Source organism: Meles meles, chromosome 16 (assembly GCF_922984935.1).
Source record: "Meles meles chromosome 16, mMelMel3.1 paternal haplotype, whole genome shotgun sequence".
Taxonomy (NCBI): domain Eukaryota; kingdom Metazoa; phylum Chordata; class Mammalia; order Carnivora; family Mustelidae; genus Meles; species Meles meles.
In genome coordinates, this window is record NC_060081.1 from 28446776 (window position 1) to 28518471 (window position 71696).

The 71696-nt window shown below is 53.3% G+C and overlaps 1 protein-coding gene and 1 pseudogene across 1 annotated transcript; both read right to left on the minus strand.

The window, feature by feature from the left end:
• Nucleotides 1-3427: 3427 nt before the first annotated feature.
• Nucleotides 3428-5610, minus strand: LOC123927147 (annotated as a pseudogene).
• Nucleotides 5611-41620: 36010 nt separating this feature from the next.
• Nucleotides 41621-44879, minus strand: LOC123927139 (caprin-1-like). The gene has a single exon (XM_045981659.1). It carries the CDS (start codon nucleotides 44877-44879, stop codon nucleotides 42750-42752), a length of 2130 nt encoding a protein of 709 aa, XP_045837615.1. The 3' UTR covers nucleotides 41621-42749.
• Between the last annotated feature and the right edge of the window lie 26817 nt (nucleotides 44880-71696).

Below are 71696 nucleotides of genomic sequence, written 5' to 3' on the forward strand. Positions count from 1 at the left end.
GATGGGGAAACTGAGGTTCAGAAAAGTTAAGTAATTTGCTCAAATTGACATACACAGTTTCTAAGGGGATGGAACCAAGATTTAAATCCACGTATGTCTGGCTCCACAAACCACAATCCTAACTCCTTAAATTATGCTGTTTTGCTACATAGGAAACATTCACTGATGGCAGATACTATCATTAGCTTTGTATGAGTCTATCCTTTGAATTTTGAATGTTCTCTCTCGTCTATCAGTTTCTACAGGGTTTTTTAGTTTGATAAGGCTATGGGCACATGACTTTCCTTAACTCTTCCTCCAAACCCCCTCAGGCTGCTATTATTGTTACTCCCATTTTCCAAATGGAGTAGTTGGGTGGGCCTCAGAGACTGTGTGCCGAGGGCTTGAAGTCAGCGCGATTGGACCATTTATTTAAAGTGGAGCTGGCACTAGGACTTGAATGCTGGTCTCCTAGCTCCAAAACCCAGCCTTCCTTTAGCATGGTTCCTCTCCCGGTGCCCATCCTTTTCTGAATCTGAGATCTTCATCAACAGAGCGCACGTGAGGTCTTCCGCACTCCGTCTTTGGGGCTTTTGCCTAAAGCGCTTGTTTATCGGGGCGCAGACTTAGGTTCGTTGTTTACACGTGCGCCCAGCACGGGGCCTCGTACACAACTGAGGTCAAATGAAAAGGAATGAAAGCTACCGAGGTTAGTGGTCCGTCTTGACTACCGCACACTGCCTACCGAGCAGAGATTCCGCATACAGTAGGCGCTCAGCATGGTGAGATTTCAGTTCCCCCACTTCTCTGGGAACGTTAAGGCTGGCGAGGGAAGGAGGAGGCATGCAACTCCTCACCTGAGGGCTCAGCAGGGTCCTCAGATGCTTCAACTGCCTGAAGAACACCTGTCTCTCTGATGCCACCAGTCAGCGACAACTCCCGTCGTTACCTGGACAACCCGCCACGCAGCCGCAGAGACTGCCGCTGACGCAGATGCTAAGAGAGCCGAACACTCTACACCAGGTCCCCACCTAGCTTCGCCTTGAAGCAAACAGAAGGTGCGCAGGCGCAGTGAGGTCTAGGGCGGGACCCCGAGAGGACTGGAGTCCTCTCTTCAACCAATCCTGTCCTTGCTTGCAAACTCAAGATCAAGCCACGCCCACAAGCCCTCCACACACTCCAGGTCCTACCTAGGTAATGGCGGTCTTTCTCACACCGTGATTGTGAGTAAAGTGTGGCCGAATACTTCTTTTAATCCTTACAACCCTGGAGGAAGGCAGGGCGGTTGCTTTCACACGTTTTGCAGCGGGCCGGTTTTAACCGAAATAGGCTATATGATTTGCACGGGGTATCACAAGGCTAATCATGATAGCTAACTGAATACTCAGTATGCCTCTGCCAGGTACTGGGCAAAAGGTTGTAGATGCATTATCTCATTTAATCTCAAAGACACCTTTTGAAGGGGATGGCATTATTAGTTCCATTTCACATCCCAGGAGACTCAGGATTAGAGGGGTCACTTAACAAACTAACAGTAAATGATGCAACTGGGATTCAACCCAGAGCTGATGCATTTAAACAGCCTTTATATTCTGAACTTCTAGCTCCCTATATCAATGCCATGCTTCTATACCCGGTGCCACCTCCATCCCAAGAGATGAGGTGTCCAGAGTCCAGAGATGTGAGTGTTTCCGTGCCAGTGGCCAGTGAGAGGTACTACTTCAGAACTGGGTAGCAGTGGATCAAAGACTGCTGCCCAGATCTGGATGCTTTTGTGGTTCAAGGCAGAGGGCAAATGAGAACTTGGTTTATCTGATAGGATGAAGTTAAGTCTTGTGATACCTGGGGTTGGAGCTAGGTTAAGTAGAAAGGATAATGACTTCTTGATCTATTTGGATTGTGGTCCCTTTCAGAATTACTGGCCTAAATTCTTGTAACATGCCAGAGAGACTGAGATGCAGAAAGGAGAGTTCATACACCTCCTCTGGAAAGATCCGAAGTTGAGAAGACCTCTGATTCTCCAGAGAGTATAGCATATGATGTCCAGATTCTGGGTTCTGCAGCCTTTCCCCCATAGTGCTTGCAAACATCAACAGGTATTTCTCTCATTGGCACCATTCCCCACCCTTGGAATTTAGGAAAGAGTAGAGGAAAGCCTCTACTTTCACAGGAAGGAAGTAGCCCCAGAGCCCAAAGTATAAGTCTTTTGACAGGGGAGTTCCAACCCCTCAGTTTTATTTCCATAATCCTCCTCTGGATATAGTGGCAGAGAGTGAATATAAACTCACTTACACTTTACAGTTATTATTGACTTTGACCGAATCAGCAGAGACAGAGGCAGACAGAAACAAAAGGAAGAGTGAGGGCGGGGAAGACTCTAAGTACAGGAGGCACAGGGTAGGAGCACGTGGACTGAAGGACCATTAGTGGAGCTGCTCTTTGATTTGTCCCAAACACCACTCAGTCCTTTTCTGGAAATTAACTGAGGTTGATGGAGGAGTCAGAGGAATAAATGGTGAAAAGCTTGGGTGTCAATGTGGGCAGTGAACGTAAAAAGGTTACCGGCCCCTCTCGTGTGGTATAACCTTCGTTTCCATGGATGCAGGAGAATTTATATCCCCCCCCCCTTCTTTTCCTTCTCCGCCCTTCTCACTGAACAAAACAAAAGGAACTAGGGCTCTAGTTTTCTACACCCATTTCTGTCCTCTCCCCACCCATTCCAGGTTATAGAATCAAAACAAATGCCTTAAAACAATGAGAGTGTTCCTGTGGAGTTGATGGTGGTGTGAGAGGCCCTTGTGGTCAGGGGAGAGACAGTGGGGAAGTGTCTTCAGCATACTATACAGTATCCCACGCAGTCATCTCCAGTTTGTCCAAGAACGTTTATTGGAAAAATGTCCAAGGGGTGAGGTCACCAGCAGCAGCTGGGGGAGGGGGGCTACCAGGTGAGAGGGGGAGCACCTGAGGCTCCGTGGAAGACATAGGAGTAGTGCAGTGCAGCATCTGCCCCAGACCCAGACAATTCCTTTGAGTTGCTGGGGGAGGTGGAGAACCCCAAGAAACACCCCTCTCTGAGACCCAGAGGCAAGATGTGGGGGCAGCTGGGGATGCCGAGAGACCTGATGCAGGTGCGATGGGGGCCCCATCTGGGACTTAGTGGGATACAGTTGAACAGGTGTCTCTCCCCTTGACCTGGGGGATGGAAGGACATATCCCATCTGATAGCCATTCCCCAGGTCCAGGGGCACAGCCCCTAAGAGACCTACCTTCTGGCCCTGCTCACAGTGGAAAGAGGATGGGTACCAGGCCTGAGATTGTGGGAGTGTCATTACCCTCTAAGAGATTATGGGATCCTTCAGTCTTGGGCAGATCACCAACTGAGGCTCTCCCTGACCCTATCCCCATCCCCAGGTTGTTAGTGCATCTGTTTTCGAGTACGGTTTCTTCACTCATACATCAATGGTCTTGATGGATGGTGACTTTTTCTGTTTTGAAAAAAAATGGCTTGAGTCTCATGTCAGGAAGGTAAGAGCCTCCTTCATCCCAAATATCCATTTCCTTTCTCTTCCTGCCCCTCTTTGGCCTTCTCCCTTTCCCTGACTGCTTCTAGAAGCGAAATCACCCTTCCCTCCCTCACTGGCCCCACATCATATCACCTGTCTCGTCCCCACTGGCCTTCCCTGAGGACTCTGTTCTGGCCCCTTCCCATTCTCCTTGGGGTTGTTGTTGGAGTCGTTGTCCTTGATGATATCATACTGACAGCAGAAGAGCCCAATTACAGCTGAGACACAACAATACAATCTGCACCTTGATCTTGACCTCCCCACTCACAGCCTTGAAGGGCAGTGAGATACCCACACGGTTTCTAGAAAATCTGAGAAGAAAACCCTTGAATTTCGGGTGCTCATATGCGAGCACCACCCTCTTAGCCTTCCTCTCCTCAAACTTCTGCTCGCCCTCAACTAAGCATCTCTCCTGCATTTCCCTCCCTGCCTTTTCCCCTGACAGCCTTCACCACCTCCCACCCTCACTGAGCCCCCACTCCCCCAATCCTTGGTGCCCCGTGCAGCTGCTCACTCACTGGCCCACATGAGCAACACCACCACAATAACCACTTCCCCTGTCTGCAGTGGTCGCTGTCCATCCAGACCCTCCACTGTGATGTCACCTGAGAAGAAAGAGATAGACTCCAGGTTATGGGGAGCGGCCACAGAGCTCTTCTATGCAGACCCGTAAGGATGGAGAGTCTGGGGGCAGGGTTGCCCCTGCGAGCCCCTCTCTAGGAAGGTGGGACAGGTAGTTAGAGACCAAAAAAGCAGGACCGTTGCGGGCAAGTATTCACACAGACTGCGGCAGCTAGGAACAGACGGTGGGGAAAAGGAAGCTTAAAAGCCCTTCTCCCAAACAATTCATTATCAGCCTGTTTATACCCAGTCCCCTGCCAACCTTATTCCTTCGTTTCTTGGCAGTATGATGAATTAAGTCATCCTTTTATTCATCTAAGCTAGACTGGCTTGTTTGGGGGGAAGTAAACAAGAGGCTAAAGGGCAGGTAAAAAGCCAGAGAATCCAAAGCTTTTGGGAGTGGAGGATAGCTGAGCCTCTCACCTGGGCTTGAGCTGTTGGAGGGTAGCCGGTCAGAACCCTTGAGAGTTCAGAAGTGCACCCGAGGCCTTGGGGGGCTCTCTCCCCAAAGGCCGATGCTCCGAACCTGCATCGCGTAGTCGCTGTCTTCAGCCAGTCCCCAGAGGGCACAGGCCCACGTGGTGGTGTTCACCTCCCGGATCACACGCTGCCCAGGGCCAGTCTGTCGCTGCGGGGAGATGATGGGACAGGAGGGCGGTCTCACACCAGTCCCAGGACTCAAACATCCAAGCACTCCACGGAGTAGGATGACAAGGGCAGCTTGAGCCAGGGGACACCAGCTCCCAGATTCCCCCACCACGGGGAGGGGAGCTTTGGTCCCCACTGGGGGTAACGGAAGGAAGGCTCAGAGTTCCAAGGACACAGGCTGAGGGAGCAGAAGGGTGATTCGTACTTGCTGGGAAATGGAGTAGCCAATGACAATGTTGCCTTCTGGGATGTCCCAGGACACAGTGGCCGAGCTGGCTCTGAGGTGAGTGACTGTCACATTCACAGGAGAAGGAGGCCCGTCTGTTGGGTGCCAGAGTGAATAGGTTAACAGGTCCCATGTACGGACTAGCTCTGCTTGATCCCACTACCCCTTTACTCACCTGCTTGCACAAAGCCCAGGTCCCAACTGACCAGCAGGAGGACCTAAGGGCTTAAATATGGGGAGAGGGGCATCAGCGAAGCCATGGAACCCATTGAGTCTGCTGGGAGGCACTGGGGCATCCACTTGACATCCAGGTGGGGCTCCTGAAGGTGGCCGGAGTTGTTGGGGGCGGGTTCCAGGACTGCTCAGAACGCATGGGTGGCAGCAGCTCTCCCGGGCTCCCCACCACCCACAGCAGCCCCGGATCCCCCTACCCCCGGTCTCCCTACTCCTTCCCCGCCCCAGCGTCACCCAGGGTCCGCAGTGCTATGTTCTGCCCTGCCCACACCGACGTCCGCGAGTCCTCGCGGTAGGTCAGGCCTCGGCAGGCTGCTCAGTGCCCAGAGGGCGGCCCATCACCCGGCTCCTTGGCGCTGCCCCTACCCCATCCTGGCGCGGGCCCCGTGCAGCAGGCAGCGCATGACAGAGCTGCGGGCAGAGGGCAGGCGGAGGCCGAGTGGGAGTGGGCCGCGGGGCTGCGGGGTGGGGGGGCCCAGAGCTAGGAGGGGCCGTGTAGTCTGTCCCTGAGTGTGGGGCGGTGCAGGCGCTGCCTGGCTGCTGGCAAGAGTCCTGGTACAGAGGCAGTGCGGCTGTCCCCCGGGCCCTGCAGTGGGATGTGACTGTCCAGGCTAGCTAGCCTCCGCCTTCTGCAGAGCTGGCCCGGCTCAGTCCACCGCAGCCCGACCTGGACGTGCTGGCCAGCCCTGCCCCGCCAGGGTTCTCGCTGCACTCATCCCCCTCCTGCCCCGTCCCTATTCTCCCGGGGCTCCTCCAAGGACCCCTCTTACCTCTGATCCCGGCTCCTTCCGAGGAGCCTGCTGCGTGCATAGGGAGAGGAGCAGGTGCAAGGGTCTAGGGCACCTGGGAGGGCCCCTCCCTCCCGGGGTGGAATTAGCCAAGTTGGAAGGAGGAATCCCACTTCCCCTGCGGGAGGGGACAGAGTGGCCAGATAATTGTTCTAAAAATCTCCTACTTGTAGACTGTGTCAGCTTTTAAATCTCTTCCCCATTCATAATGTGATACTGATTCTCTTCACTCTCATTCATTCTTTCATTTATTAAACAAATAATTTATTGAGTGTCACCTAGGTGTCTGGGCATGGGAAGAGCTGGAGTACAGCGGTTAAGACAGCAGGCTGGGTTTATAGCGGTGGGAGTCTAAAGAGTAGCAACCTATGTTTTTAGCTCTTCTTCCTGCCTGGCGTGGAGAAATTGGTCGTCTAAGTGTCAGGTTTCCCAAAATCCGAGCGTCCAGAACCTCATAGGGCTGTTGGCAGGATCCAGTGAGAGAATGTTGGGGAATGTCGTTATAAATCTTCTGACACTGTGTGAGTGAGGGATTGTCATGAGTTTGCACCAGTCTGTTAGTTACTTCATTCTTTTAGCAAACATAAATCCTTAAACTATTTTGTGAGATCTGGAGTAACAACCTGGGTGTGAGTCCCCTCTTGTCAACTGTGTGATCTTCAGCAATGACCTAACTTCTCTGAGCCTCTGCTTTACCATCTGCAAAATGAGAGTGTCAGTATGGTCTCCTTAGTGTGAATGTACCCAGTGAGATACCGTATGTGAAAAGTGCATTGTGCAGTGTAAATAAATGTTGGCTAATGTTGTATTTAGGGCAGATACTTTGGTTTCTAATTCTCATTGCAGCATTTCTATTTCTGTGGCACTTTTTTTCCTGTAATATTCAGTTCAGCATGTGTCCCTCTGGGGCTCCAAAGCTTCTGTTACCTTCCTTCTGAGTTGAAAGAGTGAAATGGAGCAAGAGGCGCAGGGAGGACTCTGTGTTCTGGACTTGTGATCAAGCCATGGCTCAGGTCCTCTGACCTCTGCTGTCCCTGAGGACCCTGATCTCTGGCCTCCTGTTGCATCCTGGACCCAGAGCACTCTGCTCAGGGATTCTCATTGTCCTGGGACTGTGTATTATTCTGCACTTCTGAGCTCCAGGCCCTCCAGAGAAGAGGTCATTGTGTCCAAAGGTTAAGAGCAATGAACCTCAGGTTTCCCCCTTCATGGGGCAAAGCAGAGCCTGGGACGTCTGCATGCATGCAAAGAGGGACCCCTGGAGCTTCCCTGGGGTGCCCAGAGGGCTGGGGGCCAACTGGTCAGGAAAGGGTGCGGGGAGAGATACTCAGAGGCGGTGGTACTCAAAGAGGCCAGGGTACCTGGGTTAATCATCACTGTGGCTCAGATGAGGCCCCACCAGCTGGAAGCAGAGTTAGCGTGACAGAAGGTTTTGTGTGGCTGAAGATGCAGGCACGACAGGGTGTCCACAGCGTGTGACCATGCCAGGCACAAAACGGTTTCAACACGTGATTGAGACCCCAGAGCCTGGCAAGTGGGAGGTGAGACCCCCTCCTTCCGCCTTCTCCATGTTGGTCTTCTGCACTGATTCCAAGAATCATTTCTCATCTGGACTTCCCTCCACCCTGGGTTTCTGTTTTCCCTCTCCTCCTTCCCATCTTCCTTCCTGACCTTCCCCTATTAGGCCCAGAGTACCAAGTTCAGGCTAAATCCTTGGATGGTGTGTGTGTATGTGTGTGTGTGTGTGTGTGTGTGTGTGTGTCCCCAAACCTTGTGCCTGCTGCCACTCCCACCTCCAGATCAAGAGGCATGAGTGAGGCTTGGTCTTTCTAAGGGTGATACGCAGCTGGCCGACAGGTTGAGGGAAAGATGCTCAATGTCATCGTCAGGGAAATGCACATCAAAACCACAGTGAGATGTCACCTCGCACCAAGCAGAATGGCCACCATCAAGAAGAGAACCCATAGCAAACGCTGACCTCTTCTGGTCAGAGGAGCTGGAGAGGATTTGGAAAGAGGGAATGCAGTGCCCTGCGAGTGGGGAGGCACCCTGGTGCAGCCACTATGGAAAACAGTACGGAGGGTCCTCAAAAGATTAAAAATAGAGATACCCTATGATCTGGCAATCCCACTTCTCGGCATCTGTCCACAAGAATGAAAACAGGAACTCAAAGAGACGTGTGTACTCTCGTGTTTGCCGCAGCCAAGACACAGAAAGAACCCGCGTGTCCCTCGTCCCAGGAATGGGTAAAGGAGATGCGGTCCAACCATGGGATAGACTATGACTCAGCCTCAATAAAGGAAGGACATTCAGACACTTGCTACCACACGCAGAAGCCCTGAGGACACTACGCTCTGTGGGGTAAGCCGGTCACAAAGGGACAGATGCTGCATCCCTCTGCTTATATGATGGACCTAGACCCGGCACATTCACAGGGACAGAAAGTTGAGTGGTGGCTGTCAGGGGCTGGGGGAAGGGAAGGAGGGACTAGTGTTCAATGGGGACATCACACAATTTGGGGAAGACGGAGTGCTGCAGGGGGACGGAGGGGACGGTTGTGTCACTGTGAATGCTCCTGATGGCGCAGAACTGCAGACATAAAAACGGTTAGGATGTCCTCATATCAGGGAGAGGGGGAGGGGGCTATGGACATTGGGGAGGGGAGGCGAACCATAAGAGACTATGGACTCTGAACAACAACCTGAGGGTTTTGAAGGGTCAGGGGTGGGAGGTTGGGGGAACAGGTGGTGGGTAATAGGGAGGGCACGTTTTGCATGGAGCACTGGGTGTTGTGCAAAAACAATGAATACTGTTATGCTGAAAAAAATAAATAAAATGGGAAAAAAAATGGTTAGGATGGTAAATTTTATATCATGTATATTTACCATTTCAAAGAATCACTTCAGCTTTTTCTTCATACTTCTTCAGAAAAAGATTTATTTATTTGAGAGAGGGCGTGAGCACGCATGCCCAGGGGCAGAGAGGCAGAATCCTCAAGAAGATGGTGACGTGGGGCTCGATCTCATGACCCATGAGATCAGGACCTAAGTCCCAAACCTAGAATCAGATGCTCGACCGACGGCGCCACCCAGGCACCCCTCTCGGTACTTGCAGTGTGGCTCCCAGAATATTTAAAGGTGCCCGTGGCCAGCACCTACTGGGGCTGGTGAGCTCTGTAGGTCTACCTCCCATCCTTGTGCCCCAGAGACTTGGGCCCAACAGGTCTGGGACGGGGCTGACAAGTCTCCAACATTTCCTGGGGAGATCCCGAGGCCACTGGTCTGGAGACCCTGCTTGAGAACCACTGCCAGGGGCACACGGAGCAGCCCCCACTTCCCGGTGGAAGTCCTGAGACCTCTGGTTGGCAGAGGGCCAGCCTCTACGGTTGTACTGGCAGAACCACCATGAGGGACCCAGGTGGGAATCTCCACCTGAACCGGTCGCTGAAAGACACCTGAGCACCAGGGCGCAGGGGGACATGGGTATCGCCGCTCCCTAGGGAGACCTTCACCAATGGGGCGGGGGGGCCACCTGGGTGCTTGTCCTGATTGAGCCGAGGAGCTGTGTTGACTTCAGCGGTAGGACAGCAAGCGGCTTTTTTCTTTCTTTCTTTCTTTCTTCCTTTTTTTTTTTTTTTTTTTTTTAAGATTTTACCTATTTATTTGTCAGAGAGAGAACACAGGCAGGGGGAGCAGCAGGCAGAGGGGGAAGCAGACTCCCTGATGAGCAGAGAGCCCGATGCGGGAATCGATCCCAGGACCCTGAGATTATGACCTGAGCTGAAGGCAGAGGCTTCACCAACTGAGCCACCCAGTGTCCCAGCAAGTGGCTTCTTGACGGGCTTCAGATTCGCCTCCCACCAGGGCACGACTGACAATGGCTGTAACTGGAAGTCCAATTCTGAGAGCGGACGGCACCTTCCACCCCTTTCTCCCATGCTGGCAGGAGACCGTGGTGACGGGCACTGTGAGCATAGCCCCCCAGTTGCGGGGGATGGCACAAGGCTCTTTCCTGAGAGCCTGCTTGCCAGCAGCAGCACAGGCCTCTGCCAAACCCCAAGCTGCCTGGGGATCCACAGGTTCCCCCACCCCTGCTGAGACGGCCCCGCCGAAGCAGCCAGCACGACGAGCTGACCAAGGGCTGGGGGAACGCATGGGCCCCGTCCCAGGTTGCCCACCGCAGCAGCACAGGCCTTCGCCCCTGGGTGACAGGTCTGCATCCAGCAGGCTGCTGGGCAGTGTTACAGGCTGCAACTGTGTCTTCCCAATTTCCTGTGATGGATTTCTCCCCCTGCCACACAGGATCTCAGAATGCGACTGTGTTTGGAGAGACGGTCTTTAAAGGCAGAATTAAGTTAAAGCAAGGTCACAAGTGTGGGCCTCATCCAGTCTGACAGGTGTCTTTACGAGAAGAGACTGGGGCAGAGACACACAGGGGGACCAGCACATGAGGACTGGGGAGAAGAAGACACCCTCTACAAGCCAAGGAGGGAGGGCTCAGGGAAACCAACCTGTCCGGGCCATGACCTCGGACCTCCAGCCTCCAGACCACAGACATACGGGTGTGTTGCTGATGCTGCCCCGTCTGTGCCCCGTGTCACCCTGGCCTGAGTCCATGCACACAGGAGCTGCTGGGAACGTGAAAGATGTGGCACCAGGAGACACCTTTCACGATGAGTGGGCTTGGTGACAACCCGTGGCAGGTAGTCGCTGGGGTGGGGAAGCAGGCCATCATGACCACCTCGGTGCCTACCAGGTGCCAGGCCGTGATCTCTCATAAGTCCTGTCATTGCGGCAGTGACGGGCGTGATCTGGGCTCCACCACTGTGCAGGGGTGTCAGGCTCCATTCGATCCCCACCGTGGCACTGGGATCTGCACCTGCCTACAGGTGAGGACACAGACCCAGGTCACTGGCCAGGAGAGCGAGGAGCGGCCATCTCTCTCCCAGTCCAGGTTCCGCCTTGGAGCACAGAGAGCAGGTGTCGTGCTCTCTCTCCCACTTACGCCCTCGCCCAGGACGACAGCCCATGCTGGCAGCTGGGGGAGGCAGGGGGCACTGCCATGACCTGCAGCTGCTTCCGTCCAGCAGAAGGTGGGGGGGGTGTGTGAAGGGGGAATGTACAAGGGGGTGCAGGGGAAGGAGGCAGAGGGCTCAGAGGCAAAGGAGAGATGGGGAAGGCGCTTGAGAATGGTGGTTTAAAATTATAGCCAACAGAGATGGGCGTCCTGCACAGACATCACGTAGAGACAAACAGCCAGGAGCACAGAAAGGAGAACGGATGAGAGAGACACAGCAGGGAGAAACGCAGTCGACCCGGGGTCTGGCCCGCCCTGCACGCACACCCCTTCCTCTAGAGTCAGGCCCAAGCCTCCCTCTGCCCTGGCCCTGGAGACTTGGCGGGATTGCCTCTGCCCCCAGCCAGGGCGCAGGCCTGGCCACCCAGAACATTCCATCCAGATCGATTAGTTCAAGGGGAAAAGAAGAGATAGATCAAGGCCATGAGATGTAGCCCCACAGCTCTGGCTAAAGCTCCCAGAGAAGAAAAGCCATTTCCCTGGGTTTGCTGATGCTGCGGGCAATGTTGGAGCGGACAAGGCTGGGGGACGGAGCCAGCCAAGTCCGAGGACACAGTCGGAGTACCTGGGCACATCTCTACCATGACCTACCACGGGGGCTCCAGGTATGGGAGCCAGTCAATCCCCTCTGTAGCCCTCTTTTCTTTCTTCTCTTTAAGTCACCTTGAGCTGAGTTAGGAAAACAGGAGGGGCCTCGAATGCTTTGCTAAGGAATCTAGACTTTAGGAGTCCAAGCCAGGGGGGTGCTTGCAAATGTCAAAAACCAGCTCGCTGGGAAGGAGGCTCATCTACAGCATTTGCAAATTTCTATGGTCACTCTCAAGTCCCCGCCTGTCACTAGAGATGTGTGTTGTGCCCATTCCTGACCGCACCACTGGGGACAGACTGCACAGTTGTCTCTGGGGAGCAGTCAGGAGCCAGGCCTGGCCATCCTGGGTCAGGCCCGGGGGACCCAGATTTTCCTATCAGCATTCACTGAGACTCCCCTCAGTTTGTCTCAGTGTAGACTAGAGTGAAGACAGAGACATTCACCTACCTAGCAGGATTACGCAATGAACCAGACACGGGGCCGCCCCACGACAGAAAGGGCCGCTGTCTGCAGGCAAGGGCGAATTAGACCAGTGGCCAAAAGGCATCCTTCACCGGCTCTGCTGGGCGGAGTGAAAGGAGAGACCTAGCAAGGCTCGGCCATAGGCAGGCCCCTGTGCTCCGAGGGCTGGGAGACTGCATCCCGTCTTTCTAGATGAGGTGGGAGGCTCGGAGAGGTGAAGAGATGGACCCACGGTCCCGTACTGAGACGTGACCCTGTGCCTGGTCTCCCTGCGCGACCATGCAGAGGAGGGAGTGTGCTGACGGCCTCATCCTGTGGGCACTGACGCTTCTCTCCAATCCATGCACACCCGCGGGCTGCCTGCTCTGGTCCGCCCACGGCGCGGACCCCTGTCTGTCCCCACACATCCCCCAACATGCACATACTCCCTCCCTTCTGGCACTCAGGGTTCATTTTTATTTTTATTTGTTTGAACTCCAAGCTTGCTCTGCATCAGAGCTCAATGAAATGGGCTGTCAGTGTGGCCGCAGAGCATGCGATGGGCCACGTCTGAGACATGGCTGCGGTGGCATCTCGAAGCAGGTGACACAGTGTAGCCCAGCTGACGGCGGAGCCTCCATGTTGCAGCTGGGCCGCCTGGCCGCACGGAAACACTGCCTGTCTAAAAACTAGAGTAAAGAAGGCGAGAGGCTGTGCTGGCAGTTATCCAGGCATGGCCTCTGCTGAGGTCTTCACATCTACAAATGCAGCTTTTCCTTGCATGAGGGCGTGACTAATGCAGCTCGAAAATCAGACTCACTACTAGAGCCCAAAGGTGGGGAGGCAGGAGTCTTCATGAGGACATGACATGGCTCCCCGTTTTGATGACAGCACAGGATGGTGAAGAAGAACTTCAGATCCATGAAAACAGGGACCTCATCGGCTCCATTGGTCACGGAATCCCCAATAACTAAGAAGGAGGGATGGTAAATGGACAGATGGACAGATGGATGAGTAGGTAAATGAAGAGATGGATGTATGAATGCATGGATGGATGGGTGGATGGGGGGAGGAGCAGATAGATGGATGGATGGGTGGATGCATGGACAAAAGGATGAATGGATAAAACGATGGGTGAGTGGATAGACGGATGGGTGGATGGATGGGTGGGTGGATGGATGGTCAAAAGATATTCTTTTTTTCCCTAATAACTTACAGGAAAGGCATTAAAGTGTCACTGGGCTTTCCTACAACTCCAACTCGTCTGTCTCAGTATAGAGCAAGCTCTGCTGAGATACAGCTGGCTGTTCCCAGGACTTAGATGGTTTAGATCCCCCACTGAGCCCTGAGCTGTGTGCCTTTGAGCAAGTCACTCCCGCTCCCTGAGCTCCCTAGTTCTCATCTGGGAAAGGAGGTGGAGTCACACTCACCATTGGGTCTGATCGAGGATGGTGTGCGGTGCCGTGAGCCCATGAACATTAATGATGATTATCAGTTTTCTGAAATGCTGAGTATTCTTAGCCACTGCATGTTTTATCTCTGGGAGTGGTGACTGATTCCCCTTCAGAGTTTCCAAACTGGGAATATTAAAAACTAAATGACATTTTACGGCCACAGTGAAGCTGGCAGCTGGACCAGTGCCAGATCTCTCTAGAAGGATTCTGGGGACTCGCTTCGCTCATTCGCAGCAGCTTCTACCTGCTCAAGATATGCTCGATAGCCCTGCTTCTTAACCTATTTCCTCTTTAAAATAATCCTAAAACACACAAAGTGTGTAAGAAACCAGGAGTCTCAGCAAAATGTCTGTGACGGTCATCTACATTGTTCTGACGCCTTCCCCCCATCATGGTGCCGGGATACCCCGCGGGAATATGCTGTGGCCCCTTGACCCATTTTCCTATGTGTGAGCCCTTGGACAGCTTCCGATCTGGGGTCAGAAAGCCCAAGGCTTCTAGGAACTTTCCTGCACATTTAAAAAAATTTTTATTGTGACCTGTGCACTCCTCTCTCCTGGGACTATATCTGGGGGTAGGGTTTCTGGAGAGACTTTGTAAAGAAGTTTATGTGCAGCTTTGTGAAAAGATAGCAAAATGCTGTCAAAGTGGTTGAGCCCCATCTCCCCGCCGTTCATGAGCCATGAGGAAGGCTCAGGGGTGCCACATCTCCCCCGTGCCAAGCCAGGGCAGCCGGGGCCCTGCTCTGTGGGTCGCTGGCAACCAGGTGCAGAACACGGCTGCACAGCGAGGTAGGCATGTGGTGGAGCACATGGGGGGCGAGGTATAGTCACACCAGGTGGACACACACGGATTGCCCCTCGAGGGAGCTGGCTTTCCAGTGGCACCCAACATGGTGGGCCAGAACAGCCCTGTGAGGAACTAGGGGAAGAAACTTCTAGAAGGAGGGAGACGTCGTTGGTGACAACCACCTTGTGCTCTGGGTGTCTTCACCGGCTCTCAAAGACGCCTAGAGGGATGCCCCCTTGTGAGTGAGCGTGTGGGCTGTGTCTGTCTCACGTGCAACCAGGCAGAGAGGGTGGGGTCCCAGAATCAACAGGGCATTACTGGCAAACCAGGTGGGGATCTGAGCCTGGTGGCTAAGGGCTGAACGCTCATGTCCCCCACACTTGCCCTGGTGAAGCCCTGGCAATGGGAGGTAATTTGGTGCGACGAGGTCACGGGGCTGGGGCTCCGTGGTGGGATGAGTGCCCTTAAAAACAGAGGAAGACATCATCCCCCGTCCCATGCTAGGACAGGGCCCCGGTGGGTGGCTACGGGTCAGAACTGGTCCTCACCAGGAAACACACTGGCTAGCACGTTGGTCTGGACTTCCAGGCTCCCTCCACGCCGGTGTTTGAACTGCCTGCTCGGGGTGTCTTGCAGCTGCCGGGGCTGACGCTGTGCCTTCAGAGCTCCTTCCCATCCCTCTGCTGGAATGTTCCTTCGCTGGCTCCTGTGGGCTGGCTCCTGGATGGCGCCCGGTCTCCGCTCAGATCCCCTCTGATCAGACATGCTGGCCATGGGCCCTCACACAGTAACACCCCGTCTGTGTCAATGTTCTCTCCTCCTAACGCATGACATTTGTCTTCTGACAGTGAACAAAGGGTGTGAGTCCCCCAGGACACCTGCCCCAACAGGGCAGCCCCCCCCTTCAGCCACGGCACAGGGTGTCCCCGGATCAGCACCCGTATGAATAAAAGAACCAGTCCGCCTCCTGTGCACTCCCTCCTGCCAAGGGAACTGCGTCCCGGGGTATGGAAATCCTGAAATCCTTCCCGGGAGCTTGAAGCCCTGGAGGCAAAGTGCAAGGTCTTCTGTCCAGACAGAGACCTGGGAGATACGCTGAAGACCCAGGGTGGGACAAGTACAAGGGACAAGAGGTCAACAGTGTGCCCCTTTGTTTTTGTTGGGCCTCGTCTTGATCCTTGTCGTGGAAAAGACCTGTTGCAGGGACCCTAGGATTAAATTCCTATCTCCGCCATGGCTTTGTTTTCCCCTCTGCTGCAGACGTGAGGACACCTACCAGCTGAACGGCATGAATGTGGGCCCCAGGGCCGTGGCTGGGCCACGTGTGGTCCTCCCACAGCAACTCCGTGAGCGGTTCCCTCGTTCTTGATCTTTACGAGAGCAAAGGGTGCCCTGTCCCCCAGATCCTAAGTGGGCCCCGGGCCCATCTCCTAGATCAGGAGCCATAATCACGCTGTGAAGCAGCCGTGCATGGGCACACGTGGTTTCTGGAACGTGTCCCAGGCACGTGCATTCTGGGAGCGCATGGCAACTCATGGGACAGGGATGGGGAGGCGCCGGTGGGCCGGGCCAAGGGGCCTGGCGTTGGCCGCTGAGAGGCAGGAGGGCAGGGCCAGAAGCCAACTGGGCTGAGAGCTTTCAGCGTGATCTCAAGCACCACCCCACTCCCGACCACCAAAACCAGCCTGGAAAGGTGCCAAGATGAGGGTATTAACAACATCGGTAACAACAACGGTTGTTTTTCTCAACAACGTTCATCCTCGAAAGAACACAACAGCCACCCTACTCCAAACCCCAGAAACCCCCAGGCATTCGTCATTTCCCCGAAGAAACAGCACTGAGGTCAGGGAAATCTGACTGAAGAACACAGTGCCATTTCCATGCGCAACCCCATCGCCGTGTGGCCGCTGTCCCTCGGTCTGGGCCACGTCAAGGACGCCCATGCCTCCCGCAGTCACAATCCCAGTTACATCCTGGGGCCCCAGGGCTGATCCAGGTGCGCGGCCGCTCCGAGCACCACAGGCTGTTTCAGAATAGGCAGGAAGCATGAAATTTCTCTGACGCCCTGACGGAAAGCACTCGACCACGTGGAACAGAGTGAAAGGTATCAAATTAGATAGATTAACCCAACTTCCCGGAGAAGCACCAGGTTTGGAGCTGGAACAGCTGTCCTCACTGTTTCCGGATATTAAAACAAAGAGAAGAGAAGCAGAAGGATGTGGGGAGGGTGCAGGAGCCTCTTTCCCTTGGCCGGGGGCGGGGGGCACCAGGTGCAAACAGGTGGCGGGTGGCAGGGTGCATGGCCCAGGGCCCTGCCTGCAGGTTTCGCGAGCCCGTCTGCCCCCTGCGACCCGCACGGTGCCAGCCCCAGGCACGTGCAGCCCCACCATCTGATCACTAGCGTGTGACAAGACATGGTCTTCTTGTTACCACTTAACTGGGGTTGTCAGTCACCTAATTGCTTCAGTAAAATATAATTAATTAAGAATAATGTGTCGAGACACATGAGCTGGAAATCGCATACGGCAGTTTCTAGATTTTTCCCAATTATCCGCATCCTGCCAGACTAACGTGTTCGTATTTAGACAAAGGGGGAAGCTTTCCAAAGTCAGTGATGGTGCTTTCCCTTTCCCTTTGGATTCAGGAATAAAGACAACTTGGGGTGTGTATGTGTAGAGAAACAGGGTCTCGTGAGCCCTTGGGAGCCTGAGCATGAGCTGCCGATGAAGACGTAGACGCGGGAGCGTGTGCTGTGAACACAGCCCACGGCCACTGGGAGAATGACTGAGAAGGGCACACGTGAGGGAGGGACATGAGTAAGCGAAGTACAAGGGGACCCCTTGCCCTTCTCTGAGTCCAGCTCACACGTTTCCCACGTGTGTGGAGGCACAGCACCCATATGGAGGTGGGGGAACAAGGTGGTCCCTTTCCAGAGTGTCCTGACTTCTGGGGAGGTGGCCACTCAGCTCCAAGTATGACATCACCCTGATGACAGCAACCGGAAGCCGATCCACCCCCACCCCAAACACACGTCACGTCCAGAAGAACAGAAGTCACGTGAGGTGACAACCTTCATGAGGCTGAGGGTCAGAGGTTCACACAGACTCCCTCAGACTCACAGGGACATCTGCTCACGTAATGCAGCCCAGGTTGGCAGTCCGGAAGGATTACAGCGGTCCGAGGGGTCATGCTGACCCAGCCCACTTCTGGTGTATGTACCTGTGGCTTCTACCTTCAAGGTTTCCTCCTGGTCCAAGGGAGCTGCTGGATCTCCAGCCATCACTTCTATGGTCCACACAGAAAAAAAGGAGGAGGAAGAAGGTTGAGGGAGAGGCAGAAGGGAGAGTTTGCACGAAAATTTTTCCAGGAGCTCCTCCCATAATCCCATGTAAATGCACTGGGTCAGAACTTAGTCGTGTGCTGACAGCCAACTGCAAGGGAGCCTGGGAAATGAGCCTTTTGTTGGGCCGACTAGTTGTCCTGAGTAAGTCCATGGCTCTGTAAATAAGGAAGAAAGGGGGAAAAGGGATTTCCCGCAATCGATTCCACTGTGGTGAGCAGAGGGAACACTGCCGAACCCTCCTGTTTTTTCATTTGTAAAGTGGCCTTCAGGTAAGACAGACTCGAGCTTTCAGGCTGAAGCAGCCGCAAATATTCATCAGGACAAAAATCTGTTCTTCACTAAAGAGCTAAGTCATGAGGACAGGTTTCCAGCCTCACAGGGCAGAGGACCCCAGCAAACCTTCACATCTGGAAGGCAGCCGTCCATGGAAGCCCCCAGAGGAGCTGTCACGGACAACCGCTGGGCTCGGGGGGCGCTCTGTGTGCCGGCAGCTCCTGCACCCTGAACAGCAGGGGTCACCCGTGAGCCCTCGGCCCCTGCCTGGAAGGCCACCTCCTTGTCCACACTTCCTGGGGGCAGAAGCAGTCTCTCCGACACCACAGCACACGTGCAAGCAGGTGCGTAACAGAAGAGCAATCGAGAATCCCGCTTACAAGGCGGAGATGTTCAGTGCTTCACGTCAGGAGGGAGCGAGGGGGACGCTGCCCCCCCAGTTCCCATGGTGATGTCCCTTCCTCCTAGGAAGGAAGACAGGCTGTTGGGGGGACAGATGCGCAAGAACCCACGTTGGTGGAGAGAAGGTAAGAGACAGGTCTGGGGGTTGGGGATGCGGCTCCCTCTACTTGTGAGTATGTTTGGAATTTTCTGTTAATTTTTTTTTAAAAAGTCAGGTTCCTTTTTTTCTTCTCAATAATTGAAGATCCTGTTTCAAGAGTCTTGTGTTTGAAGAAGTTAATATGAATAAATATTTGGGGGTCCGTACACAACACACGTTAGGCAGTCAGGCCCAGTGTGACGTCCTCATGACCAGAGGTCGTGCAGGATCAAAATACTGGGATGGAGGAGCGCGCTGGCCCAAGGGAGGCTGCCAGGCTGGGCCCAGCTGGAGCACCCTGGGCCCAGCTGGTGGGCATCAGGCTCCACACCAAACAAGGGGAAGGGGCCCTTGGGAACACAGGACGGCTTTTAGACGGCAGTCCCACTGTCCACCGCCCAGAGTACACGCACAGTTTTCAGAAGCCCACCACGCAGTGCAGAGCCGTGCTCGGTCCTGACCCCCCATCCGGCTGTAGAGCACGTGAGGAGCTCTGCCAGCAGCTTCCTCATCTCCCAGGTCCGGGAGCGGTGACCTCACCAGTGCTCCCTGATTCCTTCCACGGTGGCTGCCCCTGCACTGGTCTCCAAGAGCCGTCTCCCTACAGCTGTTCATCATTACCTTTCTGCTCTGCTCGGGAAGTGGGAAAGGTGTCCAGAAGAAAGAAATTCCCCTAAGGCAGCTGCTTCCCTGGCTGCTGGAGCCGTGCACCCAAGGGCTTGCCTTAGGAAAGCGGCCTAGCCAGGGCGAACTGCGAGTGGGGCCGGTAATTAGGGACAGTCCGTGTCCGCAGAGGACAGTGTGCCAAGGCAGAAATATGGCTTCCCATTAGTATTATCATTTTTTTTAACCTAAGGATCATTCTGCAGATAGCACCTAAGGGAGAGAGTCTTACTACCCAATCACAAATACGCCAGAACCGGGGAGCATCCCAGGAAGTGACACGGTTGGGTATGAAGCACGCCTGTTTGCAGTCCAAGAGCCTCTGCTCAGGCAATCCCGGAGCCCGCGCACCGAGGCTGCAGGAACGGCGTTCCGAGGGACGGGGATGCACCTGCCGCCCGGACCATGCCCCTTAGCCAATACAGTGCAGCAGTGCAGTGCGTGACGGGGCTCTGGTGAGAACCGGCTGTCCCAGACCTCGTCCACTGCCAGGGTCACGTCGGCGTGTTCTGCTTGTACCCCAGGCCTGCCCAGTCCAGCCGATGTCTTCCAGGCCTCACAGCGCAATATAGCGGCTCAGCCCCTCGGCCCTAGATGAAGCTGAGTCTTGTCCATTTGGGTAAATTTCTGCTTTCTCGGCCTCACTTACCTGGCAGATCACAGAGTGGGCATATCTCAACGGTGTTTTCTAGAACATTCTCTGAGCTTCCAAGGACCCTGAGGCCTGAGGGCATGTGGGTTCAGACAGACCCCAGAAACTTCCCCAGGGACCCAAACTAGGCAGGTGGGAACAGAGAACTGTGACCAGGCCATTCTCAAGAACCCCTTCTTCTTTGTTCCCAGTGTGTCCTCATTAAAAATCTCTCCATAAGTAATTTTTAATTACAAAATTTGGTCAGAGAACATGGGGAATTGAAACAATGAAAAGGAAGGAAAAGGAGCTGAGATCTTATGATCCTGACCGGGGTTTCTCACCCTCGGCGCACCCAACATTTTGAGGCAGGCCACCGTCTGCCGTGGGGGCCAGCCTGTCCTGCAGGGTGTTCAACAGCACCCCTGGACCCCATGGATGCCCACAGCAATCCATCCCCAACCTGTGGGGACAACAATGTCTCCAGACGCCACTCCGGGTGTCCTGGGCCCCGTGAGAAGTCCTGACCCACACACCCAGAGACACTCTGGCGATGTGACTCGCACATGCTCCTCAAATCACACCAGATACTCATTCCACGAACGCTGGTGAAACACCTACTATGCGCTGGGCATTGGAATTCGGTAGGACAGCGGCTGAGATGAATAAGGAAGGCAAGCTCGCTTTCTCAGGTGGCAAACAGCGGCTTACAAGCCCCACGCAGCCCTGAGCGCTCACTGGGACACAGACAGGGCCCTGTAGTGACGAGGGTCTGGGATGGGCCACCCCGACAACTGAGTGGAGAGCCAAGTGCTGCACACCGAGAATGAAGCAGAGGGAAGAGGGGCTCGCCACCTCCACCGTCCCCGTGGATGCCACCTTTGTGCTCCGAGGCAAGTGCGTGGGGCGGAGGGATGTCCTCTGGTGCCCTCCGCAGGCATGATCCCTGGCCGTTTTCCTTCTCAGGAAACAAAACAAATGTGGGGGAGTGGGCGGCACACTTTCTCCTCATGTTCTTTCTTCTCTTCAAAACGAAAAATTCCTGCTCAGTGGATATTTTGGTTTATCGTGAACTACTGGGTTGAGTGCGATGGGCTAATTATTTCCACACAGTCTAAAAGAGGCCCAGAATAATTGTCTGGAAGATACTTTGAGCCCATCTGTCTGTCCATCTATTCTACTGCTCCTTAACTTCTACCGACAGAGTTGGGCCGAATCAGCGCAGCTCGTCACGTGGCACGTCTCCAGCCCGTGGCTCATGTCTCCCGCGTCAGCCGCCCTGCTGCTGTGAGGGGCTCCCCTCCCCCAACCCCAGGCTTACTTTATTCCACAGGTTATGGTCCACTCCTGTGGCATTTATTTCTGATTCTCAGATGTCCCCAGATTGAGCCGGGAGGGCCCGTCAGGCAGGGTTCTGTGTCCCTCTGCCATGTCCCCTTCACGGCTGGACGTACCGTCTACACTGCTGTATTTTCCCCGATCAGCTTCACTCACTTGGTTGAACTCTGAGGCTGGCTCATCGTTCTGTGTCCTTACTACTAAACGGTGTCCCACCATTGGTTTCTTACACTGCAGCTTCAGCTCCAGGAGGGTCTGGAGCAGAGCTAGCATCCAGCCACAGATGGCTGTCCCAGGCGTCAGGACGCGGCGGGCTTGAGGGAGCAGGTGTTCCCAGGAACAGTCATGGCCCCGTCCACAGCTCTGGGGCCCGGGTGTGGCTGGCGACTTTGACGGGCAGTTCCTGTGTCCACAGTTCTCCTTGGCCACATACATGGTAGGATCAACCCTAGTCAGTAATGGGAGAACACCCATCTCCTCCTTCCTGGCATTGGATTCCACATGGTCCCACAGGGGCCCCTAAGGGGCTAAGTGCCAGTTGCCTAGGGCCTTGACCCCGTAACATGCCCCTTTTTTTGGGTTTTCCTCCTTACGCTGCTGTCTCTCCTCAGGTCTCCTGGGATCATCCCCTAAATAAGATCCTTGTACCCCATTCTGGTAGGATACTTTCAGGGCTCTCTAAGCCAAGACAGGCACCTCGTCTTAGGATGAACCCCTGCCCCGCTGCTGCAGAGACCAGCTAGAAGCAAACTAAATGCAGGAGCTCAGTAACATCTCTTTGGAGGTTCAGCCTTCAAACGGAGAAGACAGCAAAGTGCAGAGACAAGCATTTCCGCAGCGAAGCCCGTGCTCCCTCCGATGATCTCACCGGAGTGAATGTGTCCCCTCCACGCTGCAGTGTCAGGGCCACTGGGGACAAGGGGAAGCCTTCTCATCAGATCTCTGACACCGGTCTCGTGCCCACCTGAGTTCTGCCTGAGCGCAGCTTGCTGGCGTTGGTCTTACCCCCCTCATGCCCCACGGTCACTAGAAAACCGCTTCCCAATCCCTCCAGCCTCCATTAAATTCCTGTCTTGCTTACTTACTTGCAGTCTTGACTCTGTTAAATAACCTATTCTGACCCTTGTTCAAGATGGCAAGAAAGACTTTACTGAAGGGGGACCACCATCATAGCAGGGGTTCGCGGAGGTGAGAGAAGGGGCTGACATCTCCCCAAATGTCGGGACAAGTCGAGGGGCCTTGCAGCCAGCGGGAAGGGACATGCTGCCTGGACCTGGGAGACTGAGTTCTGACCTGAGGGCTCTGAAAAGCCACGTGCAGGAGCCCGACCAGTCTCCTCCCCAAAGTGGGTGCGGCACGCCCTCAACACACCACTGACGAGGAGCCTTGGGGTCCCTGATGCTCTGAACATCACTGTCTTTGGTGGACTCATCTTCACAGACACACGGGCCCGTGGGGTGCAGATGCTGCTTCCATCCCCAGCCCCGCCCCTTCATGCCTCCCCATTTCCAGCCTACCTTCAACCCTACCTCAGCCAGGAAGCCCTTCCAGTCATCTGGGTCAAGGGGGTGCTGTCCTCTGCGACCCTTGGTCCCCTCTGCTCCTCTGCATCATGGGACCCATCATCATCTGCCTCTTGTCCAATGGGAATGACTTGTGGGCAGGGACTGTCCACTTCCTGGCTAGCCCCACCACCTCCCCAGGCTCTGGGGCATCCTAAAAGATGTGTGCAGGCGCATAGAGATGTCGGGCCCTGCCAAGGACCCAGACAAGATGAGGATTATTCAAGACAATCCACAGAAAAACTGTGAATCCTGCCCAAAGAATGCAGAGATGAAGAAACTGTGCCCAGGCTGAAGGACGCTGCCATGCTGAGGGGCCAGCGTGTGTGAGGACAGAGGCACCGCCCCCAACAAAGGCAGGGACGACCACCATCCCCACGTTCCCTGGAGTGCTCCCAATGCTCCCGAGGTGAGGACGCTCTGGTTCCCACTGATCCCTTTATCCCTTCACCCGAGGCGGGGGGATGATATTAAGCCCTCCCTCAGGCAGACATGTCACCATGTCAGGACTTCCATCCCAGTACTCTGTTCCCTTTTAGGACACCAGGGGACCCAGCTGGACTTGCGGGAAGGAAAGGGACTTGCCGGCTGGAGGGGTGGGAAAGGGCGTCTAGCAGGAGAGCAACAGGTCAGAAGGCACGGCCTCACAAGCCATATCCAGGGCTGGTGGGAACATCACACTTCTGGGGCTGCTGGCAGATCTGAAGGAAGATGCTCAGCAGCTGAGACATTCCTTGGTCATTCCAAAGCATTCACTGAGCACCTACTGTATGCCAGAACTGGCGAGGGATGCCAGGGTGAGCAAGGCCAATGAGTCAGTCGCGTTACTGCAGAGCTACACTCCAGTGGGAACGACAAAGGAAAAAAACCTTATTGACTGACAGTGTTCAGATGGAAATAAGAAATACACAGAAGTAGAGACCCTTCTGGGTGAGGCAGGGGACCAACCGTGAGCAGGTAGTCAGTGCAGGTCTGTCCGAAGAAGTGACATTTTACCATAGCTGAGGGATGAGAAGGCACTGGTATGCAAACAGAGGACAATATCCTGGACAGCAAAACTGTGTGTACAAAGGCCCTGGGGCAGGAAAGTGGTCCATGGATTTAAAAGTTTAAAAGACTGTGAAGCTGAGACTTAGTGATAATGTGCCCAGCAGAGGCCATGACCCCTCCAGCCCAGGCTTCAGAGGAAAGTCTTTGAGCTGTCATGACCTGGTTCATTTTCTCACATCTCTCAGCCTGGTTAGAAATCAAAGAGAACCTTTGGGGTAAATACCCAGTAGTGCAACTGCTGTAGCTCTATTTGTAACTTTTTGAGGAATCTTCACATCATTTTCCAAAGTGGCTGCACCAACTTGCATTCCCACCAATAGTGTAGGAGGGTTCTCCTCTCTCCACAGCCTCTCCAACACTTGTTGTTTCCTGTCCTGTTGATTCTGGTCATTCTAACTGGTGTAAGGTGGTATCCCAATGTGGTTTTGATGTGAATTTCCTGATGGCTAATGATGATGAACATTTTTTCATGTGTCTGTTGGCCATTTGTATGTTTTCTTTGGAGGAGTATCTGTTCATGTTTTCTGCCCATTTCTTGACTTGATTATTTGTTTTTTGGGTGTTGAGTTTGAGGAGTTCTTTATAGATCTTGGATAATAGCCCTTTATCTGCAGTGTCATCTGCGAATATCTTCTCCCATTCCATGGGTTGCCTCTTTGTTTTATTGACTCTTTTGCTGTGCAGAAGGTTTGATCTTGATGAAGTCCCAAAAGTTCATTTTTGCTTTTGTTTCCCTTGTCTTTGGAGACATGTCTCAAAAGAAGGAACTGTGGCCAATGCTGAAGAGGTTACTCCCTATGTTCTCTAGGATTTGGTGGATTCTTGTCTCACATAGAGGTCTTTCATCCATTTAGAGTTTATCTTTGTGTACGGTATAAGAGAATTGCCAGGTTTCATTCCTCTACACATAGCTGTCCAATTTCCCCAGCACCATTTATTGAAGAGACTGTCTTTTTTCCATTGGATATTTTTTCCTGCTTTGTCGAAGATTAATTGACCACAGAGTTGAAAGTCCATAGCTGGGCTCTCTATTCTGTTCCATTGATCTACGTGTCTGCTTTTGTGCCAGTACCATGCTGCCTTGGTGATCACAACTTTGTAAGTAACTTGAGGTCAGGCAACCTGATGCCCCCAGCTTTTTCTTTTTCAACATTTCCTTGGTGATTCAACATCTCCTTGGCTATTCAGGGCCTTTTCTGGTTCCATACAAATTTTAGGATTGCTTGTTCCAGTACTTGAAAAATGCCATTGGTATTTTGATCGAGATGGCATTGAAAGGATATAGATTGCTCTGGGCAGCACAGACATCCTAACAGTGTTTATTCTTCTGATCCATGAGCATGGGATGCTTTTCCATCTTTTTGTGCCTTCTTCAATTTCTTTCATGAGTGTTCTGTAGTTCCTCAAGTACAGACCCTTTACCTCTTTGGTTAGGTTTATTCCCAGGCATCTTATGGTTTTTGGTGTCATTGTAAATGGAGTCAATTCCCTAATTTTTCTTTCTACAGTTACATTGTTAGTATATAGGAAAGATATGGATGTAGTGAAAAAAAAGGGCCACATGCACCCCAGTGTTCATATCAACAATGTCCACAACAGCCAAACTGTGGAAGGAGCTGAGATGCCCTTCAGCAGATGAATGGATAAAGAATATGTGGTTCATATATACAACGGAGTGTTATGTGTCTATCAGAAAGGATGAATACCCACCATTCACATCAACATGGATGGAACTGGAGGGGATCACGCTGAGTGAAATAAGTCAAGCAGAGAAAGACAGTTACCATATGGTTTCACTTATTTGTGGAGCATAAGGAATAGCAAGGATGATATTACGAGAAGGGAGGGAAAACTAAAGGGGGATGGGTCAGATGGGGAGAAGAACCATGAGAGACTATGGACTCGGGAAACAAACAGGGTTTTGGAGGGGAGGGGGCTGGGAGGATGGGTGAGTCTGGTGGTGGATATTAAGGAGGGCACGGATTGCATGGAGCACTGGGTGTTGTAATGCAAACAATGAATCATGGAACACTGCATCAAGAAGTGAGGATATAGGGATGCCTGGGTGGCTCAGTTGATTAAGCCACTGTCTTTGGCTCAGGTCATGATCCCTGGGTCCTGGGATCGAGCCCCACATCAGGGTCCTTGCTCAGCAGGGAGCCTGCTTCTCTCTCCACCTCTGCCTGCTCGTGCATGCTCGCTCTTCTCTCTCTCTCTCTCTCTCTCTCTGACAAATAAATAAATAAACAAATCTTTAAAAAAAGAAGTGATGATTCAGTGTAGAGTGACTAACATAATAAAAAATGAAATAAAATTAGAGGAACATTAAAACAAAAGATATGTAGAAATGTGAGCGACCCATGAAGAATTATTTAACAACAATATCCATTCTTTGTTTCTACACCATCTTGGCTTCTAGAGATTTTACCTAAGAATATGTCACTCTGCTGGCCATTGTGATTCCTCTGAATGGAGATGAGAACCAAACCTATTCACTTTGCCTCATACAGACATGTACTTACCAATAGCCTCTCTAAGCAGCAGTTGAGGCGAACTCAGCACTACTGACCTCAACCGTGACCCTCATGTTTCCAGAGGCACAACTCTCAGGAGCTCATCAGGTCCACCTTAGAAAACTAGATGGATTTCTTGGTCATGACAGAAATGTAAATCACAACCACGGTGAGCTGTCGTCTCGTACCCATCAAGACAGCTACTATCGCTACACCAGGAAAGGACAGCGGGGTCATGAGGATGTGGAGAAATTGGAAGCCCCATGCACCGTTGGTCAGAATGTAAAACGGTACCAGTAAGAGGGAAAATGATATGGTGGTCCCTTGAAAAGTTAAAAAAATTACTCTGTGACCCAGCAATTCTACCACATTTATGTCCAAGAGAACTGAAAGCAGGACTTGGATGAGATATCTGCACACCCACATTTAGAACAGTGTTATTCCCCAGAGCCAAGAGGGAGAGACAACCCAAATGTGCCTCCATGGATAGAGGAATGGGTCAACAAAATGTGGTGGAGACACACAATGGAACATTTTTCCACTTTAGAAAAGGACGGACCTCGAGAACACTGTTACGTGAAGTAAGCCAGTCACAAAAGGCAAATATTACACAATTCCACTTATACGAGGCATCGGATTAGTCAAATTTATAGACGTAGAACATAGAAATGGTGGTTTCCGGGGGCTGGGGGTGGGGAGGGAGAAGCAGGGAGTGCTGCATGGGTAGAGCTCCATTCGCAGCATGAAACCGTTCTGAAGGTGGAGCACACAACAGTGCATACACCCAGCACTCGTGAATGGTACACTTCAATGTCGTTAAGGTGGTAAAAAAGGATGTGTGTGCGTGTTTTCCTGTTATTAAAGAAAGCCTCAAACTGAAAAGAGAAAGAGATAGAGAAATCAAGGAGAATTAGGGGACAGTTAAGAGCTGACTGCAGTTCCCAGGGTCTAATTGCTCAGTATCTGGGGCTCAGCATCATGGATTTACCTGAGTTGCTGGAAAGAAAGGAAAAATTAAGGAGACTTTAGCTCAAATAAGGTACATGAGGACTGGGTGTGGTGCAAAAACAATGAATACTGTTATGCTGAAAGAAAATTTAAAAAAATAAATAATAAAAAAGGTACATGAGAATATCTTCTTGGATCAGTACAGGTTTTAACAGGGTTTAACAGTATTGAAATGGCCAAAAAAAAAAAAAAAAAATTGAAACCTATACTTGCTCACAGCTGGTAAGTGAGTTGCAGGTCCGAGTGGACCAGCGGCTGAACTCCTGCTGATCCCAGAAGACGGAGTCCCAGGTAGTTCCTGAGTCAGAAGCCCTCGCCTTGCCACATACACATCCTAGATGTTGTGACTGCCTCACAAGTATAGACCATTTCTGCACTGGGATGGGGGCTCCTGTCACAGGGTAGAAGGGCATTACTGAGGTGTTGAAATCACACCCCAAGTAGTGGGATATCCAGGGAAAGAAATCGAAGCTTACCCTGTGATATGGATGATTTTAAGAAAATTCAGTCAAGACAAGATTTTAATTTTGTGACTTTCTCCCAGAGAGCAGAAAAGGAAGGACCACTCTCCCACATAGTTTCATGAAGCGAGTGTAAACTTAATACCAGAATTGAGCCAGAAAAGTAGAAGGAAAATCACAGGTGATCTTACCTCCGAAGAAATAAAAGTTACTAATTATAAAAACTGGTAAATTAAATCCAGCAGGGCATAAAAAGATCGTCTCTCATGACCCAGCAAAATCTACTCAGGAGTGCAAGTTTGTTTACTCATGCAACTTCCAATGTGAACAAACTGGAGAGAAACGTTATAAGATTGTCTTAGCAGAAGAAGAAAAATGCAATGCAAAGTCAGCAAACGTAGAATGACAGAACTTTCTAAACTCATAAAGGATATCTTTTTTTTAAAGATTTTATTTATTTATTTGACAGAGAGAGAGATCACAAGTAGACAGAGAGGCAGGCAGAGAGAGAGGAGGAAGCGGGCTCCCTGCGGAGCAGAGAGCCTGATGCGGGGCTCAATCCCAGAACCCTGAGATCATGACCTGAGCCGAAGGCAGCGGCTTAATCCACTGAGCCACCCAGGTGCCCCATAAACTCATAAAGGATATCTTTTAAATCTACAGCAAACATTGTACTTAGTGACAAATCATTAGAGCCACTGCCTTTAAAATCAGGAACAAGGCAGTTATCTGCTGTTAAAATATCTACTTAACAATGATTAACAAGAAAGAAGAATCCCAGCTACAAAGAAATAATTTAAAATGATGTTACTCACAGATGACATGATTATCTACATGGATGAATCCCAGAGAATCTACAATTTATTAGAAAGTAGAAACTGAATAGATTGCTAGGTACAAGATAAATTTACAAGTGTCCACTGCATTTCAACACTCTAGAATGGATGGAACAAGCAGTCTCATAAGCGATGACATTTCTGAACACACAAAAGATTTCTACGTGAAGAACTAGCATTGGAAATCAGTAGACAGTATTATACTCACCCAACCCTCCGAAGGATGCCATTCGTTTCTATGTAGAATAAATGAAGTGAAATTATATTTCTATCCCACATCCTTTACAAAATCAGTTCCCAAAGGTTGAATGGCTTAACCGTGAACTTGCAGAAGAATTTTAGAAGCAAATCTGGCAGAGGACTTATGCGACCTTTGCTTAAGGAAGCATTTCTTAGGTGAGACACATAAAAAATCAATACACATGGAAAACAATGAGTAACCTCCCAGCACTCCGTTAGGAACCTGTGTTCACCAAAGACAGTACGAAGAAAGCTGGACAAGAGGCCAGCTGGGAGAAAAGATCTGCCACATGTAAATGTAGGAAAGAATCAGTATCAGGAGCTCATAAGTAACTTTTACACCTCAGTGAGAGGACGACAACATAACAGGAACATGGTAAAAGACCTAAACTAAACTTTAACAACAGAAATAAAAGAAGAATGGCAAGCAAACATACGAAAGATGTTCAACCTCATTAAGAATGTTGGAAATGGAAATAAAATCACAATGGCACGGCAAAAGCCTTTTTAAAAGCTTGCCTCAAACCTCTGAAAACTATTTGAGGCCACAGGAATTCTGATACATCGCTGGTGGGAATGCCCACATCCCCAATCCCCTCAAAGGAGCACAGTGTGTTTTCCACAAATGGTGAAGCGAGCGGTCCTACGCTACACACCAGCAACTTCATGTGGCTCCAGAAACTTGGGAAGCTCTAAGCGCCTTACACCTCGGCACCAGGAACACGGGATGAGCACGTTCACAGAGGTGCCATTCCTAAAAGGAGAAAACTGGAAACAAATCAGGGTCAACCCAGAGCAGGTGCACAAATGGTGCCACATTCACAGATCGGAATCCCCTGCACAAGGGACCAGGCAGACACCGCAGCTCCGAGCAGACCGTGAACATGTCCCATGACCTCTGCAAAGAGCTATGCCACAGCTAGCTGCACATTACTGCCCCCGCGCTTTGGAAACGCACCAGGAAAGCACATTTCATGGTGAGGAAGCTCAGGCTCGCAAGGTTTAGTGGACTTGCTCCAGATCCGGGAGGCAGGGCTGGGTCTGGAACCCAACATCTGGCTCCGGAGTTGACATGGTTAGCTGGAGTCTGGGCGGGTTCTCAGCACCCGGGGGAGAAAGCCAGTTCAGAGGGCACGGTGCATGATTTTCCATTTCTCTAAAGCTCCATCAACGAGTGAAACAAAACCCTGTATTACAGGAAATGAAAAACTCTGCCTCCGAGGGGCAGGTGGGTCTGCTGGGGCGGGACCCCCAGGGGCTTCCACTGGGCAGGGAAGCTTCTAGCTTGACGTTGGGAGCTCATTTTTCTATTTCATAAAACATGTGTTTGTATTAGTATTTCATACATTGTTCAGAAACTATCTCAGAAAAAAAAACTAAAATGAAAATACAGAACACAAGAAATCAAAGGAGAAAGGCTGCCAGCCTGTCCCCTGATCTGCGTGGGCTGCAGCCCTGGAGGACAAGTGACCGAGCACCCCGGGGGAGGGCGAGGAGGAGGCAGGTCCGGTATGAGGTCACGGTCAATCACGGGCAGCAGCTCCTCACCCTTCATGGGCATCAGAATCCTCCGAGGGGCTTGTTGAAACCCCACTTCTTGTCCCCACCCCACGCGTTCCTGACTCAGCAGGTCCATCCAAGAGTCCGAGTTTCTAACAGGCAGTGCTAAGGATGGTGGTCACAGGCCACACCTTGAGAACCACTGGGGGGGGGGTCACAGGACCTCCCCTGCTCCTCATTATCTCTTATGGAAACAGCCTCCCTGTGGCCTGGGACTGAACCAGAGATGCTTCCCTCCTTCAACGTTCTCAGGCCAAGTCTCCATCCTGGGATCTTCAACGAGCAACACTTCTTCTGTCCGTGCCCATGTTCATGGATAGCACGCACCCCACACAGATGACCACACGAGCCGGGAAGTGGGGACAGGGCGGGCCCCAAGCCCCCGGGGAAGTCCTTTAGGGGGTACATCGGGGCACCTTGCCCTGATGTGGACACCACCACACGAGCTTCCCAGACACCAGGCCATGAAGCACCTGGAGCTCCAGGGGCACCACTGTCACCACGGGCCTCAAGATGGGGGGGGAGGGTCCTCAGGGAGGCCACTTGGGAGCATCAGCGGAGTTGACGGGAACAGCCCCGGGGACCCTGCCACCACGCCCTGCTGCCACAGGCTGGGTCTGCGGGAGCTTCCGCGTGGCTTCCTGTGACACGCCTCTTCGGAGGTGGAGGGTCCTGGTCAGAAGCCGGCAGAGGGAGGACAGTCCGAACCCCTTCCTTCCCAGGCCCTGCTCGTGATGGTATCTGGTCTGTGGAGTTGCTCATGGTGAAGACAGAGGGAAATGCCAGCCACGGTGACTCAGAAGTCACGGTTTGCAGGTCTGCCCTTATCCACGCCCCACAGACACTCACATGGGGGCCTCTGCTCGCTCTGCCATGCCCTGAGCCCCAGCCATACCATCCTCCAGCTCCCATAACGAGCTCCTCTGCCCTCGGGCTCCGCTTGCCCTTCATCCCCAGCTCTCTGGGCCTCAGGAGGCCCTCTGTGGCCACCCCGGCTGGGCCAGAAACCCCTGATCTACTGCCTGTGGGCCCAGGACCCAGGACCTCCTCACAGCATTTGTCAGAATCTTATCTCTGCATACATGTGTGCGGGTGTGTGCGAGAGGGGGATTTCTGACACTTCTCCGAGACTGGAACCCCACGGGGGAGGGGCACATCTGTCACATTGGCCGGTGCAGTCCCATCACCCAGTTCAGCACTTGGCAAACACCAGACGCTCAGCGAGCTGTCTGATGAATGAATGAGTAAGTGAGATAATGAGTGAGTGAGCCGGTGGCGGGGTGTGGAAATGGTCAGTTCAAGGATGCAGGTCAGACCCACTTGAGCAGTGGCTGCCTGGGACCCCAGGAAAGACTTGAGGCACAGGTGTTTCATCCTGGGAGGGGCAGAGTATTGCAGTTGGAAGGAACTGGGGCCTCACCCTCTACGAGACCACCAGAGCACCCAGCCCTGTATCCCCATGAGACCACCAGAGCCCCCAGCCCTGTACCCCCTATAAGACCATGAAAGCCCCCAGCCCTGCCCCCACGAGACCACCAGAGCCCCCAGCCCTGCCCCCCATGAGACCACCAGAGCCCCCAGCCACTCACCCACTCACCCGGGCCACGTATCTACTGTGTGCCCAAAAGGACATGTGTTGCGAGAGGTAATTAGAGCCTCCCGCTCACAGTTTGAAAGGTGAGGAGCGAGGCCATCGGGGTCCGCCGATGGGCTAGCGGTGCGTGTTCTTTGTGGCTTCTTCCTGTGTGGCTGCTGATTGTGTCTGTGGCCAACATGACCTCCTGATCCCAGAATTGTTCCGGACACCCTGCCAACCTCAGCCCCTGCATTCCACTCTTCAGACCCAGGCTGGACCCTTCCCTCCACCTCTGCGGCCCCATCCTAGCCAGGATCCCCTTCTCTGCTGGCAGCTTTCCTTGTGCCGTCCCCAAACCTTCCCATGGCTCACGTGCCTGGCACCCCGGACGCGTCCCCATCAGGCCCTCCATGGTCTGTGCTCTGGAGCAGGCCACCCTTCTCCCTGCCTGGCTCCTTCTTGCCACTCAGAACTCAGCCCAGATGTCTCCTCCTGGGAAGGACCCCATGGACCCTGTTGGCTGAAGGACGCCCAGCAGTCCTCTGACTTGCTTCGCCAACATCTGCCTACCGGGCTCGGAGCCACCACTGCTGGTGAGACACTGACACCTGGTCTCCTCTCTACGCCCTGCAGACTGTGGCCTCCGGGCAAGTGGGGCTCTGCTCCCAGGCCGTGCAGGAATCCTCCACGCCTGGCATGGTGCCTGGGTTGGGCGGGGCAGCCAGAAGCCGGGATGAACTTCCTGAGGGCAGGCACCACTGGGGACACGTCATGGTGTCCCCTCTTTACGCCCTAAGTTGCTGGCCCAGAGCACTGGGTGCTGCGTCCCTCAGCCCATGGAAGAAGGACGGAGGGAAATCCCTGTGCCTTGACCTCGCACCTGCACCATTTCCCCATCTTGGACGCTGGCTCCTGTCCTTGCGCCCTGTGCTGTGCTGGCTCGGTCACCTGCTGCTTAGCAGATGTCCTTCTGTGGGAGCAACCAGCGCTGGCCTCCTGCACACACCATCACCCGAAACCGAACCATGATGGGAGCGTTCTCCTCCTCGGAATGACAGATGCTGTGCTGATTAGAAGGACAAGGGCCAAGCAGCGTGTCTGACTCACGTGCTGTGATCATTGGTCATGCGCACCTGCCCCTGGAAGGCCCCACATCTCCACGATGTGCACGCTGTCACCAAAGAGCCAGCTGCTTCTCTCATCTGCCCGTTTTCCCGGGCTTATAATTCTCTTTCCAACACACATTGTCATGGGAACTAAGGGATGATTTCTTCCTCTCCTCCCCACCCCAACCCACTCATAAGGTGACGTGAGCACATGTCTTGGCAAAGGAAGGCATTCACACGCATGGCAGGGACAACCTAGAAGGGTCTAGAAGGGTCTCCAGAGCACAGGCGAGCCCCACGCTCCACTCAGATGGAGACCCAAGTGCTCAGAGGTCTCCTGTCTCTCATTATCATCAGGACAAGCGACTCCTCCCTCCAGCTTCCAGGCAGAGCTTCCCATCTCAACGCTGCTGCCTCCTGAACCGTCCCAAACCCTCAGACACCGTCTGATGCTGCCCATGTTCCCAGAGCCTCCAGCCTGAGCCATTCAAGCAGAGCCTCTTTCCCCGGGATCTGAGATCTCCCATGACATCCCCCCAGCTCCTCCTTTGCTGAGATGGGAGCAGCCGGCCTACATTCCTCCTGGGCAGCAGGCTGGGAGCATTGGTTCACGTGCACATAGCCTGGACTGATCAGAGCCATCTTCCCAAGGTGGGCTGATACGCCTTTGATCATTCTGGCTGTTTGTCAACAGACAAGTGTGCGTGCGTGTAAGTGTAGAAGCTCTCATGATCCACAGACTCATATCTGGTCTACATCCAGGCCCTAAGGAACATCTTTGGCCCTGACTTCCCTCCTCCCAGAAACCTTCCCTAGATGACCTCTTTCTTCTCCAATGATTCCTGCCTTGACCTCCCTCACCATGTTCACCAATGCCCTGTTTTGCATCCCAGTGCCCACGATCATGAACTCCTGGGTACGGCCCCCTGCCTGGCTCATGAGGAATAGGGATAAATGGTAATTATTGGGAATAAGTGGCCAACGGAAGGAGAGAGAAGCAGCCGGAGACCCTGGCCACCGCTCTCTCCAGCCCCTCCCTGCGGCCCCATGCTGGCCCCGCTGGAGTTTCTCCTGCCGCCTGCAGAGCCCTGGGAAAAGTGCTAGACCCTCTACATCGATGGGTCCCCAGCTGGGGACAGTGATGGCCCCAGTGTGAGAATGCATGCAGAAGTCCTCACTCACCACTGGGCACACAGCGGATGCTCTATGGATACCATTGCTTTTTTTTTTTTTTTTTTTTTTTTTACCATTTCATTATCTTTTTTTTTTTTTTAACCATTTCAGCAATAACCCTCAGCAGTGTGTCTAGGCAAACAAAGACAAATTCTTCAAGCACAAAAATTTGAGGAAAAAAAAATTTATACCCATTTCGGAAACAAACTTGTAGCAAGTGCATAAGCTTCTTTATTTCTAAAACACCAGGATGCTCTCCTGACAGCCCAATCATTTCCAGAACAATCCATTGGCATCTTGTTCCATAGATGCCAACGTCCTTAGGGGCTGTGAAGAACAGAGGGGATTTCCCAAATTTTCTTTTCAGTTCTTATGACTGCTGTGTGTCTGTGTCTGTGTGCGTGTCTGTGTATACTGACACATTCATGGATGGATGGTTGGCTGGCTGGCTGGATAGTTAGATGGACAGATGTGTAGATGGATAATATGATGGATAGGTGGATGGTTGGATCGACAGATATGTAGATGGTTGGTTGGCTGGATGGTTGGATGGACAGATGTGTAGATGGATGGTTGGTTGGATGGATGGATGCTTGGATGGACAGATGCGTAGATGGATTGTTGGCTGGCTGGTTGGATGGTTGGATGGACAGATGTGTAGATGGATGGTAGGATGGATAGACGGATGTTTGGATGGACAGATGCGTAGATGGATGGTAGGATGGATAGATGGATGGTTGGATGGACAGATGCGTAGATGGATCGTTGGCTGGACGGATGGATGGTTGGATGGACAGATGTGTAGATGGATGGTTGGTCAGATGGATGGATGCTTGGATGGACAGATGCATAGATGGATGGTTGGCTGGCTGGCTGGATGGTTGGATGGACAGATGGGTAGATGGATGGTTGGCTGGCTGGCTGGATGGTTGGATGGACAGATGGGTAGATGGATGGTAGGATGGATGGATGGATGGTTGGATGGAAAGACAGAGGTGGAAGACAGACAGATGCATACGCACACCTATAATGCCCAGAGAGATACATCAAACACTTGTGCAGACCATGTGTGTGCTCACATGCACACGTATGCGTCTATGGGCTTCTCCATCATCTTAGCTATCGGCATTCCTCAGTGTTCTCCATGGGCATGTCTCCATCAGTCTCCACGTTTCTGCTCTTGAAACAGACCAGAGGGCTGGAGTGTGAACAATGGCCCAGTGTCAGTAAAGCCCGGGCAAGGGCTCAGGGTGGGCCCTGTCATCCCCATTCTGTATGCATGTTTAATTCTGCTTCATTTTTTGGCATTTATCTTAGATCCAGAAGTCTCTGTAAGACGATGACCAAGGTGCACGCCACCACACCCCTCCATGGTCCTGCTCAAGTCCCTCCTGAGCCCCGAGGGCAAGGACAGCCCCCGGGATGGCTGACCACAGCATGCTTCCATCCACATGCACACTTCTTATGTTGGCAAAGGCAGAACCGAGTGTCGCCCCCACTGCAGCCTTTCCAAACCTTTGCTGGGGATCTCCTGACTCAGAGCTCAGTTCAGGGTCTGCAGGCCTTCAGGGAAGATGGTTCGATGTTTATTGCCTGGACATTAAAGGATTTGAGGGTCTTTGCTCAAAGAACTAAAATGTAGCATTTTCGTTGTTACTCCATGATACGGCCAATGATTGGAGGATTTTGATTCCCAGGGTGGCTGCATCAGATGTACTGAGTGTGAAGCCAAAACCCCAAAGCCAGCAAGAATTACATCGGCTTTGCTTTTCTTTATGAGAAAATGGCCTATAAAATGTTATCGCGCAGCTCCCAGTGTGGCCAATGATGCCTAATTAACAGGAACCCCTTAGGTACGGGAGCCAGAGGTGGGCAGCCAGCAAGTGTTCTGGCAGCCAACACCCGTCCTCACCTACGTCCAGCACACCTGCGGCCAGCTTCACTGAGGCAAGGAGTGTGGTGTGCAAACTGGAGCGATGGGTTGAGAGAGGCCAGGAAAGCCCAGTGCCAGTGTGGAACGAAGTCATGGTGGCGAGCTGGCCTGGACCAGCAGTGCTGGCGGCTCCCACTTGTAGCCAGGCCAGAAATGAAGGTCCAGGCCAGGGCCTGTAACAGGTCACATGTGGGGCCTGGGGCCAGGAGGGTCAGAAAGCCCCCATTTCTCCTCTGAGAGGATGGGTTCTGAAGGATGGCGGTGCTAGGAAGAGGGAAGGCTGGGAACTTGAAGGACAGCTATGTGACCCCCTACCCCCAGTCCCACAGGGCGTCCTCTCGCAAAGCATGCTCTCCCACACCCAGCACCGCCTGGAGAGCAGCCCAGGTCCTGCCGACACTGGGGCCTCGGCTGGGGGCTGTGCCGGGCTCCGAAGATGTTCACCACACCCCTGGCTTCTGCAGGCTTGCTGCTAGCGACATCCTGCCCAGCCACGACCACCCAGGCTATCCCCAGACATTGCCAAATGCCCCTGAGGGCACGATGACCCCCAGGAGAAACCCAGCATTGCATGCTCTTCCGAGTGACCACTCTTGCTGAGAACGGTTCACTCCCCACATGGTGAAGCCGGAAAACCACGTCTTCCAGCGTGAAAATAAGCCTCTCGACAGCAGGCGGGGCTGAGGGTGTGAGATAATCATTCTTCTCTGTTGCCCTCAAAGGTTCATCACACCAGCTGAGCTCAAACACACTTTTCTTTCTCAGAGGTTCCTACCGTGGCCTGTCCCAGGGGCCCGTGCTCAGGGCCACTGTTCACAGGAAGGAACTGGGACAAATCGTCCCCCCTTGCAGGCAAATCACAGAGAAAACAAGGCGAGGAAAGAAGAGGAGAGAAAATATGGAGAAATGAGCCTGAGCAGGAGGAGGAGAGGCTGATTGCAAAGGCGTCCATGCTCACAGCTCAGGAATAAAACCCGGCTTCCTACGAAGGCCAGTCTGTGGGGCTCTCGTACATGAAGGTCAGTTCACGGTGGACAAAGGAATGTACAGGCCAGGGCTGCAGGCCTTATGCAACCTGCGATGACTTGGCTTGCCACCAGAGCGGCCCAAATTAGTTGTAAGGCAGGAGGAAATGATGGCAGCTTTGGAGAGACCCAGCGAGTCCGTGGTCCAGGCCTGGGTGCCTTCGCAGCCCCAACCTACATCCACAACCGTGAGACCCTCCCTGCTGACCAAGCTTTGCCTCCAGGGCTGGAGGAAGCAAGTCTGACATCACCTGCTGCAGAAACCGTGAGCTATCAGGACAAAGTCCGGACCTGCACCACGGTGGGCAAGATGCACTCGGGCAGGTTAAGAAGCAGGGGGGCCAAGAGAGTCAGCGTTGGCAAGGAAAGGCAGTGCTCCATCCCTGAAGTGGTGGGAAAGCAAGAAAATGTAGCCAGGGCCCCGGGGGCCTCCTTCCAGCCCCAGCAGCCCAGCAGGACACAGTGAGAACAAGGTCATCTCCACGACATGTTGTGCTTGGAAGTTGGCGGAAGTTTCCAGGGTCTTCTGACCCACGTGCCTGAGTGGAAAACAGGCCCCATTTCTTGTTCTCAGCATTTCACACATTCATAAGGTGTGAGGTTACTGGCTGAGCTATTCCAAAGAACTCAGAAGAGCAGAAAAAAGCCTCGGGCTACAGACTGCCAGGAAGAGAATGTAGCATGTGCAGAAAATAAGGAATTAATGTCTAGCATATATAAAGAGCTCCTAGGAATCAATAAAAAAGCCAAACCACCCCCCAAAATACATTCATCTATGCAGAGGTACAAATAGCCCACATAAAACACGACACTTTCAATATTATTAGTTATCAGGGAAGTAAAGATTTTAAAAATATGCTCTAATTACCAGATGGTCAGAAATTCAAAGGGCTGAAAAAAACAAGTACTGGAAAGACTGCCTAGAAGGAGCACAGTCTCGGGGGGCATTTAAATGAGTGAAGTCTGTTTTCCAAGGCAATTTATGAGTTCAGCAGGGTGTGGAAAGGCATCAGTTGTAGCGAGGGATGACAAAGGCAACAACCTACATGTCATCGATATGAGTTAAACAAACAAGCCCAACACCCAGTCTGGAGGACCTTATGCGGTTTTTCTCAAGTGAGTGCACCTGTGCGTTCTGATAATGCATATGCTCCAAGGCACACGAGGTTTAAAAAGCAAGTTGCAAAAATATATGTATAATCAATCCCATCTGTGCTAAAATATTGACCTCGGTTCATGTATCCACGCAAACACATGGAAAGGTGCCAAGGGGGCCGGGGGTCGATGGGACCCTCAGGATTTGTTTGACGGGACTTCTGATGGTGACTTACAGTGTGGGAGAGAGAGAGGGGATCATGGAATGTGCGGGATGTCTTACTTCCATGGGGGGCCGCGTATTGGCATTCCGGGACGGGAGACTCTGAAAGGACACGTCCTGGGCTCTGACGCCAGCCAGGGAGGTGTCGCTGGACTCAGGCCACAAAGCGCTGATCTACACTCTTCTCAGGTCTCGTTTAAACTGTGGGTTATTTCTTTTTAAAGGAATTTTCATCACGCATTTGATGAAATGGACATGTCATTTCTAAGAATGTCCAGAATCTCCTGACAGCCCTGCTCGGCATCTGTCTGCTTCTCCGGAGTCTGAAGCACCTGCGTGTGACTCCACAGCACGGATATGTGGCCCCGTGCTCTGGGGGACGACCAGAGGCCGAGGCGGTGCAGTGTGGCTGGACAGGGCACGGCGACGGTGGCGATGGGCAGACAGGACGCCCGGGGCTCGGACTCCGCCCGTGTGTGGCCCGGCCCCTCCCGTGTCGGAAACACACGTTCCTGCCATCCTGCCGTGAGGCTGCCTCATGGACGGAGGGAGTGGACACACTTACCTGCATTGGCACCTGGATCCCCTCCCCCAGCAGAGCCGCCACCACAGTGGCCATGGGGGCCAGCCGGCAGGCACAGCCCCGTCCAAGCACGGTGTCTCTTGTGGGAACATGGCCTGTGCCAGGCCCACCTCGCATGGAGCATGTTCTCTGTCCTCCTGACTCACTCCCCAGTCTCTACAGTGTTTTCTTCCATACTTATTTCCAGAAAATAAAGGACAGCAATAGGCAGGTCCCCAGTTCCACATGTCTTATGAGGACCACGGGTTTCATGGCTCGAGACAGAGCCTGTCTGGAGGCCACGTGAAGGGAGCAGCTCAGCAGAGGCCAAGGGCAGTGGTCTGGCCTGGGCTAGGGCTCTGCTGACTGTGGACAGGGAGAGGACAGTGTGTGGCTGTCTCAGGTCAGAGGTCTCCTCCCAGCGGGGCAGGCTCCCCTCCTCTCTTAGGTCATGGTCCCCAAATGGGGCTGGGCGGTGGTCAGGGCAGCTCCCAGCACTGGGGATGTCCCCCGGGACCTGGCAAGGGCCCTGTCTGCTCTGTGCATGCTGCATCCCCTGCAAGTGCCCTGAGGGAGTGGTCCCCCTCTTTAGCACGTGCTTTATCCCGGAAGGCCTCACAGCCCAATCCAACCTGCAATGCTTTCCCCATGGAGCTGTTATGAAGGTCATTGTGTTATTCTCCAAGACAGGGCTCCCTATTCACTGTGGGACAAGAGGCTGCCCTGGAATGGGGCTCTGGAGAGCACAGTTACTTACGCACGAGCCCCCAGTGGAGGTGTCTGCACCCTGCTCTGGGCCGGCCCCCAGCCCAGCCCCCAGTCAACGCCGCGGGTCCTGGCACGGCCAGCGGAGAGCTGGGACACCACAGGAAACTGCTCCACTCAACCTCCACGCGGCCCAGAGGGATTTCTCCTCACCTACTGTGTAAATCAACTGGCTCACACCTCAAATGGGTGTTTCTTCCCTGTGATTCAATTCACAGCAAGCATTAGCCAGCGCTCAGGATGAGAACTGCCATGGTAGACCAGTATAGCCCACCCGCGGCGGGAGCCGGCCGCAGCCCTGCCCCGAGAACAGACGGGATGCGTGTGGGTTCCGTCCCTCGTCCCTGGAAACACCAACCCCGCCTCTTACCAAATAGCTCCTGGTCGGGGGCTGGCGGGGTGCTGTCTGTGGGAGCAGCAGTCTCCCCTGTACCTATCCGTGATGACAATGGCTTGTCCCTCCAGGACCCAGCCCAGTTCTGGACATTCGGTCCATGTGGAGCATGGAGGGGCACACTATCAGAGTGGGACTTTCCATGCACACAATCCTGGGTGCTGGGCCCACATAGCACAAAACAAAACCCGGGTGGGAAGACTGATAAGGTGTGGCCCTCCCTCCTCCCCGCCTCCCCATTCACCGAGGCCTGGGTGGCTAAGAAAGGACTGGGGCCAAGTCGTCCCAGGGAGGCGGAAGCAGGTGGGGCATCTCTGCTGCCCTTTCCCCCAAAACGCAGTTTGAAAACATACAGTAAAAGAAAAAAAACAGGAGTTTTTAAGATCCTATATCAATTACATTAAAAAGTCCAACTGGTTTTGTCTTTCATACCAGGGATGAGAGCAGTTACTCTCTATCACACAATCGCTTATTTTAAACCCTGGGGAGTCACCTCCAAAATGACAGGTCCTCTGTGCCTGCTGAAGCCTCTTTCCACCCTCATCCACGCCGCTCACACAGCCAGTCTCCAAGGCATTTGGAGAGACTGAGCCAGAGGACACCACGAAGTGTGAATGGATTCTGGATGATTTAAACACAGGAAGTGAAAGAGAACAAAAATGATGTTCTCCCTGGAAGTTCGGGTTTTTTTTTTTTTTTTTAAAGTCAAGAACTTATTTTATTTTAAAATAAACATTGAAGATATGCCCCCTTCCCCACCACCCTACAAAAAACTTTTTTATGTGGAATGTTCAACAGCCTATCCATTTTAGTAGGTTACAAAACCAGCAAAAACTCCAGTTGTCTAATAATGAATGTTTGAGAATAGTTTTGTGTCTTGTTTGTTTTTCTTTAGTAGCTGAGCACCTACTGGAAAAACTCCTTAGCTAAAGGCTAATAAAACAAAATTCAATTTCTGCACAGAAAATACCATTCACTTAGTATTAGTAGCCTTTGCTGAATAGATGGGATTAATTCTCCATGAAGTCAAGGTGGGATATGACAAGCAGCATTAAGTTCATAGGCACACAGAACTAGTGCTCAAACTGCTAGCACAAATTCCAACAGTACATAAATTACTAAACTGTCATCTCCATCAAACTTGTGACTCTCCCTATGCATCTAAGTGAAGGAATCACCACTTTGAATATAAATGCCTCCATGAGAAAAAGGTAATTCAATTAGGGTTAGACAAAAGATAAATGCAACTATAGAAATAGCTGCTGGAGATAACCATAAAATTTGAAACACTAACAGTGCATGGGGTGAACCACATAAGCTGCTAGCTGTTGAACACCAGTGTTTCAAGATACAACTTTTATAAACATGTTTTATTTGTTTTGCTTATACCATCAGAACTGAGACTACTGTCTGTCATTTCCCTAAAATAGGGAAATCAATCTAAAACACATACTGGTGCTTTGCAAAAGATAGCAATTTAAAAGGGTGGTAGCAGCAGGCATTTGCTATTTTTCTTTTGAAAACCTTCAGGCTGCAGGAAAAACATGTGACCAAGAGTGTTATGATTATCCATTAGATATTTTCATCAGTACCTATACCAATTTAGGTGACAATACAGCAAGATTCAAGGATTAGTGACAGACAATGTACATTATAAGGAATGATATATAGTACCAATCCTTACAAAAGTCATTGTCGAAGAAACTGTTAAGTGTTCAAAAAGGTATCTAAATACTTCACATTAAGTACAGAAGCGGCCATCCAGATTACATCCCGTATTTGTTGCATATTTTTCAAAAAGTGCCAATCAAAGCCTAATTTTGCATTTTGGCTTTGTCTTATACAGTATCAGCTGTTAAAAAGCAATTTACATGTGTTTTTAACCACAGTCGTTTGGCCAGAGGATGAATAGTGCTGTGTCAAAGCTGGTAGCCAGCCTTTTATATTAAGGGCCCATGCATAATTTGGTATGCATCTAACGTTCAGTGCTCCAATTTAACTGGAAAAGCTGTGAAATGCAGTTGTTCTGCCAAACCACACTCCACTCCTCCTCGAAGGGAAATATTTTAGTTTTGTCAGTTACCACTGAATAACTCTAGGGCTGATTTATAGATTTTGTCCAATGTCAAAAGTCAATCTTGCTTTTTCCAAGCCACTTCAAATAACTATGGAGATATCACCCTGTAAAGTGTATTATGTTTTACTCCTAAGCAAGGGTGAGGAATCTGAGTATCATGTGCAAGACTCAAGATGACGCTTAGGACAGAACATGCAGAATAAAAATAGTTTCCTTCCATATCCAGGTAATATGAAGCTGACAATTGTAGTCCTGTCTTTATGGGATGAAAACAGTCCCTTTACAATAAGTTTCCTGAAAGGGAGAACAAATAGATAATAACTCTTCTGGTAACATATTATGGTACACTGGCCAGTGTGTTTTTGGCATTTAAACATAATCCTGTGAATCAGATTAATTCACTTGCTGAGTGTTCATTTGCGGCATCCCTCTGTTGGGTCTTGGGGGCCCTCCACGACCTCGTGGGGCTCCCCGTGGTCCACTCTGCTCAGATCCTCGCTTGAAATTCTGCTGATATCCATCCCGCTGATAGCCAGAGTAGTCCCGGGGAGCACTGAACTGAGATTGTGTGTAACCACTGTTTGGAGTGTTAGAGAATGAAGGGCGGTAACCATCATATCCTCCTCTGAATCCATTGGCAGGGCCCCTATATCCATTCATCAAGCCTCTAGCACCACGGGAACCACCACGAGACACACCACGACTGTTGTAATACGGCTGACTGCTACGTGGAAATCCAGTGTTCTGCTGGGGAGGCTGCTGGTGGTTACCAGTCACCTGATGAGGCTGGTCCTGGGAACCATGGTAGGTTCCAACCACTGTTTGAAGCTGTTCTTGCTGAAGGTCTGTTTGTTCTACTTGGTGAGGCTGACTAGAAAAGCTCTGGTTGTAACTGGGCTGGTACTGATTTTGCTCTTTCAAAGTTTCTGGTTCATTAACAGGAGGAACTGGGGCATTCATATTGAACACCGTTTGCATGGATTGGAATGGAGCTGCATTTACATTGATTCCACTGCTATGTAATGGTTTGCTTGTCCCAGCCTGGAACACCTGAGGCTGAGAAGCAGCCAGAAGGGAAGATGATGCTGTAGTCTGGTCTGTATTTAAGGAGATTGTTGCCTGAATCTGGTCAATTGGTTCCTTTTGTGGTCGCTGCTCTGTAGCGTGAGAAGGCTGGTACAAGGGTTGAGGTGCTGTGTACCCTTCACTTGTGGATGAAACCAAAGGAACCTGTGTAGCTTCTGGTTGTACCGGAACTTGATTAGGCTGAGCAAGTCTAGATTCAGAATGAACCGGAGGGCAAACCAGCTGGGGCATGTCCATGTTTTGTGTCGGATTCATAGGCTGTGCAGATACAATGGCAGGATCAAGAGTCTGGTTTTCAAAATCCAGCATTGAATCCTGTATGAAATTATAGGGCCCCTGCATTTGCGCCATAAGGTCTTGGACTCGCTGTCTTCTCACAACGGGATCTGCCTGAGCCACTGGAGTCAAAGAGTGGGGCTCTGGCACTGAAGGAGATGCAGCCTGAGGTTGCTGCTGGAGTGAATTTACCACCTCAACTGTTTCGACTGTCCACTCATCTACCTGCTCCTTTTCACCACTGCTGAACTGTGTTTCTGCCATAAATTGTCTATTTACATACTCTGTTGATTCAACTTCACTTTGTTCAGTGTATTCTTCTGCTGGCTCAGGTTCAGCTTCAGCTACCTGGTCTTCAGCTGTAGGTGCTGAAGCTGCCTCTTCTTCCTCACACAGCCCATTCTGGCGGTTGTGGGTGCTGTCAAAGTAGTTTGACTGGAAAACACGCTCAACAATTTCCTTTAGAGCTTTATAGGTTGTTCCACATACAGATTTTTCCTTTCCTTCCAGCAAGTCCCATAGGTGAATGGAAGCATGTTCATACTGCTCATTCAACCTTAAGCTCATGTCCCGTTCAGGGTCTGCTAATTTGTAGAATTCATCCAACAATGACAATTCCTCTTCAGACAATATTGGCACTCCATTCAAACCTTGCTTCAGGTCAGTTCTCACCTCATCATCTCCCAATTTGTCCAAAACATACTGGAGCTCAAGTACAGTTTTTAAACGTTTTTGTTCGGCTTCTTCTCTCATAAGCTGCTCCCGACGCGCTGTCTTCTTTATTGTTTTCTGAATATCTTGACTTAATGCCATGAAACTCCTCTGTAATTCTTTCGCAAACTCCAAGTTATTTGTGACTTCCTGGTACTTAGATACGGCATCCAGCTGATCTTGATTAAGCCTTTCCCCTTTGTTCATTCGTTCCTGGTAATCATCAAGCTTGCCCTTTTTCTTCTCCAGGTTCCGAAGTTTCTTGTCGATTACCCCGAGGATCTGCTTCATGGCTTCGGTCTGGACAGCACCGGTGCCAGTTGCGGGGTGCTGGGAAGCCGGCGCAGCTGCCCCGGCCCCCGCCTCACTCCCGGAGGAACCCGACGGGGGTGGCGGTCCGGACGACTTGCTGCCGCTGCCGCTTCGGCTGTGGCTGGTGGCTGAGAGCATCTTTAGACCGTGAGAGGAGAGAAAGAAAAAGCGGGAGGAAGGAGGACAAGAGCGGCGAGTCAGGCTGCGGACGGGGCGAGACGCGGGACAAAAAGCGCAGCCGGCGGGAGCCTGCGCGAGCGGGTGGGGGTGGGGGAAGGGGCTGGAAGTTCGGTTTTAAAGCTGGAGAGCGTCTGGGCAGAATTCAATCTTCCTACATTTTGCAAAAGAGAATTATTGGCAATAACAACAGGTTTTCTGCTCTCTCCTGAGTCACTCGCTTCAAATGCAGAAATATTTACCACAATGGCGGGAAAACAGCCCAAAGGGAAGCCATCATATAAACGCGGACCAGCGGTACCCGGAGGAGAGTTTTCCGTAAGCACACGCATGGGTTTCCAGATGTCTCTTTAGTCATGTGGTGGGTTATCTCGAATTACGGGATGACTACTGGTAACCCAGCCATCCTACAATGTGAACGCCCTCGTTTGCACACCCCAGACGTCGAGGTCCCTACACCTGCTCGGCCAAATCAGCTGCCGCCCAAGAGACCAACGGCCTGTTCGAGACCAAGAAAATGCAGCCTGTTTGCACAACACACACGACTGTGCTGAGCAAAGCGAGGTGGGCTGATGTTTCCCCAACACCCAAGCTGGGCTCAGTTTGCCCTAGAAGCACCCGTGACCCCCAGCAGAGCTGAGCGGTGGACCTCCAGGTCTGTGAGCAGTGGGAGCAACCTCCCGTGTCTCTCTCAGAGCTCGGTATTGCAGGGAAGGGGGAAGCTCTAATTCATTTCAGATGACACTGACAGCTGCCAGTAAGGATCCCTTCTGTGATCTGTCATATTTGTGCTGAGTCACCACAGGAAAAATCGTGGGAGTTTATCCTGCTACCTTTTTTCCTCTTTGGTGAAGTATGAAAAGGGAAAAATGTGTTGATAGTTTGGTGTTGTTTTTTTTTTTTTTCTTTAAGCAAAATCCAAGTAAGAACATTTAGAACCATGTGAAAGAGAGGCTGCTCACCTGATCACATGTGTTCTGCTAGAAACGGGCAAGCCATCAGCCCCAAACTACATCGGCACCCAGGAGAGGTGCCCACTGAACGTGCTTCTGGCTCCAGAGTGGGGCATCCAAGGGAGGGGATCAGTGCCGTGCAGGGGATGAAGTTTTGGGGCTGGCTTGGCTCCAATAGCCAGAGTTGGGGTGCTCTGGGTTTCTACTGTGAGGTCAGGACCTAAATGGGATCCTGGAGATGAAACATAAGGAAAACATAACTCCTGATCTGGAAACAAAAGTATGAGCCAATGTGGTACATGGCTTATTGATTGCCTGTGCCAATCTCTTGATCTCTTGGAGAACAAGAAAAGCTGGTGAGTGACACCGTCTGGGCTGTGTGATGGAGATGAGGGGGACAGACTGGCCGGCCACCTGACTACGGAAAGAATGGGACTTACATCCTCTCCTGATGCAGTTCCCCATGGCCTCCCACCTGGGCAAGATGGAACAGGCAAGCCTGGCTCCCTGCTCCACTCCTGTTCCTATAACCCATTCTCTGCGGGTAGCACGGGGGTTCTCAGAAATCCCAATCGATGGTGTGTTCCTGCTTAAGACCTTCCAAAGCCTTCCCAGTAAGAATGGAACCCAGATTCCTGCGGACCTCTCTATCTGCAAACAGCCTCCTTCCTCTGATTCACCATGCCCAGCCACGAGGACTGCTTGTCCTTTGAGGACGTCTGGTGCATCCTCGTTTCAGTCCCTCTGCCTGTGCTGCTCTCTCTGCCAGAAATGCTCAGACTCAGGGCCTGAACCCAACCTCCTCAACCCCCAGGACCTGTCCTGAGCTCACAGTCAAAGCAGCAAACAGTCCCCATCACACCACCCTGCTTTCCTCTCTGGATCGCGCTCCCCTGCATGAAATCATCTTGCCCATGTATTTACTTGAGGGTTTTGCCTCTCCTCCTAGAATGTGACTCAATGAGAAGAGGAGAATATGAGCATAAATGCCAGGAAAGCACTGGGTCGAAGCAGGGGCTCAATAAACATTTGCTGGACGGAAGAGCAGAGTGTGCGTAAGCGTGACCCCGAGGAAACAGGTACCTTGCACAGCTCCCCGTTTGGGTCCCGGGTCTTTCTTCGCCACCGTGGCGCCCGCCTTTGCTACACACAGAAGTCACTGTGAAGGGCAGGACCCCCTCCTCAGGAGACACCAATGGTGGACACCCCGACCGCCGTCTTTCTTGCTCCCCACTTGACCCCCAAGTGTACGGATGACTCCAACTCTTCTTGTAATTGTAGTTAAAGGTGAAAGTCAACCGGGCAGAGTGGGCTCTCGGTCAGAGGAGACACATAAATCAGCAGCAGCGTCCCAGTGAGGACGCCCGACGCTGTTCCAGACCCGGCGCCCAGGTCCTCCCACGGGTAGGGCTTCTGCATCGACACCGGCTTCTCTCAGCTCCCACTACATTCCGCTGTGTAGAAACAAACCCTGACGGTTCAGTGAAACATTCTATCCCCCGTGAAACATGACTAGGGAATCACGGGGATAACAATGCACGTAAACACTGGAGGGTCTGGGTTTCGGCAGAGTAATACGTGCTACGTGGTATCAGGAGGCTTCAAAGCTACTCTGGGTAAGGGAAGAAAGAAGAGAATGGCATGCTGTCCGTTGTCCGCTTCCCCGGGGGAGAACCATCCCGCGGACAGAGGCAGGCGTCCTCTGACAGGTCAGTAAGAAGGGAGACAAGGAAGGCTGGCACAAAACGCACGTACACATCTACTCAGGTTTCTCATCGGGAGAATGTTAAGTCTTAGGGGAATTTGAACATTCACCAAGGCAAAGCCCAGACTGAAGACAACAGAGAGAGCGTCTCTGCACCCAGAGTCATGGTACGTGAGGGGCTCTACCCCAGGCTCCTCAGACAGTCTCACTTGCCACCCAACAGGATGGAGCATCAGGACTCATGCAGGTCCCCAGCTCTACTGGCAAACCAGCCTGCTTCAAGGCAGTGTGCCCCCACCTTGAGATTCAGTGACTCACCCTCCTGTAGTGCTGCTGATTTTGACCCTGACCTCATATCACCAATTCTAGATGCAGGAAAGCCTTACCCTGAGTATGTGTCTACGAATTTGTGTTAGCATTACAGAGATCACCAAGAAATAAAAATATTAATGCCAAATACAGGACACCAGGAAACAAGGATTCAGCCCAAAGTGGCAAAATGAAAACCTAATATAAGAAATGTCAGAATGGGGGCTCCTGGGTGGCTCAGTGGGTTAAGCTGCTGCCTTCGGCTCAGGTCATGATCCCAGGGTCCTGGGATCGAGCACCCCATTGGGCTCTCTGCTCCGCGGGGAGCCTGCTTCCTCCTCTCTCTCTGCCTGCTGCTCTACTTGTGATGTCTCTCTCTCTCTGTGTCAAATAAATAAATAAAATATTTTTTAAAAAAAGAAATGTCAGAATGTATAGAACTTCATAAATTAATAAGCAAGAGGGAAAAGCACCACTTCCTTCTTTATGAGTTGGCTGTTTGGCCCCTGGCTACCTTGTCACCGGGAAAAAATGGCAAAGCTAAACCCAAGAATACTGGAGGACATTCACAAGAAAGGAACAGACATGAAATGCCCCCAAGTTGCTGCTCTCTTTCCATTTTAGCAACCTTAATGTACATCCGTGTTTTACTCTAAATTACCTCGAATCTTTTTGGGATGTAGACAGAAGAAGAAAGACAAACAAATATGGAAAACCTGAAAGACTAGCTAAGCCATTCCCAATGCTGAAGCAGTTCCAGGGAAAATGTGTGAACTGGGGGCATAATCAACAGGATTCTCCCTCACTGCGATCCCGGAGGGAGGGAAGCCTTGGGGCGAGGACCTTCACGGAGACTGTGGACCATGGAAATACACAGAGCAACCAAGGCCCGTCCTAGCGCTGCTGGGAGGCCAGCATGAGCTCCTCTCCCTCCACTGGGCGCTCCCTCCCCCTGCACCACCGCTCTTGGAGAACTGGCAGGGAGTCCCGGGACCGCTGGGGTCTGTCACACCACCACAGCTCTGTCCAGAAGCCGGCGGCGTGCTCTCTTCACTCCTCACATGGGGAAAATCCTTTACATCTAAGTCTGGATTTCAGGGAGCCTCTCGCAGCTGTGCCCCTACAGAGGTTAGCCTCCTGTTCCTCCAGCTGATGGGACTGACTGCTGTCGCAGCGACCGGCACTCTGCCATGTGAGACACATGCAACGGCCCGTGCCCTCTTGGAGCAGAAAGTCTAGGAAGGACACATCAAAATTCACTCCTTTGACAGGACGCCTGGGCGGCTGAGGCAGCTGAGTGTCTGCCTCTTGGTCTCGGCTCAGGTCATGATCTCGGGGCCGTGAGGTCAGGCCCTGCATCGGGCTCTGTGCTCAGCAAGGAGTCGGCTAGAGTGTCTCTGCCCCTCCCCCTGCTCGCACATGTGTACACAAACACTCTCTCTCTCTCAAATAAATCTTAAATAAAGGGATCTTTGAAAGGCACAGCCACCAGAAGAGTGACTAACAGTTTGAGCCAAGATGCCAGAACAGAGATGACATGGAGGCCACCCGCAGCATGTTAGTGAGCAAGATTCCCCCCTTGTCACAAGCCCTGAGGGTCTGGGGTCATCTGCTCCTGCAACCATAACCTCCTGATGCTGACCGATGGCAGACGGTGGAAGGTTTTTATGCCACAATGGGGGTGCAGGATGCAGGGACACGGGAATAATTACACAAACTCTTGCTGCAAGATCTCACACACACGCACACACACACACACGCACACGCACACACACACGTGCACACGCACACGCACACACACAAGCACACATCTGCACGTGTATTTTCCCACATAACTATCTAAGAGTTCTAGTTAAATATTGTTCTTTTTATGTTCTTGGCTCCCAGACAACCTCTTGATATCATCGGAATGAAAATTTCTTTTTGGCAACAATGACTAACCTGGAGTTTCTTTGACCTTAATTCACAGGCCTTCAGCATCTCGTGTTCTGGCCTAGAACAGGTATCACCGACTCTTCCGCGTGACACCTGCCAGGTGAAAACAGTCCTCGGGAACACAACGCATCCCAGACAAACAAACAAATGCTCACTCTGCAGGGGCGGCTGCTGCGAGGGCGCCCACCTCTGAGGCGATCTCACAAACCGGCACACATGGGCACCCGCAGAAAGCGGAGGTCGACTCCTCACGGTCCATCTACTTAGTGACTAACGTGGTCATCTGTGAGGGTCAGAGAGAACGCAGACTGGACAGCATCAGGCCATGGCTGCCTGATTTCAAATATTTAGGATTCTTTGAGTCCTTAAAAAAAATAAATAAAGGCTCACTGTACAACTGGGTAAATTTCACTTAAGATGCCTCCTCTGTGTCCAACCCGGATTGCCAGGCAGAACTGTAGAACAGGGATCCTTCACACGTGAATCCATCTGCCTTTCCTAACCAGGTGCCCCCAGGCCCGGGGGTCTGGGGGAAGCACTGTCAAGTCCAGAGATGACCAGAGGGGTGGCCGCATGGGGTCATCACCTTCTGCATCTGGCTTCCAACCAAGGCAGAGCAAATGGTCTGATTTCTAATGTCTGATCGTTATAACCTGCGGTCTCGCGGGAAGCTGGAGCACACTGGCCTTCAGACCCGAGGCGCGGAGCTGGCTGTCATCCATAATCCGGCACAATGTCAATTCAGCCGATGGGCCTCACGCACGACAGCCTGTGCATTTTAAACAATTTTACGAGCCCTAGGCCCTTGGATTAAACAATCAGGCTTCAGTACGCACCCCGCCATCCCCTAGAGCCCAGGCCAGAAAAGGCGCCCCTAGTCCTTGGGAAACACTTATCCCGAAGCCTGCTCGGGGGAGGTGGGCGGGCCTGAGCCCTGCACACTTGGTCTGGGCACCACACAAGCTTCCACTGTGCGCCTTGAAGATGTCCTGCACCAAACATGGTCATATAAACGTAGCCAGCAGACGGGTTCACGAGACCTCCACAAGTCCCTTCCCATTACTCAGCGTCTATTAATAGCACACAGCAATTAACCAACAATGGTGCTTTCCACTGTGGGGGGCAAGCTTCGCGCGGGTGATGTACTTGCCAGTGTACTTGTCTGCCAGTTCCCGAGGCTGCCGGGACTCACGATCCGAGCTCCTTCCTCAACCTGAGTTCGTGTTAAGTAAATATGTGCACATGGACACGCGGGAAGCCTTCTCCTGGCTGTTCAGCAAACAACGGTAATGCCACGTTTTGGCTATTTCCCAGCTCCCCGACTGGGTCACGGTTAAGCCCTAAGACTGTTTTCTTTGTCACTGGAGTCATCTCTTTCTGCCCTGAGTTCACTCAGCTGAAGTGAAAATTCAATAAAACAACAACTGACATCCACGGGACCCAGCGATGGGCTGCGTTTGGTGCCAAACACCGTCCCACCTCTCTATGCATCACAGCCAAGGGCAACACCGCCACCAGTAACGTTTCCTCCTGCGAAACGTGGGAAGATTCCTGGAGGCACCGGCAACACCAGCTGCTGGATGGAGCGCACGTGCCCGGGGCTTCCCCTTCGTCACCCAGATCAGGAAGGGCACTAATGCACAGCGGGGGACCCTCCCTCTCAGGAGGAGGGACGGCCGGACCTGGGGTTTTCTCGAACGCCTCCTCTCGGGACCTCATAGGGCTGTGGCCACTTGCCGCTGCCGCGCTGTGGAAAACCGTCTGTGCCATGGAAGACACAAGGAAACACCTCAAGAGTTCACAGTCTACACTTGATCATGGCGCTCTGGTTGGCGTGGACCTCACTGGGCCCAGCACAAGACAGGATAATTCAGACTCACTGTGCACGGCTCTACAAGGAAGGGGCAGCAAACATAACCAAAATGGGCCACAACCATGCTTCATTTTAGGGCGTACTCTCAAGGATTGGTCCAGCGATGGTTTTATGATGAGTGCATTTTAATACCAGTTCTCACAGGACCAGATCTGGGAAATTCAAAACGCCATGCCACGGACCAACCCCTTTGGCAATACCCCAACAGACAGCACCTAACCTTGCTTTACTCCCCCAAATGGTGGCTTCCTTACATGGTAAACAGGGGCATCGGCTGCTGCCAGCGCTGGAAGGCCCTGGGGTGAGGGACTCGTCTGTGAACATCTCCTGGATGGCAGCCGTGCGTTTCTGAGATCTCTGGGCCAGAGCGACTCTCCTCCTCTAACCACCTGCTGTACCCCAGATGTCTGTCCCTCCCTCGCTCATTCTCCTTCCGCACCTCTGGACCCTCTTGCTGGGATGACTTATATTGTGTTGTTGCACAGTATTTTCCAGTCGCCCCTTCAATTTCAGGTTTTAATGATGGATTACACTTACCTGGGATTTTAAATTATGTCAAAGAGGCTTTCTGGGAATTACGATTTCTTAATTAACTCATCTTCTTAAACTCACTAATACTCTTTATATTCATAAAATGAGCCTGGAAACAATGATATGGCATTTAAAATCTGCAAGCAAGTAACTCTTTAAAGGTTGTGACTAATTCTGAGGGCTTTTCCCTTCCGACACCCTAAACTGGCTGCTGTAGATGGGGTGCTGAATTCACCGCTCTGACCCGGCAGGGGGAGGGGTCCCTTCTCAAGTGCTCCATCAGACGATGAATCACTCCGAGCCGTACAATACCCAGCCATGCCCAGGAGGGAGGGGGTCTGGCTTGAGGAGACACCAGGATGCCCACATCATAGGTCTTGGGCAAAGCAAGAAGACAGAGCTCTTCTGGAGAACACGTCTTTACAGACAGAACACACACCCTTCGTCATCCTCCCACTTCCCTTCTCGCTCAAGTCTTCTTCACAATCACTCGATCTGCCAAAATGGAATGCCCTCCTTTGAGGTCCTAGGTGCAGGAAGAGGCTTTTTCTCTCATTCTAAACCTCCGATTTTCTTCTCCTCAACTGCATCCCAATGTCCTTCCTTAAAGTACCCTTTTAAAGAGTTTTGAAGCAAAGTGCGTGGAAAAGCAAGGGTTGAACAACTGCTCTACAAAATGGCTGTTGTTTCTCTCCTTGGTCAAACTAAAAAGGCAAACCTTGCCCTATGGCTTTCTTGCAGACAGCTAGAGGTGACTCCAGCCTTCAAATCTCTCCTTGTGCTTGGCTTCTTTGTGAGCCCCGTCACTCTCCTGTCCAGCCCTGTGACTGAAACCTTGCAAAAGACCCCAGTGAGGAGTTGGAGTCCTTGGATATTTGCCCGGTTAATAAGAAAATAGTAAAGGCCATTGTGAAATAACCAAACTAAATAGCCCCCTTCAGTTTGAGAAAACTAGAAACTCTGGGGCAGAAACTCACACATTTCAAAATTATCAGAGGAAGGAAGGAAGGAGCGCCATTTCTGTCTTCACAGCAGTGCAAGTCATCGGTGCAGCATGGGGTCAGAGAGTAGGAAAAAGCCATACAGTAAAGGAAATATCGCAGCTCAAAGAAATAAAAATATCAAAGATGACAGAGGTCACAGAATGGGATGTCAAAATTCCCAAACAAAGATTACAAGGCACCATGGTGTGAAAGAGTAGGGGGAACGCCCTTAGAAGACAGACAGATGATATACTCTTGAAACATGGGAGAAAATTCAGGATTAGACCCAAGGGTATTGCTACCATCATTACCATCTTCATCACCATCACCATCATCATCACTGTCATTATCACCATCGTCTTCATCACCATCTTTGCTATCTGCATCATCATCACCATCACCATCATCCTCACCATCATCCTCACCACCATCATCTTCAACACCAGCATCACCATCACCACCATTACCATCACCATCATCATCACCATCTCCTTACCAGCATCATCACCATCACCATCACCACCATCATCAGTACCATCATCGTCATCATGACCACCAGCAGACCATCATCATCATCATCACCACCATCACCACCATCAGACCGTCATCATCATCACCACCATCACCACCATCAGACTGTCATCATCATCACTACCATCATCATCATCACCATAACCATCATGACCACCATACCAATCATCATCATTATCACCATCATCACCATAACCATCATTACCATCACCACCATCATCTTCAACACCAGTATCATTATCACCAACGCCAATATTACCACCATTACCACCATCATCATCATCATCACCATCACCGCCACCATCACCACCCAACAAAGCACTCTGCCAGCCATACTCAAGAAAACAGCTGATCAGGCTCTCAGGCATCCCCGGAAGGTATTTGCCTGCACTACCCTGCTTCACCGTGAAGCCCCAGCCCCTCAGAGAACAACAGTGGCTCACCCAGGGCAAGGAGAGCTGAGCCAGGGTTCCACCCCTCCCACCCATTTCCTCAGGCCTCACAGAGAGAGAGGGAGCATGGCTATTTCCTATCTTGACTGAGGCTAAAATCCCAGTGCCACTCAGACTGTCTGTCCTCACCACTCCACTCATGAGTGGCTTCACCTCTAAGGGGTTTTGTTGCCATGGAAGAGAGACAGGAAGGCAAGAGAGACCCTTACCTATAAGGTCTCACAGCAAACATAGAGCAAACAGGGCCCAGGACTGCAGAGTCAGCTGAGAGTCAGTGACTTGGACCCACCTGCCCTCTGCAGGAAGGACTGGCGATTCTACATCAACAACCTCCCCTGATGTGGATTAAAAAGAGCTGGTCTCTGCACATACAGAATCCTGGAAGGCACTGGCCTCCTCCCCACAAATGTTAGTGAGGCACTACTGTGCGCACAGGATTGGCACTAACCAAGGGAGGGGATCCTTCCTGGAAGGGGACAAAGGGATCGAAGAAAGACCAGGTACTGTGTTGGGGAACAGGTGCCAGGAGATAACAGGCCCCTGAGGATAACTGGATTTAAGACCATCAGTGCTGATGGTGGAGGAGGAAGCACACCTACTGTGTGCTGGGCACCGGGCCATGCTTTACACACGTGTCGTCACAGTGCATCCTCAGGCTAACCTGTGGGGGAGGCGGATGCTGTGTTGACCCCTGCTGGGTAGATAAGAAAGACGATTGTCTTCTGGACCTCACTGCCTGGAAGGGGGGGGTCATTTTGGGTCTCATGGGATTTAGACAGGCCTAGATGGAGAAGGCACCCCAAAAAGGAGATGCGCCCAGCAGGGGAGATCAACAGAGCCACACCCCTCCTCCAGGACACATCCAGGCCAGGTAAGGAGGAAAAGGTAGGCGAGCTGCTACGAGGCAACAGTGGTGGGGGAGGGGGTTCTGGTTTCATCGGGAGACAGGCTAAGTCAGGGCTGATTGTCCACAGACACGCACATCTAGCACTAGGACTCTAATCAGATTAGAGACGGAGTCCCCAGCAAGTACAGACAGCAGCGGGGGACCAGCTCCTACCAAAGTCACCCTGGAAATGCCCACCCACCCGAGACAGGAGGCAAGAGCCCTCTATGCCTTCCTCCCAAAAACTGCCAGGAGTACACTGTGGCCTCTGGCTCCTGGGCCCGTTACCCCTCATGTGCTCCAGACATCACAGAAGCACAGGAAAGGTGCAAGTAAGATTTCTAAATATGAGACCGATCCACTGGGATCATATAGAGCTCTGTCTGCGTCTTACCCCTAAGTTTCCCAACAAGTGAATGCAATTCCCTTCCATCTCCCTTGGGCTGGATCACGGCAACCCTGGCTGTTAGGCGGACCACAGATGGAACTGCTGACTCGGCCCTGCCCATCCTCCAAAACTGGTAGGGCCGCTGGGGTCAGAATCGATAGAAACACACTCACAGCCGTCCACAGCCATGCAGCCTCTGCTCGTGCCTTCGTGCAGGGGATGGTGCTAAGCCCAGACTTCCCAAGGGACAGGGAATTGCCAGATACACTTCATCTCATTAGCGGCCCGGAGCTGTGCTATCGCTGCCGCCGCGCTTCTTAACAAGACGCAGGATGCCTCTTGCATCTACCGGGGTCTCTGAGACTCCGTGGTGATGGGAGGCTCCGGGGCTCCTGCACCTGCTTCGGGGGGGGGGGGGGGGGCGGTCTGGGAGTCCATCTTCGTTCTCCTTCTGGGCGTGTTTCCTGGACAGGGTGTGGTCTTCCGCTCTGCCCCTGGAAGGCACGTCTCCTTTCCACACCACAAGGCAAGTGCCCAGTGGGGGGGGGGGGGGCGGGTTGGGGCATCTCCCTCACAATCACTTCGAGCTCCCGAGTCCCCAGACAAGAGGAGGCAGGGCAAGCCCAGGGAGTCATGGTATCGCTCCACGCCTCTCCACCCAGTGGGGCCAAGCACCGAGCAGAGAGCAGCCAGCAAACAGACACATCTCTGCCACAGCGTGTCCCTTCGCAGTGAGGACAGCAGACAACAAACAAACCTAGCAACAGGGGGGTGGTTTCAGGGTCTGACGAGTGCCCTGCAGCCCCAGGAAGACCATGGGTGCAGGGAGTGGTGCGGGCGGCAGGGCTCAGGTGGACCGCTTCAGACACGCGATACCCACCAAGGGGGCGTCTGAGCTGAGACCTGAGAGGACATCAACTTGGGGAGTCAGGAGAAGGGCACCAGGGGCCGAGCAGAGTCATTGGGCAGGCCGACTCCCGCAGGGGCGAGGGGAGGGGAGCCGGGGGGAGACCGGCGGGGTTGTGCACTTGAATGGACGTGTGGGTCACATTCCGGGCCGTGGGAGCTGGGGTCCTGGACACCAGGCATTATTCCAGCAGTTTCACAGGAATATAACTCAGCTGCCATCAGGTTCACACTCTGAAAGCCAACATCTGACTCTTAGTTTCAGCTCAGGTCACGATCTCAGGGTCATGAGTTCAAGCCCCGTGTTGGGCTGCTAGCTGAGCACGGAGTCTGCTTAAGATCCTCTCTCCCTCCCCCCCGACTCCAGCCTTGAAAAAAAGGACACGGTACAGTGGTTTTTAGTTCATGTAGAGAGCTGTGCCACCATTACCACTAACTAATTCCAGAACATTCCACCATGCCATCACAGTGGCTCCCCGGCTCCCCACAGCCTAGTGCCGGTGAGCACGGATCCACCTTCTGTCTCGAGAGACTCACCTGTTCTGGACCCTTCACAGGAATGGGGCCACCCCGCAGGGTCTGCTGCAGGGCCGGACCCCACTGAGCAGAAGGCCTTCACGCCTCACCCTTGCTCCAGCGCGTCGGGATTCACTCCTTGTTATGAGCAAACGATGCTCCCCTGAATGCATTTACTGCGTTTTGTGGATCCAGTCACCCGCTGATGGCATTTGGGTGGTTTCCTCTTGTGCTGCTACAAGCACCATGTCCCAGTCTGTGCAGACACGGACTTCCTCCTCTTGGGTGCATCCAAGGGTCATGGGGAGCCTCTGGGTTCACCCTTAGGAAGGCTTTGGGGCTCGGGCTCCTGGGCGGAGACTAGCTCTGGGCAGCGCATGGGGGCTAACCGCTGGCTCAGAGGCCTACCCTTCAGTTTAGAATGACGAGGAGCCCAAGGCGCGGCTCTCAGACGCATTTGGGAAAGTTAGGCAGTTTGCCGTGGGGGGAGGCAAGCGAGGGTACTGGGTTCTTAGGTGTGATCCAGTGTGACCCGGAGGCCGTCTTGCCACGGGCTCTCCAGCCCAGGTCGGCAATTCTAGGGAACACTCGGGGCATGTGAGTATGTGTGTACGTACAGACACATGCAAACATACAGACACACGTGTGTACACACACAACTCACATGTGCACACACATACACATGCTCAAATGCATATGTATGTAACACACACACAGACACACAGGCACACAATTCACACATATACATGTATGCACAGATACACACACAGGTGCATGCCATACCACAGTACACACACAGGTATGCACACATATACCTAGAATACACACACGCATACAGACACATAGACACAAACATGCATGCACACACAGGTGCGCACAGTACACACACATGTACACACACGAACACACTTGGACCCTTCCCTGACGAGCTCTGACCCAGAAGCTCTGCGAGGGTCCTGGAGGCCGTCACTGGCTTGTCCAGCACAGCCAGGCATGGGAGCCCCCAGCCATCCTTTAGGTGAGGAAACTAACAGCCTGAGGCCAGGGCACACCCCAGATGGGCTCCTGCCCAGGTGAGGGGCGGGTGAATGAGCTTGTGGTCAGCCCCGCCTTGCCCTCAATAGCCCACAACACTCAGGACATGAGGCTCGGGGGCACAGTGACCGGGGGGAGGGGGGTGGAGCACACAGGTGTCACCAGGCGTGGTGGCAGGGCACCCAGGGAGAAAAGGGGAAACTGAGCAAGACAGAAGTAAAAGGGGGCCCCCACGGGTTCATCTGCCCTGGGGCTCTCGCGGAGAAGATCACAGTGCAACTGCCTGAGGCCAGTCTTCTGCCACGGGACACACAGTCCCAGCTGTGAGCAGAGCCACCCCCAGCTCTGGCCCGTCAGGTGCAAACAGCAAAGACAGCACCCGGAGTGTGCACAATCCTAAATGCTTTAGCGACAAGTTAAGAAAGAGTCAAACTAAAGGGGGTGTGTGTTTTACTCGTGTGTTTTATTTAGCCCAATGCAGCCAATCTAGTATCATTGATGCAAGCACCCTACAGAGATGTGGCGAGAGGTGCTATTCCCTCTGTCCTCATGCTGAACCCTGCAGCTCCGCCAGCCTCCTCCACCCGCTGTGCAGTGCTCCTCGTGCTGGCCGGACCATACGGGATGTCATGGAGCTCATGCTCTAGGAGCATCGCTGGAGGGTGGTGCCCTGGTTTTGAGGTCGGGGGCAGAAAAACTCCAGCCTGAAAGGGAGTGGGGGCAGGGGAGCGGCGCCTCTCAGCAAATCCGAGCTCTTCAGTCCTGGGGCTTCCCCGGAGCTGGAGGGCAGAGGCTGAGGTTACAGGGAGCGAATGTCCGTGCCCGCTACGGACTGTGACGTGCTTCACCTGGGTACGGGGAGGAGCACAGACTCGGGCCCATGTGCCACTACACCGCCTGCCACTGTGAGACTCCAGGTGGGATTTGACCTCTGTGAGCCTGAAGGTCACCAGGAGGAACGACAGCTGTGCCTGTCCTTCAGCTTGGCAAGAATTACCTAAGGTTACATGTGACACAGACGGGGTCCATCAGGTCAGATGAGCCTTCATAACAAACAAGAGAGTTAGAGACAGTGGCAGCAGGAGGGAGACTGGGCTGGGCTGGGCTGGCCAGGGAAAGGATCCGATGGGCCCCTGGACAGCACAGCCCAGAGCACATCTTGGGTTCAGGCCCGCTGCGGGGGCATGGTTCCCTGGAAATCGTCCACTTCCCCTGCCCCTACCCTCCCTCTAGAGCCCGTCTGTGCCCTGAGCCATGGCTGCAGCCCTATCCCCTAGCTGGGCTGCTCCTACCCATGCCCAATCTGGGCAGGTGTGTCGTCCAGAAGGGGAAGGTCTGTCCACCCTCAGCCCGGGGCAGTGAGGACCTGGCCACCATCCCACCCACTCAACACCGAACACCAGCCCCACAGCTTCTAGGCTGCGAGAGCCCCTGCAGAGCACAGCAGGCAGGTGCCCGCCCCCTGGCAATAACCATCTAGGGCAGAAGGACCCCAGAGAGGAAATGGTAGCCATAGCAACTGCTTGGGGCCAAGGACAGGGGCCCTGACTGCAGGGCCAAGGGTGTGGGGATGAGGAGGGGCCGGCTGGAGAGCTGGAGAGCAGGAGAGCTGGAGAGCTGGAGAGCAGGAGAGCTGGAGAGCTGGTGGCAGTGGGTGGCCTTCCAGAGGGAGGGAACAGAGGAACAGGGCACGTTTGACAACAGCAGAGACAAGAACATTCTACCTATGACGGAAGGGTGGGAAGTCTGCCTCCGTGTAACCCCCAAACTCCAACAGTGACCAAGCCACCCAAGCACCTAGCAGGGCATCTGCCTTGCCCCCCGAGCTGGGCCGAGTGAACCTAAGCCCCCTTTGGTGGGGCAGCAGGAGGGCTGGGTCCCCTTTCTGGTCTGGAAAGGTCAGGCTCACACATTATGCCTGTTGTCCTCCCCAAGCGGAATGTCCCCTGCGACCCGGCCACCTCATGCTGCCCCCCCGGCCCGTTGCTGAGCGTCCCCAGGCCTCCGTGGTGGAGCGGGCCTCGAACGCAGCACAGACGTTAATTCCGACCACTCTGACACAAAGCAGTCAACTTGACATCATCACAAGCTTCGGCTGAAGTGCCGACCTGGGGCTTCGGCGGACGGGCCAGGTGTCTGCAGTCACGGAAGGCGGTTCCCTGCAGCCAGCGCTCCTGTCCTGCCAGGGGCCCCGGGCCACCTCCACCCGCATACGGGCGGCATCTCAGGCTGCGCCACGATGGCCTCCTCCCTTACCCAGCCAGACACGGCCCTGCCTGCTCCTTCCGCCACCTGAGTAGTAAGTAAGCCCTGCTGGGGGCTCATTCGGCCAGCCCCACGGACACTCTATACAGCCGCACCCCTGCAACACCTCCCATCCCCGAGGGACGACAGCTTAGACTTGGCCAAACGTTCCGTGTGCACACGCGTGTGTGTGCGACGGTGTGTGGGGTCGCACCTGCCCTGGTTTCTTCTCTTTATCCAAGATGCTGAAATGCTCCTAAAAAATGACTGCAAGAAATTATGCTGAGTGAAATAAGTCAAGCAGAGAGAGTCAAGTATCATATGGTCTCACTTATTTGTGGAGCATAACAAATAACATGGAGGACATGGGGAGATGGAGAGGAGAGGGAGTTGAGGGAAACTGGAAGGGGAGATGAACCATGAGAGACTATGGACTCTGTAAAACAACCAGAGGGTTTTGAAGGGGTGGGGGGGGTGGGAGGTTGAGGAACCAGGTGGTGGGTAATAGGGAGGGCATGTACTACATGGAGCACTGCATGTGATGCCAAAACAATGAACACTGTTATGCTGTAAATAAACAAATAAACAAATTTAAAAAAAAAAATGATACCTGCTCTCGAAATCCCTGCCAGCGGTCTCCACCCAGGCGGGCCTCGCAGGACAGCACTCCCCTCTCCACACACAAGTTTGGCCTCGCCCAAAAATACAGACTCCCTGGCGCAGAGGGGCTGAGGCTTTGTTTCCAGAGACGCTGGGCAGGACGGTGGGGGAAGGGAAAGAGCCTCATATCCCTGTGGCGATAAGCACTGAGGTCACAGGCTTGTCCCGGAGTAGCGGGTGTCTGAGACCACAGGGTGGGGCCCAGGAGGGCTGTGGCCACCGCAGGGAGAAAGAGGGACAGCCCCAGCCCATCTCTTGCCATGAGATGCTTGAGTGAAGAGCCCGGGGCTTCACAGAGGGAGGGGCCACCTGCCAGAGTCCCCGCATTAGCACGGATGGAGCCCATGTGCAGGTTGAGCCCTGGGCCATCCCCATGGCAGAGGGAAGCCAGTCTGAGGGCACACAGCCCAGCAGATGACGCTGAGACCCACGACGGCTGCTGGCCCCTGGGACACATCAAGAACCACCTCACCCCCCCAAATTGCAGTCAGAGAGGAAGGAGAATGCGGAGGTACCCACCTCTTGGCTCAGAGGGTCCCATGGGATGGCTGCAATGGGGACTCTGACCCCACGCAGGTGGGCTCAGTGCTCTGCACCCCTCCCCCCATATCAGGATCCCCGCCTGGTGGGCTGGCATCACGGGAAGCCTTGGGTTCTCTACAGACACAGCCAGCCCCAGTGGCTCTGAGCCCACAGCCACGGGGCAGCTCAGTGCCTGGAAATGTGGGATTTTCCTCCGCTACTTGGCTGACTTGGCTCTGCACTCCGACCTCTCCCCAGGGAGGCCCTAAGACATGCCTACATTCCAGCAGGCTCTGAGGCACTCAGAACAGTAATGGCAGCACGTGGGAAGGTCTTGTCCCTGTTCAGCATGGATGGCATAGTTTCTGGGTGTGTCTGTGTTACCACCGAGGACCGGCCTCTGCCCATCAGGGAAGAGCTTCTTGGGGCCGACTAGTGCCCGGCCCCTGACCTGGCTCTGCAGATACATGGCAGGAAAGCAGACAGACACCAGCACGGTCCCATGTGGGGCCTACAGTCTCGGCTCTCTTGGAAGAGTTTATGCCTGCCCTGGAGAAATGCTGACCAAGGGCCCCTCTAGCCAGACACCGCTAAGGATGACAGCCAGGCCTCGAGGTCCAGGCGGGGAGAGAAATAGTGAAGCCAGATGGTTTCAGATGTAGATTAGTACTAGAAGATATGAAAACAGCAAAAGGGCTGACACCAGGCCTCACCCCGGGGGTGGGCATGGGCCGAGATATGGACGACAAAAGGACAAAAGGCAGCCGTGGCCAGAGTTGGGGAGAATATTCCAGCTCCTGGGGACAAGCTGGACAAGTGTGAGGAATAGACAGGACCAGGTGGGGGGCATGCAGAGACTGGGGAAACGTGCTGGGGCCAGGCCAGATGGTGAGGGTGTGCCTGGGTTTGCCAAGCGCAATGGAGCCAGGTCAGACAGGAACACCAGAAGATTCATGCTTTTTAAATGGTCCCTGGGACTGCTGTGGGCAATGGACTCGGGCAGCGGTGGGGGCGTGAGGTCGTCCCAGCGGAGGGGAAGACAGGAGGAGGAGGAGGAGGAGGAGGAGAAGGAGGACTCTGGGGATGGTGTAGAAGCGGTCATGGCAGGGTGCACCCGGACCAAGCATGGGGGGACGGAGGCATAGAGCCCTCCCCACCGCCCAGCCGGCAGAGATCTCTCCTGCAGCGAGGGTCAGGAGCGGATGTTTTTGATGGCCACTGACAACGTCCACCAGGGTGGAAAATGCACACAGCCTTGGACCCAGCCATTCTGACTCTGGGAATGGATTCTGCGGATACACTCCTGGATGCCCCAGGTCATCCCCACTAGGAAACTCCCACTCCCTGCGCCCTCTCTGGCGGGAGCTGCTATAGCCAAGTACTGAGACCCACAGGGCAAGACACCAGCAGCCACTAAATGCAACAAGGCGTTACTCTATGAACGGCCGTGGAACTTCGATCAATAACTAATCTTAAGTGAAAAAAGCAAATTCACAAGGCATTGCACGTGGTGACCCTGATCATGGGGACGGGGGCGTCCTGCCAGGGCGTGCGTGTGCCGTACCCACACGGGTTTGTCCAGGCAGCACCATGGGGCCACAGCACAGCCGTGGCACCCCCGCCGGTGTGGCAAGTGACAATGCCCTGGGGCACTGGGGTGGGGCTGTGGGATGAGACTCTCTTCCTGTCACTGCAGCCAGAGCTCGGCTGCTCTGGTGACACACAGTCCAAAGCGACCATCCAGGGTCGGCCGATGTGAGTGAGGATCTCCGGGAGGCAAACACACCCCCACCTCTGATGCCTTCACAGGGACTGGCACAGGGGAGAGACGGTGGACGTGGGAAAAGGGGGGGCTCTAGTCTCATCGCACCCCAGAGCAAGGGGTGGACTGCCTCATGACCACCTCCGCTCATGGTCTTGCGGACACTGCAGCTGTGCATGCCCAGGGGGGCCGGGAGCACATCGCCCGCCTGCCCACCCCTCAAGCTCTAGGCCACCCAGCATGTCGTGACCCACACGGGCGTGAATCAAAACGCATGAGGCACGTGACTATTTCCACTACTTACAGAGTATAACGGGACTTCAGGCCACCGCCGGCACCGCCTAGAAAAGCCTCACTTCCTCCTTCAGCAAACTGCTGTTTAAATTAGCAATTTCATTAAAAACCAATTCAGAGTCACGTAAACCGTCTAAGGTAGGAAGTAAACACCCCCTTCTCGTCCGGCTCCCCACCCCTGCTCCACAGAGGCGTGTCAGCTTCTCTTATACCCTCTGAAAACGCTCCACGGACATATACAAGCACAGACACCAGCCAAGAGAGTCCCCAACAAATACACATCTTGTGAATTTGCTTTTTCACATGACATGAACAACTAGTCAAAATCCCACAGCGGCTCATAAGATCCCACCCCCTCAAACCATGAAGGCCACCTGGCTTCCTGCTCCGTACGAGCTGAGACTATTCTTTTTTTTTTTTTAAATATTTTATTTATTTATTTGACAGAAAGAGATCACAACAAGGCAGAGAGGCAGGCAGAGAGAGAGAGAGAAGGAAGAAGGCTCCCAGCGGAGCAGAGAGCCCAATGCGGGGCTTGATCCCAGGACTCTGGGACCATGACCTGAGCTGAAGGCAGAGGCTTAACCCACCGAGCCACCCAGATGCCCCGAGCTGAGACTGTTCTTGGCAGATGAACACTGGTCTCGTCTCCAGTTCCAGTGATCAGAACCCGCTGGTGAAGACGGCTGTCTGGGAGCACCTGCGGGGTAAGTTTCTGGAGGTGCTGTAGGACCACGGGCTGTGTCCACAGCACCATAGCCGACGCTGTCAAATGACCTCCGGAATTTTGACAGTAAACCTCCACCAGCCACCTGCACAAGGGCCAACAGCCCCACACCTCCGCATCCCGCACCCCCTTTTCCTCCCTGCCAACCCAGTTAGAGAAAGGGTGCATCACGGTTTTCATCGGCGTCGTGGTGCACGTGAGCACCTTTGGAAGTCGGCTCAAGCAGCTAAAACCCTTCTCCGTGAACCGCGGGTGCCTGAAGCCATTGCTTCTTCAACTACCCCGCCCCGCCGTCTGCACCAATATGAGCCCCTGGTCTCCTCTCATTGATTCTAAAAAGAACTTTACTTATTAAAGCACTGTCCAATATAGTAAAGACATTTTCCCCAAGTGCCTATTTTTTTCTGGAAAACTTGAGCGGTACACTTTCGACAGTCAGGAACATTAAGTGTCACATGGTCAAATGTCACGGTCTTTCCTCACGTGGCTTCTGGGCACATGGATCTCTCAGATAAACTAGACTTCCAGCGGACGGGGCCAGGCAGCACCCCCAGGGCCCGAAGGGCCACCCCCTCCCCCCCTGTTGCGGGACCCCTCAGGGAGAGAAGGAGCAGGATGGCCACTCTCATCTGGCCACGGCGAGTCCCAAGCCTTCCAGGCGGTGAAGCCGCAGTGGATAAACCAGTCATCTGGAAATGACACACAGGAAGGCGGCAGCAGGAACGGCCAGGTCGTTGCCGCCGGCCATCTCTCGGTCCTTCATATGCTGGCAGATTACTGCGATGACAAGTCATAAGAAGCAACATGCCTTGTGTCTGGTGACATCTTCTTGCCACTGAAAACCAAATAAATTTTTCTTGCAAGGAAGTGAAAAGCCACTCATTTTTTTTGTGACTGATTCATGTGACCTAATACATAAAATGCTCTCACCCCAGAACGCTCCGGGAAGAAGTCCGCTCACCCCGTATGCAGCAACGCCGAGCCCACAGCCTGCTCCCTGGGCAGCCACGGCACCTTCCAGGATTCCTAGAAGCCTTCTGGGCCAAGGAGACAAGTTTTATAGTCAGTGTAATTTTAATACTGATTACACTTCCTTATGCGGAATCGTAGGAAGATGGTCATTTACTCCATATATTGTGACATGCTCGGGCGCCCACCCACCCCCTCCAACTGGCCCAGACAACAAACAGGCTTGCATTTCCATGGCGCTCGGAAACCACATGGCACATTGGAGAGAGAATTGTGTATTTCATGAGAATAATCCTTTTTTTTTCCTCATCTAGCTTTCTGTTATGCATGCAGTTTTACATGAGTGAGCCAATATAGTTCAAAACATGTCACTCACTCATTTATGCTTCTGATACATATTCACGGAAACCTTCCACACGCTCAACTTTGGGCAAAGCCCTTCCTAAAACAAGTCACTCATGGGAGGGGTCTGGAAGGGACCCTCACGACCACCTACACAAAGATTCCACGAGAGGAATGGAAAGGGGTGACCTCGTCCCTTCACTGTATCTGTCCCCTCAAGTTGCTGTCTGGAAACAGAAGGGGACGGCATCGTTACAGCAAGTCCCCCCTGCTCGGTGTCCCTCTGGGGTCTGTCTGGATCTTCAGAAAAGCAGCCACTTGATGTCTGACGGGCTGGCAATGGCGCCATCACCATGGGGCAGTGGGCGTGTGGGGACGCGGCGTTGTGTGGACCAGGCACCACAGTGGAAAAGTAGGTTCAAGCTGTCCGATGAAACAGCTGTGACAGCAGCAAAGGCCTTGTCGAGGTTTTCTGGTAATTTCCTGACCAAGACAGTTGACACTCACAGAGGCAGCCCTACAGAGCTCATGGCTGTGGCTGCTTCACGGAAAGAGCCGCGTGGAGCAGAGAAGACCAGCACCTGCGTCTCTTCATACACCCAGGACGCGCCTGTGGACAGAGCACGGCACCCGCCTTCCTGTGCATGCCTCTCCCCAACCTGAGCCAGCGCTCCCGGGCCTTTGCACTTACTGCGAGACACAAACTCTATCCCTCCACACCTGCTCCTTCGGTCCCAGACACACTGACGCCATAGGCCGCTGCCAGTCCGAACTTCCTATCCCTCCTGAAACACACACGACCCCCCCACCGATGCTGCACAGTCTTACTCCTCATTCACCTTTTGTCAGAAAAGAGAAATTCCGAGGCACTGCGGTCTGCAGGTAAGGGAATATTCACGGGATTTAAAAGAGCAGCTTCACACGTGATGGGAAGTGTGTCTGTGGGTTTTCCTCATGCGGATGTGATGTGGACCCTGGGAACGTCGGGGTCCCCTGATCAGCTTCAAGAGACTCCGTGTGAGGAACACGAAAGCCAAGGCTGCTCTTTTCAGTGACCCCCCTTATTTGTGACCCACACAGGACAGTGTGTGATCTACACAGGAGTGATCCACACAGGAGTGATGCCAGGAGGCCCCCGAACCCCCAAGCCCACTGTCCTCTTTTCTGCTGGCTGACTCTGCCTGGAAACGGGCACAGCTCCTGTCCGCCTGTCTCCTTGAGGTTCCGCAGAGGCCCGGGGGGAGGGGCACAGAGCTCCTGCGGCTGATCTGAGGCCCCGGCAGACTCTGGCCCTGCCCGTGCCCCGTGAGCCCAGTGTCAGAAGCCAGGACTCACTGAGCTGCTTCCTCTACATTGAAGAGAAAAGCTCACCGGTGATCCCGTATCTCCCTATTTGATGGCCTTCTAGAGAGATCCATGGCCCAAAGCTCTCAGAGAACGAAAGGGTACACCTTCTCTGGGTGCCAGCCACTCTCCCTCTGCTCCCCTTCCACATGCAGGGAGGGGCAGGACGCTGTGTTAACAACATCTCCCCAGGTTCAGGTCCATCTGGAAGTTCAGGACGTCCGTCCTCTGCCAATACGGTCCTTATGGATGTGACCGAATGAAGAGGAGGCCGCACCAGGTTAGGGTGGGCCGCACCAGGTTAGGGTGGGCCGCGCCAGGTTAGGGTGGGCCGTGCCAGGTTAGGGTGGGCCCCAATCCAGTGAGCGGTGCCCCCCGTGAGAAGAGGGAAATCTGGAGGCAGTGTCCTCTCAGCCATGGGGAGGAGGTCGCGTGCTGAGGGATGTGGGGGCCCAAGGGAAGGTCACCAGGCCAAGGGGTTGCCAGGGCCTCTGGCTGTCCCTGAAGCTGGAGAGGCAGGAAGGACCCTCCCCCGTGACTTCCAGAGGGAGCACAGCCCCGCCCACACCTTGACTTCCCAGAGTCGAAGAGCCTCCAGAGTCGCAGGACAGACCACATCTGTCGTTGAAGCCGCCCAACACACAGTGATGTGTTAGAGCAGCCTGGAGATGCCCATGCACTCAGTCCCAATGTGGCATCCCAGCTCCTCCAGGAAGGTCTCCCGGGCCTACGGCACAGACAGAGCCTCCATCACGGATCCCCCAAGCCTCAGGGCACCATGATCCCTCCAAAACCATCCTCCAGGACTGGCACCTGCAGGCCCGGGGACATCTGGCTATCCTGAGCCTGTCCAGCATCTCGCACATTGTCCCAGGGAAGCGGCAGTGGGCAAGGACAAACGGGTTTTCCCACAGAGGTAAGTGGAACACGTGCTGGGTCAGGTTCCAGCTATAAATGCCTCTGTGGTCTCCCTCCAGGTGCTGACAGCAGAGCGACCATCATCCCGTGACCTCAGGAAAGCAGGCCCTGGCTAGGGGTGGGGCACACTGTGAGCTCCTCTCTCTCCCTCCATGTCTCGAGTTCGCTATTTCCCCAACAGAGAGGAATTAATTGCAATGAGCCTCTTTGAAACGTCCCAAAGATCTATGGCAGACGTAGTCTGCATATACCAAAGGTCACGAGGCTTGGGTACTCATGTGGCAGGTGTTAGGGTCCGTGATCAAAGGAACGAGACTGATACAAAGCGAAAATCAAGCAAAGTTTTATTTCGCGCCATGCATCAGAAACCAAACTGCATCAGAAACCAAACTGCATCAGAAACCAAACTGCATCAGAAACCAAACTGCATCAGAAACCAAACTGCATTAGAAACCAAACTGACCGGTAGGTGCCCGAGTCTTGCTGGGGACCACCGCCTCCCAGTCGCTGGGGTCCCTCCTGGAGGCTCCCTGCCTCACCCTCACCATACCACAGACCCACTCCCGGTGTGGCTGCACCGTTGGCTCCTGAGAGGCTGCTCCTGATGGCGGCGCTGCCCGAGGTGGCGTGGCTGCTTGCGGCGGCGCTGCTGCTGTTGCTGCTGCTGATGCTCTGGCTCAGGGCGGCGTCACTGGCAGTGGCGCCGGCCACTGCTGCTGCTGCTCTGGGCGGTGCACAGGGCGGCGCCGCTTGTGGTGGCGCCGCTGCTCTTGCTAAAAAAAAAAAAAAAAACCTTCCCACTCCAGCCTCACAGACCATCTTTTATAGTGGTGGTGGAGCCCGGCCCACACACAGGTGGCCAATCGGATTTCAACCTACCACAGTTAATATATGCACACCCCTCTGACTGAATAGGGCTATCTGGCCTGGCCCGCCCCTATATCCGGGGTTTTCAAGTAACTTCTTTTTGCTAACCAGGCCCCTACACAGGCAGGCCACTCGTCTGCCCCACAGCCTCGCTGGGGACCAGGACCCAGGACAGCCACAGTCCATGTGACGCATGGTCCCCATTCAGGAATCTAGAATGAGCTCAGATGGCCTGGTGGAGCTGGTGGCTCGACCCACGTGCACACCGGCTGGTTCAGCTAGTCACCGCCTCTGGGCACAGGGGCTGTTGGGCCCGGGACACACAACAGCGTCAACGGGACCCAAACATCAGAATCAGCGTGTTGCTGTATTCTGTGTTCAACGCACTGCTGTTCCGGTGCTCAGACTCACCCCACTGCACAGGTCTCTCCCCACAAATCCGCAAATGTGGAGGGCGTGGGCACTTGAGGCCATCCCTGCACAAGGAGCCTCCAAACCTTCATCATGTCAGGCTGACACAGGAATGCTGGAGAGTTCCAGCAGAGGCCAAGCCGAGGAGGGGGACTGACCCTGCCTTTTCCCCAGCACCCCAGACTCATGCCAGGGATCATTCTCAACGTGGACAGCAGGACACCTGGGCAATTCCGGTCCATTCCCAGACAGCTCAATGTCGCGGGGAACCCTGCCCACTCCTGGCACCCACCTGCCTCTACCAACCTTTATTAACATTCGGATGCTGGGAGGCGAGGGGCATGCTGGGCAGCAGGTGTGGGTGGACACATGGGGCTCCCCAGGTGGACTTGAACCCACCTCTCGCCCTCATGGGTCAACCCCACACGCGCTGGGGCCCAGTGTCTGTATCTGAGGGATGCACCTAGGTGACCCGACCTCCCGACAGCCTGGCCAGCGCATCAAGGGGACGACACTGACTCATGTTGCATCCTGCCCTGCACACGGAGCTCACCAGATATGTGCTCAGGAAGAGCATGTTCCGTGGAGACAAGCCTCCACGTCTCGCCTCCCCAGCCTTCACGTCTCACCTCCCCAGCCTCCCTCCAGCCTCCAGCCTCCTCCCCGCACTTGAAACACAGCTGGGCCGCCTCCTCCTCGTGCTTTCCTGTCTCGCTCTGTGGGTGAGTGCTCTGTCCGGAACCCTACCCTGAGGAGAGGCAGGGGGGAAGGCACTGCACTGTGTGGCTGGCACGCGCCCCCGTCCGGAAGGGGTGTGGGACTCTGGGAACGAAGCTACTCAGTGCACAGCTGCGTCTTGCCTCAGCCCATACCAGGGCCTCACCTACTGCAGGGACACACAGGACGGGGTCCCAAGTATGGAAGAGGGGGCCTATCATGAACCCCAGGACTCATCCTGAGGGGCACACCATGTCACCATGTGACATTTCACGTGGACCAGCCTTTGTCAAGGGACACCAGTGTGCGGCTGTACCATCCAGTCATGGCAATAGCCAGACGCAACAGAGCCAGGAGCCCTGTGTTCTCCACACGGTCTGCGTGGAGGTGTCAGCGTGCAGCATGGTCAAGAGTCAGGAAGTCACACAGCGTCTCCCAGATCAACTCGCTCTGGGTAGAAATCCCCACGTTCGCACACATATATGCACATGCACACACACACATGCATGCAAATGCGCACACACATTCACATGTATGCACACGTGTATGCACACGCAGTAACATACATGCACACAACCACACTTGCATACACACATGCAAACACACAACATGCACGCACACACATGCCCACATGCACCTACATGCGCATACATACACATGTGCATGCAAATGTATGTACGTGCACTTGCACACATGTGCATACATTCGCATTTATGCAGACGTGTACATATGCACGTCTACGCATGTGCACGCATATGTGCATGTATGCAATTATCTGTGCAGATGCACACACAGGTATGCACACGTGTGTGTACACACAGCCACAGGCACACGTGCAACCACATGCACACCGACACACACACACTTGCCTGCACATGCACACACATATGCACATACATGCATGCACGCACACACACATGCACACGTACAACTGTTCATATTTCTAAATCTGCTAAGAGAATCTTAGCACCATCAGCATTTCAAAGTCCTACATTTTAGAAGACCTGGAAAAAGAGAAAAACAAAATGGCTGCGATGACTGTGGCGTTTTTGGTGAAAAAGTGATCACCTTCAGAATTCACGGGACCAGCTGTGCTTCCGCTCTGTGCTCCCCAGGGAAGCTGCAGTTCCCTAGGTTGTCGAGCAGACTAGATTCGTTTTCCAGGACACTAACAGGTGTAATTTGCAGAGTTAAATAAATGTCAGAGATCTCCGACCTCAATCAACCCCGTTGAGACCACAGAGCCCTCACCCCGCCCCGCCCCCACCCCACACCTCTCTCTCTGAGAATATGCAGTGAGGCTAGTTGTAGTTTTTAACCAGCCAGGTCACACTGCCTCATGGAGGACGCTGGTGTCTGGGACCTTGGAGGAACCAGTGAGTACGAAGCTGGGGGCAGACAAGGCAAGCGCACCGGCCAGACCAGAGGCCACTCCCCAAAGTCTCCCACCCACATGTCCCTTTCTCAAAGCACGGTGCCCACCCCTCCAGCCACATGGCCATTTTTCCAGTTCCTGTTCAGCCATGTTCCCCCCACCACAGGACCTTGGCATGGGAAACTTGCTTCCCTCTTCGTGTACTTGGTTCCTATTCATCTTTTGGAACTCAGCTAAAGCCGGGCTTTCTGAAGCTCTGCACGAGGAACACGTTGCGCGGATAATTCTGTATTGAGGCATCCTGGTACTGTAGGATGTTGGCCAGCATCCCTGGCCTCCACCCACAGGATGCACACAGGACCCCGCCCCCAGTCTGACTCGAGGAGTTACCAAGTGTCCCCGCCCCAGCCCCTGGAAGAGGCCAGAGCCTCCAGGTTGACCCTGTCTCCTGTCCATCCCAGCCCTGCGGTCTTCATGGTACCCTCGCCAAGCTCAAGTTCTCCCTTCACGGGCGGGGGCTCTTCCGGCCCCGGGCTTCGAGCTCCCAGGACAGGAAGCACCACGTTAGTCCCTGTGAGAGCGACGTCTAACGCGAAGAAGCTCGAAAATGCTGAATGACTGTC

What these genes read in the sequence shown, in the direction of transcription:
- LOC123927139 (XM_045981659.1), bottom strand. Translation starts at nt 44,879, where the DNA reads ATGCTCTCAGCCACCAGCCACAGCCGAAGCGGCAGCGGCAGCAAGTCG.